General features: G+C 37.5%; 1 protein-coding gene, 2 long non-coding RNA genes and 1 pseudogene across 3 annotated transcripts; 2 read left to right on the top strand and 2 right to left on the bottom strand.

Moving 5' to 3' along the window:
• Positions 1 to 10,786: 10,786 nt before the first annotated feature.
• LOC108991438 lies at positions 10,787 to 12,737 on the bottom strand. The gene is made up of 3 exons (XR_001996144.2): positions 12,564 to 12,737; positions 11,981 to 12,022; positions 10,787 to 10,888 (listed from the first exon to the last, which is right to left on the bottom strand). It is a non-coding gene; the product is annotated as an uncharacterized LOC108991438 (long non-coding RNA).
• A 25,387-nt stretch (positions 12,738 to 38,124) lies between these two features.
• Positions 38,125 to 40,472, top strand: LOC108991430 (annotated as a pseudogene).
• Positions 40,473 to 44,893: 4,421 nt separating this feature from the next.
• Positions 44,894 to 49,180, bottom strand: LOC108991429 (myrcene synthase, chloroplastic-like). Its single transcript, XM_018965671.2, has 5 exons — positions 48,986 to 49,180; positions 47,162 to 47,305; positions 46,786 to 47,056; positions 45,265 to 45,637; positions 44,894 to 45,116 (listed from the first exon to the last, which is right to left on the bottom strand). Exons 1-5 carry the CDS (start codon positions 49,178 to 49,180, stop codon positions 44,894 to 44,896), a joined length of 1,206 nt encoding a protein of 401 aa, XP_018821216.2.
• Positions 49,181 to 61,732: 12,552 nt separating this feature from the next.
• Positions 61,733 to 62,398, top strand: LOC118344285. Its single transcript, XR_004798044.1, has 2 exons — positions 61,733 to 61,860; positions 61,957 to 62,398. It is a non-coding gene; the product is annotated as an uncharacterized LOC118344285 (long non-coding RNA).
• The last annotated feature ends 9,691 nt before the right edge of the window (positions 62,399 to 72,089 follow it).

Genomic DNA, 72,089 nt, shown 5'->3' with positions numbered 1-72,089 from the left:
CCTCTCACGCAGACAAGCACCTTCTCACCACCAGGGAACCTCACGCAGCCCTTTCTCTCCTCCTACAGTAGCTCCACCGAAATCGGTTTTACCCATTTCTCTCCTGTGCGCTGCCGTACGTGGCTACCCAAGCCACCACACCTCCACCACCTCACACCAGCGACCACCTCTCACAAACCCAACCACCACGAACATCCCTCTCCCTCTCTGTCACACACAACCCATAAATGGGTTTCACACGGTTCTACTGCCACCGACCACCCTAGCGCTGCCGTGCGTCAGTCCAAGCCCCACTGAGCACCTCTATAACACCCCGCTTCTTCCTTCTGACGTAAGCAAGTTCCAAGGACGAAAATTATGTAACAGTTTGCCCTTTCTCTCTAGCAACTGTGAGCTTCGTTATGCATGCCAAACCTCGATGGTGTGTTTCCAAATATATTATGTGATTTCTAAAGTACGCCTAGTGTTTTAAATGCATTGAAAATATTTATATGAGGTATTTCCAGTGTTATTGAACTAAACTTGATTTTAAATAAGAAAAGTATAATATTTTTGAAGAGCTTCAAAAATATTATAATTGTTGGAAATCACTTTAATATCATTTTATTAAAATGATTTCAGTTATTTAAAATATTATTGGATTTGAATTATGTTGAAAACTCTAATTAATTAAATAGTTTTATTCTTTTAAAGATATTAAATAAGACTTCATCATTTTATTAATGATGAAGGAATATTATTTTATAAACCTAAATTTTAGTTTAAATAATATTCTAACTTAATTCCTCTCAGTGCTTTTAGTTAAGTTAATGTTTATGCATTTCTAAATTAATATTTAAAACCCACCGTTAGATCGTTTTGAAGATCCCAAGATGAAGGGTCTGGATTAAATACCCAAGCCCCCTCTCTTTCTCCCTCACTTTTTCCTTCCCTCTCTCTCTCCTCCCTCTCCCCCAGTGTACGCCGCACGCCTCTCTCCCTCTCACCCGATTCTCTTCTCCTCCAGCCCAGCGCCGCCGCACACCCGCTTGGCCTCACTACCACCACCACTGGCATCCTCTCACTCCGGCAAGCTCCCACCACCGAACCCAGCCTTCGCCTCGCAGCCACTCTCTCCCACGCACGCCTATAGCTCCTCACGCATGGCTTCACTGTGCACAGCCCCTAGCGCCGCTATACGCGGCTACCCAAGCCACCGCACCTCCACCACCTCACACCGACGACCACCTCTCACAAACCTAGCCACCACGAACCTCCCTCTCCCTCTCTGTCACACACATGCACAACCCATAAATGGGTTTCACACGGGTTTCTCACTTTCCACGGCCGTACGTCGGCACCCACGACGTCTAGTCGCCGTCTCGAGCCCCTCTGGCCACCATCGGCCTACCCCAACCACCCATAGCCTTGATCTACCCCTCACGCACACCCTCTCTCTCATAGACTCTCCCTCCACCTCACGGCTAGATCCGCCGCCTCCAGCCACCGTGGCACCACCCCAACGCCACCACAGCTCCACCAGCAACCCCCCTAAGCCCTTCCAAGGCCAGTCATGACTAGCCAAGCTTTTCCCCCCTTTCCATGCTTTGAGACACAGGGGTTCCTCTTGGATGCCCACGGCTCCGCCGTGCTCTGATGGGCATAGAGCGTGCTGAGTAGTGTCGGGAACTGTGGAATAGTGTCTCGAAATAGCTGTGATGTGGCCAGTAGTCTGAGGTGACAAGTATCACCGTAATTGACTTATGGCTGGAAGTATGTATAAAGTGACAGAACAAGTGTATGATGGGCGTAGAGCGTGGTGAGTAGCGGATTAAGAAAATGTTGGTATCGAAGTATGGCGCTTGTCCCTACGAGTATTTGATCAACGTGCTATATGTTGGTCTTAGGTGATAAATAGGTAAGGTACATCTGTAATCTGGTGAGACACATGTGCCGGATGGATTCACCATATGTAATGGGTAATCTATCCTAAACATGGTTACACGGTGCTTAAGCCTCGGAGTTGGCTTAGAGCCGTGTGGCGTGTATGGATGGGAATAAATATTTGGTATGGACGGGTGTATTGTCTAGGATTGGGATGCGTGACTTCGTAGGTCAAAATCATGCGTCAGAATGTAGTCAATAGGAAGAGTAAGATGAAGGTCTTAGTGTCTTAATCCTAAAGGTGAATCATGGGTTCACTTTAGTGGATAGGCACTCGAGATACGACCTTGAGTTTGGAAGATGTAGTGATCGTAAGTGGATCTCGAAAGTTTTAGCATAGTAAAGGGCACGTAAAAGCAAGGGATAGAAGGAGAGTGTTCCAAGTGAAGTGTAGCTTATGTCTTCTAAGCTTAGTTGCTTATGCATTAGATAGAGAATGACGTTAATGTTATGTGTATGCATGTAGGTTGCCAATTGACACGCACATGAATGGACTGCATGATATGAAAGTAGCATGGAGTCCAAGTAAGTATTATGTTCATACTCTTCTAGAGTTTTCTAAAATATATGAAATGAATATGAAATGCTTTTCCCTTATGACGCCTTACGAAACGACACGAAAGATGTTTTACGAAAGCGTGCTAAGTATAAGTGTTCAAAGGTATACGTATATATGGCCCTTCTTGGCAGCTCGTTTTTACGTACCCAAAGTATTAATTGTATACATGTAAATGGATGACTATATGCAGTATCTATTGTATATATTTTCTAAGAAGAGAGGTTGAGGGTTACATCTCGAGCTTTAACTGATGCTTTAAACGACGCAAAGAAAGCGTTTTAAAAGATCCCTATGAACTGATGTTTTAAGGATGCCATGAACTGATGCTTTAGCTAATGCCATGAAAGATGATGTTTAAGCCCATGCTCTTAAATGACATTTTTCCATGAATGAGCTGAAAAGATAGAATTGAAATGAACTGAAAAGGAAGGACTGAAATGAATGGACTGAATGAAATTAACGTTTAATGCATGAAAATATATAACGGCTATATGAATGAATGAAAAGGGTACTGAATGAATGGACAGATTGCAATGCCGGGTAAATAGTACAGGTAGTGCATACAGTGCTGCCCCCTTACTGAAAATGGATTCCCAACCCGTGGCCACGAGTGGAGTCCAGGTCCAAAGGAAGACCGCTAACCCCAACACACAGGGCGTAACAGTGTGTACCGGCCAATGAAAGTGATAAGAAGGAATGTATAAATGTATGAATGCATCGCATTCTTTAAGAAATGAAGACACTGTCGGGAGAAACATTTTACGAAGAGCAAGTCCATTTTTAAAGAAAAACCTCGTCCAGTGTTATTTTCAAATGAATGCACGCATGCATGTACATATAGTATGTATGGTATGATGAATGCATGAATGAAAACTTATGTTATTATATTTGAACTGTGTGAAGTAATGTTTACGAGTCATCGACTAATTTTAGTTTTTATGTGTGCCCCTGCCCCCACAGGAACTAAATGAGCAGTACGCATCAGGACGGACACGGCCTAAGGGGAAGAGTACATAAGTCTAGGCATGAGAGTTTTAACTGTATGAGAGACATTTTTATCTTAAGATTTATTTTATAACGTAGAGTCTTGCACCCTGGGTATAGAAGCAAAAAGTTTTAAAACAAATAGTAATTCCTGTCGTCCTTTCTAAAATCATTTTATAAAAAGTCCCACCACAAGGACCAACGTTACAATATATATAATATGCATTAGGCAATCCATGCGCCGTTCATAATTTTGATACTGCCCAATGCATGTTGATCTCAAAAGATGTTTAAGTAATCAATGCATCAAATGCAGCAATGCCAATAAAGAAATGTACATTAACATCAAATGCGCCGTTTTATTTCTTTCTAAAATAGTAAAATATAGAGCATTTTTTCGACTTGGATATAGATTATGCAGATTTTTGGGAAATGATTATTATCGGATCTAGGGATATAGGTATAGCAAACTATTCGAAATGATATCTTTATTTGATGGTGTAGAATGTGATCAACTAATTTGAGATCAGTAGGATTGGGAGGACTAGTTTATATCCGAGTCAAAACTTCAGTTGTGATTCCAGTGGGCTGTAGCAGTGACTGATATTGATTTTAGTTGCCGCTATAACAAATGCTTGTCGGGTTGAAAGTTATAGCTGTAATTATTTTTGTTGGAACATCTTGGATTAAGTTTGGAATATGAGGATACCTTCTCCATAAAGCTGAGCATTAATATATATATATATATATATATATGTGTGTGTGTGTGTGTGTGTGTGTGTGTGTGTGTGTGGGCATGTGTAGGAGTTGACAAAACGGTTTGAGCTTTCTTCACCTCCTATGCTTAATTTCTGCTATCCTTGTTATTCACTCAAATTGATGCCGGCTTGAGTTTTCCAACCATTGAGTCCTCCTTACACTCGCACGTCTTACATTTATCGAAAAAGATCATTCCATTAATTTTTTTAAAATGGTCTGTAGACTTCATTTATTTTTAAAAGTCTTTTGGGGAATTTGAGATGAAGGAAAACAATCATTTTTCTTCACTTTTTTAGAGTTGGACTTCGAGGCCAAAAAAAAAAAAAAAATTGTTTTGCCTATATACTTTATTTATTTATTTTTGAGTAAGCCAACCTCTCTGTCCAACTTAATGAAATATTTTTGGCAACTCAATTTGTGTTTTGGCAAGAGTATTTTGTAAACTATTTCTGACTTGGGAGTTTTCAATGGAAGGACCAACCTTACACCAAACTACTTCCTGGCACACATATTTCTGTGGGGAATAAGTTTCTTCCTTAGTCCCCTGGCGGAGCACACCTTGGTGACCAGAGGTATCTTCATTCATTAGATAATTTTTCTCTCCCTCCACGATAGGAAGCATACGAGTTAAGCTTGACTTTCACCACTCCATTTTTGACTTCTGACCTACTCCTTTCTGTATACTCAATCCTACCCCTCTGAATGAGCTTGATTTAGAGTTGGTGTGTGAGTCTTCATATCAGTTCCAAGATAATTGATGGAAAAGATGCTGTGGGTAGACTCTTTTAGATTTCTCATTTTTAGTATCAAATTTTATCCCATTGATACGGTGATATTTGTTTTATGCAAGTTGGTACATCTTGGAGCATGGGTTGTAGTATGTGGTCATCAGTCGTAAATGTGTACTCCAAGGTTACTGATTGCAACTGAGAATGAAAGAGAGAATTTAAAAGTATAAGTGAGTGTCCATAGATTTAGGAGACAAGTAGTCTATTGGTTATTGAAGTATGGGAAGAGTCATCTTGGTAGGTGCTAAAATGGATTAGACTCTGCGTTGATGTATTTATGGATCCTAGTTTTAGAGATTTTGCCAAGTTCACAGAGTGCGCAACGGTGGCGTGGTTTTTGGTAACACAATGGTTTGAGAGTAAAAATAATGATGATTGAGAAATTAGTTGTGACTTGAGATCACTTAAGACTTAAATCTCATGGTTCTACTTTGAGGATTTTAAGAAGTAGAGATTTCTAGGGATCTCGAGGCAAAAAATATTATATAATGGAATTAGAAGGCATGGACAGGCGGCATCAAGAAGTAGCGGTAATATAGGTATGAGATTAAGTTGGATGCACTATAAAGGTGAGTTGGATTGTTATTTTTATATTATTTTATTTTTCATAAATCAAGTGTAAGAAAAAAATTAGGACCCCGAATTTTGGAGGGTTTTTATTTCGCTATTCGTATGAAGTTATAATATTATGTGCAGAGTGCTATTTACTATTTTATACGAGGTTAAACTAATAATTTGGGTGGAATCATTATTAGGCTTTTAATTCCATTATCGAAGTTTATATTTTGGTTCCCTCTCTCTTGCCACTCTTTTTTCAATTTTCACTCTTCATGTTGCGTCATCCGTTACCACCATAGCCTCCATCATCAACCTCTCCCGCAACCCTTTTATCACCTAGGTCTAAGCCACTACACCACCGTGGGATAACCCTACTGCTATACCCCTACCGACGCCATGCCAAGGAGGATTATGGCTTCACACCACAGCAGCTCTAGGTTCTCTCTAGCAAGCATTGGCGTAGCACCGTTGTTGCCTCTTTCTTTAGCCATAAAACCACCGTGGGTTAGCCCCTAGTTTCGAAAACCACATAGCCACAAGCCACAAAGCATGTTCATGCAACTACATCGTACGTCAACCACGCCGATAACCACCCTGCCACTGCCTTGAATCACCATGAAAATAGCCCAGACATGCATAAAGACCTCTATTTCAGGCAAGTCGAAACAGAGCACCCACTGCGCCTTCAAAACACCTTGCAAGACGCTGCCTACCACCAAGCCATACCGTCGGCTTCATTGCACTCACCGTCGTGTCCCAACGTGCCTAGCCACCTTGGTCCGTTCACGATGCCAGTGACCACCACACGGAGCAGTTAGCGTATTCTCGAGACGCTCTCTCTCTCTCTCCCTTTGTCTCTCTCTGATCTCTCTCTTCAGAGTTTCCCCACCACACACGTCGGAAGCGGAGTGTGCCACAATGATTTTTGGCTTGAACCACTCTCCCCAAGCACGACGTCATTCCTCTCTCAGTAACCTCTACTGCAAACACTTTTTCTCCCCTCTCACCTGCGTTGCTCTCAAATAAAAAATGGGCTTTTATATATAGATATATATATTACATTCTGTAAACTTATTTTTACAAAGGGTAAGCTTTGAAGTTTTAATTACCTTGCTCCCCTTAGTGTGTTAGCCGATTTCTTTCACTTTATGGTTTAGTAGTAACTTGGTTAGAATTGGAACTATGAAAATTGTTGTTGTGGAGTCATTTAATTGTGTCTTCTATTTTAGATGTGTCAATTATTTGCATTAATAGTTTGAATTAATTATGTTTAGGTGACGATCAATTTTGCTTGACACTATTGTGAGAATTTTCAAAAAAATTGAAGAGTCAGGTAAGCAGAATTTCTATGCTAGACTTTACGTAAGAAGCAATGAACAAAGGTTGATTTGTGAAAATATGCATGTTTGTTTTGAAAAGAAATGTGGAAACTACCTCAGTTATGTGTTCTACATTACTCATGAAATTTGTATGAAAAAGAAGGGATTTTCTGTCATGGCTAGTGTAGACGTGAGCAAAAGATTTGGCATTCTGTTTCTCAACTATGCAAAAAGAGTGAATGTGAAATCTGAAAAATTGTGCATGTTATGTGAAGATGCTCTGAATATGTTTTGTTTATGTGAAGATGTTCTGAATCAATTTTAATTATGTGAAGATGATATGAATATGTACAGTAATTTGTTTTGACATGATGTGGAATCTAAAAAACTTTTGGCATGATGTTCTACTTCTATTTTGTTCCGTTAGGGCCCCATGGGTAATAGTAGTGGTATACGGCCCTACCATGAGTGATACTAGTGTATACGGTTCTACCACGAGTGATAATAGTGGTATATGGTCCTGTCACTGGTGATAGTAGTAGTCCCTATTAGGGGTGTAACCGGTCCGGTCTGGTTTTGAAAAAAATCTAGGACCGGACAGGTTTGTACCAGTTTTTTATTTTTTAAAATCTATTACGCCCCAGTTACCCTCCTAAACCGGTACATCTGGTTTTACCGGTTTTCAGTCTGGTTCGGTCTGGTTTTTCGATTTTTTTAAAATGTAAAAAATATATATTAAAATGTTACTTCTTATGATAAAATATTATTAATAATTTAATATATATATATATATTATGTTTAAAGCATATGATCAATTAAATTTTCATTTTTAAGATTAGACTTTTATTTTATAAATTATAATGACATTATCTTATATATAATTATGTTAATAACATATGATCAAACAAATTACAAATGTTCCTATTTAAGATTAACATTTTATGTTATAATTTATAAATTATAATATAAAATTATTTCATATATGATATATAATTATATATAATTATATATTATATATAAAACTTATATATATAAATATTTTGTATAATATATAAAATTATTATTTTTATATATATTTTTTCCAACCGGTCCGGTTCTGTTCCAGAAACTACGGAACCGAAACCGGACCGATTCTGACCGGTTTTCATAATATAGGAACCGGTTTTGGACCAGACCGGTTTAAAATCGGACCAACCAGTCCGGTCCGGTTTGGTCCGGTCCAGTTTAAATTTACACCCCTAGTCCCTATTCTAATAAGTTGATGTTTCAGTTATAGTGTGCCGAATGAATTTTGTTCATGAATGATTTTGGAACTGTCAGTTTGATATTTTGATATAATATTTTTAGATCTGCATTCTGAAGTTAAAAATATTTATTTTTGCATTCTAAACTTTATGAAGGCTCATGTCTACATACTAGTATATATTCTCTGCTTATAAAGATGTTGATAATTCACCCCTCATCTCCCTAAAATTGTCAGATGTTTTGGATTTTTCAATTGAGGATAAAAAATAAGAAGCATGCAACGGTAAGACTGTGGGAGCATAGAAAATTAAGTAGAAGGAGGGTACTTTGATTATTGTAGAGCTTTTTCAGTAGTTTGGTTTTGCTCTGTTATCCTGGTTTTGGAAAGTTGACTTGTTTTTTTTTTTTTTTAAGATTTTGTGATATTTCTAGTTAATTATTTTTGTGTAGTTGGTTTAAAACAAGGGGATCTACATGTAATCATGAAATTAGAGTTTATATCTAAACTGTGAGATTTGATTTTAGGTCACAATAACTCTCCTACTCATCAAAGACTGGAGTGTTACATGCTCTGTCCTAACGTGTAGTTATTGTAAATGCCCTTGATTGTAGAATACCACGTGTATATAAGAAAGTCATTGTACATGTAATTGTATGCAAGAAAACAATATAGAATATTTTATACTCTTTTAACATCGTATCCCTCACGCTCACAACAACACACTTGCTTAAACCACCGTGATCCCATCACCACGAACAGTCCAATGCAACCAAAATAGCAATCATTGGGACCCAAGCCACCCCCGCATGTCAAAACAACCCCTGTTTTTATTAGAGCTAGTTAGTTAGTTAATTTTATTTTTCCTGCCTATCATTTCCCCTATATATAAAAGGACAATATGTTCATTTAATACATAACCTAGAGAAATACTTTCCTCATTTGGACTCTTGTCTTAATATGGTATCAATAGTTTTTTCTTCATCTACGCATTAACATGGCTTCTCCTTCATTTGTTTCTTCTTCGCCTCTTCCTGAGGATGCTTCAAACCTTTACTATCTTCATCATGGAGATAGTCTAGGGTCTCTGTTGGTCACTCAAGCTCTTACAGGTGACAACTACCATACATGGCGTAGTTCCATGCTCATGGCTTTGACTACCAAAAATAAGGTTGGCTTCATCGATGGCTCATTCTCTTCACCACTGACCACATCTCCTATGTTTCCTTCCTGGATCGGATGCAATAATATGGTCTTGTCCTGGATCCTCAATTCTTTGTCTAAAGAAATTGCTGCCAGCATGATATACATAGATTTAGCCAAAGAAACGTGGTCCGATCTTAAAGAAAGGTTCTCTCAAGGTAATGGACCAGGAATCTTTCAACTCCAGAAAGCTCTTGCTTCTCTCACATAGGTTGATCTCTTTGTGAGTTGGTATTTCACTCAAATGAAAGGCCTATGAGATGAATTGATGAATTATAGTCCCTTACCTGTTTGTTCATGTGGAGGATTACGTGCCTTGGTAGATTTGCAACAACAAGAGTACATGATGCGTTTCTTGATGGGATTAAATGATTCCTACTCTCACGTTCATGGTCAAATCCTCCTTATTGTGCCGCTACCTCCAATCAACAAGGTTTTCTCTCTTGTTCTTCAAGAGGAACATCAACGTGAAATTGGCTCAGTTTTACTTCCAAACATTCAGTTTGCGGCTCTGTCTTCCTATGTTAAACCTCCTTATGCAAGCAAAACTTCAAGTCGCCATGATAGACCTGTTTGCTCTCCTTGTGCCATTCCAGGACATACTGTGGAAAATGTTTCAAATTGCATGGATATCCTCCTGGATATCAATCCAAAGCTAAATCTTCATCCTCAACTCATCAAGTCACTTCATCTGAACCTAATTGTGCTTTCCCCCTTACACCATACCAATGCCAAAAACTTCTTGCACTTCTCCATTCTGAGTCTCATGCCGCTTCATCACAACCAGCTAATGTAACATCTCATACATCTCTTGATCATCTCTCGGGTAAAATACCTAATTCATCTCCTCAACATTTTGTATTTTCCATTAAGAACATTCATAATTCATCAATTACTTCTGATGATTGGATCATCGACACTGGGGCTACGGATCATATGGTCCATTCATCTCTTCTATTAACATCTTCTCAACCTACTCATAATATGTTTGTCAAAATGCCTAATGGTATTTCTGCCCCAGTCACTCTTGTTGGTTCCATTATTTTGTCACTATTTCTTATCTTACACAACGTACTATGTGTGTCATCCTTTCATTTTAATCTTCTATCTGTCAGTAAACTCACCACTTCTTCTTCTTCTTGTATAATACTTTTGCGTGATGCTTGCCTAATTCAAGACCTCATCCATTGGAGAATGATTGGGAAGGGTAAAGCCAAAGAAGGATTATACTTACTGCAACAACCAGATCCTCCTGTTGAATCACAAGTTGTGTCTTTTGATCCTTCTTCTCTTTCTGTAACACCCTCTTCCCGTAGGCAAGGAGTGTCACATATTTTTCAGAAAAATAAACCAGGCAAGAGATCTCATATTTCAAAAATGAAATTAAAATTTATTTTGTAGAAAAACTTCTAATAAAATATCTTCCAAAAACATTAAATGAATAAACGGAATAAATTCATGTCATAAAAGCAACTTTATTTTAGAAAGTCTGAAACTGAAATTAACTGCTCCTTTTAATCCTGGCTTGCCTGCTTGTATTCATCATCCTCACCTGGGTGGTTAAAAATGTGAAAATAAACTAAAATGAGTTGAAGACTCAGCAAGAAATTCATCACAACGTAAACATAATAAATATAAGGTTTTCATAAAAGTTTTCATGTTGAGGGCTTAAAATTTATGATTGGTCATACTGATGCTTATGCTATGCATGATTGATTTATCTGAATTAACTGACTGATCTGACTTAGCTGACTGGCCAACACACTTAACTTTGTGTGCGAGGTTGTGTACCGGCCCCACGTCCCACTACAGCAAGGGGAGCCGCTATGATAGCAATGTTTTGAATACCGTACCGGACGTCGTACCGATCAAGGCACTTGAACGAAATATTTCGGTACCGGTACCGTTTCGGGATAATCGATATATAAATAAATTATATATATAAATTATATTCTAAAATAATAGTCTATATATAAATAAATTATATATAAATACATATATATAAAAATTATAAATAGTCTAGTCTGAATTAGGGGTTAAAAAAAATAAGTTTGTGTTTTAAAATGAAAAAAAAAAACCTGAAATAAATATCTGTCAGTAACGTCAAATATAGGCTTGCGATAAAATAAATTTAGTTCCGGTATGGCTTCCATCTACCGGTATCGGTGGCTTTAACTCTGCAGACGACATATATAGTACCTGTACCGGCTGGATGGCCGAAACGAAAAATTTCGGCCGTACCGGCCGGTACGGTACGAAATTTATAACACTGGCTGATAGTACTCTGGCATACTATGCTGGATCACGCTTGAGTTCGTGCCTTGCATATCCACCCTGAAACTGAACTGCATTGGTACCATGCATCTGAATGGTCATTTGATTAACTGATCTGATCTTATCTTGCACTTGAACTTAAGATAGCTTGCGTGTCTTATACACATGAGATGCATGACATAATACATACATAATTATAATTTCTGAATTTGAACATGATGCGGAAAGACATGACCGTATGCTATGTTGGATGATATGTTTGCATATGACATGAGTGGTACATAAATAATGGCTGTCAATAAACTGGCTTGAATAATACTTATATATAAGTTGAATTGTGATGATCGTAATTTATGATCATATTACTTACCTCACAACATTATTTCCTGAATCTCACTTTGTAGCTCGTCACCTATACGCAATAATAACTATCACTAAATTTGTCTGGGAATAATCTGTACTAATATCCTACTTAAATTCATAATCTAAAAGATAGTCAAATAAATATTTTGTTTAACACTAAAATCAATAAATATTGATATTTAAATTACTTAAATACTAATGACATATTATAATTTAGTAGAATACTTGAGCTATTTTAAATAAGTCATAAAAACTTCAATTCTTGGAATAGATTTACTTTCTCATAATTAACATAATTATTTAATTTAACAAGAAATCAAATAAATGACAGGAGCTAAAGACTTTTTGAATGTTTTGAAAAAGTAACGATGTGAATACTTTTTGATGGCAGGTTCTATAATTTCAAAACAACCTACCCATGATTATAGGTCATAACTAACGGCCCCTTTTTATTTTACAAAGAAATAGAGGTCTGGATGACGAAGAAACCGCGAAGAAGAGAAAGCTGTGAGAGGAAACTGTGAGAGAGGGAGAGAGAGATCTCATAACTGGTGGGAGGAAAAGAACGGTAGGGAGAAAGAGAACCTTACCGAGAGAGGAGATTGATGATCTCCTGGATCCGATGTTCCCTGTGGCTGACAGTGAGGTGGCTTGATTGAGATTTTTTGAGTATCGATTTGAAGAAGATTGTAGTAAATTTTGCGAGGGAGGAAGGTGAATATATATAGACGGGATTGGGTCTTCGACGTGTTTGTTTCAGAGGGCTTCGTGGGATTCTTATAGATGGTAGGAAGGATATATGGTAGGTTTTCAGATATGAGTTGGTCTTTTATTGTGGTTTGAAATTTACCAAATAGTAGATAAGGATGAGGCTTACGAGATAAGAATAAATAAGATTTTATTTCAAAACAAAACTCTAGTTGTTATTCTAAAAATTGGGGTCATAATAAAAATACAAATACTAAAATGGTAATAATCTTATTAAAATGAATAATGTAAAATTTGATAATAATAATAATAATAATAATAATAATAATAATAGTTATATGAAAAAAAATACAAAAAATTTATTTTATGGCATAAATTTTAGGATCGGTTTGTTACAAACTCCCATCCTTATAAAAATTCCGTCCTCGAAATTTGTTAATGCCTCAAGTAACCTACATACTTGTCCATTGCATTTTTTTCATGTTTCTACTTTAGATTTTCGATTATTTAGTCGAGCCTAACATTTCAAATTTTAAACCTCAATTATTCATTCCTAAATCTCACATATTTTCCTAATCATTTTAACGTGCACTTACTATCAATGATCACACACTACAGAAGTACAATACAAGCCTAAGGTGTATATCTCGACAACAAAATTTATCAAAAACCTATTAATAATATCACTCAAACCATTATCTTTCTCCAAATAATAGTGAGTAACTGTCTCCACATAAAATAATAAATAAACTTTCCACTTAAAATGATAAATCTCCTCATATAACCTCAAATAAGAGCAATTTAAAATTCTCCAAAGTACGAAATCTATAAAATATCTCGATTATAAAATTCTTAAAAATGAAATACCACAATGATCATGTGCCTATGGTTATGGGCCTACATCCTCAATTATAAGCATAGCAACATCAATTAAACTTTCAGATCAAACCTCGACATCTGATGTTATTCTCTAATAATGCCGACCTATCATTAAAACTTTAATGTGCATGTCCAAAGCATAAGTGTACTTAAATAATCTTCTACTCGTAAAACTTAAATTCTTTTACCGGAAAAATATATTGACTTCACAATTTCTTTCAATAGCTCTATTGCTTAAAATTTCCGTGATACGACAATTTCCAAAGATAGTTTGTTCACCATTCATTCTAGGTGAGAGAATTACATTACTTAAAGAACATAATATACTTTCCATCAATAGTCATGAAATACCAATCACCATATGCAAATTTCCGCTGTAACTCCAAAACCTACTAATTACATTCCCTAATTTCCTTATATAGGACTCCAAATATAAGCCATCTTCGTGCATTCTCTTGAGCTAGATACACTATCAATCTTAAAAGTAAAAGTTTTCCAACTTCACATAACCCATAGTACACGTAATATCTATAAAATCCTAAGTATCTTTGCTACAGAAATTTTCTGGTGCTAAGTGTCATATTCAAAGTTAACCCATAACTAGTGTTTTGAAAAATTAAAAACAATAATAATAATAATAACTATGAGAATAGTAACAACATCATATGGTGCTAACTATTGAAAGCTAATAAGCGACTTATCTTTAACTCTCGAGCAGGCCAGGAGCATCCTAGGTGACCTTATTCTAGAATTAATGAAATACTTTTTCCTTTTTCATTCTTTTTTTTTTCCAAAAAAAGTCTATAGAATCTCTTGACTGGCTCTGATACCAAATTGTAACACTCCCTTCCCATAGGTTAGGAGTGTCACGTATTTTTCATAAAAATAAACCCGACAAGAGATCTCATATTTCATAAATGAAATTAGGATTTATTTTGTAGAAAAACTTCTAATAAAATATCTTCCAAAAATATTAAATGAATAAACTGAATAAATTCATGTCATAAAAGCAATTTTATTTTAGAAAGTCTGAAACTAAAATTAACTGCTCCTTCTAATCCTGGCTTGCATGCTCGTATTCATTATCCTCACCTGGGTGGTTAAAAATATGACAACAAACTAGAATGAGTCGAAAACTTAGCAAGAAATCCATCACAACGTAAACATAATAAACATAAGGTTTTCATAAAAGTTTTCATGCTGAGGGCTTAAAATTCATGACTGTTTATATTGATGCTTATGCTATGCATGACTGATTATTCTGAATTAACTGACTGATCTGACTTACCTGACTGGCCAACACACTTAATCCTGTGTGTGAGGTTGTGCACCGAACCCACGTCCCGTTGCAGTAAGGGAAGCCGCTGATAGTATTCTGGCATACTATCGTGGACCACGCCTGAGATCGTGGCTTGCACATCCACCTTGAAACTAAACTGCATTGGTACCATGTATCTGCATGACCATCTAATTAACTGATCTGATCTTATCTTGCACTTGAACTTAAGATAGCTTGCGTGTCTTATACATATGAGATGCATGACATAATACATACATAATTATAATTTCTGAATTTGAACATGATGCGGAATGACATGATCGTATGCTATGTTGGATGACATGTTTGCATATAACATGAGTGGTACATAAATAATGGCTGTCAATAAACTGGCTTGAATAATACTTATATATAAGTTAAACTGTGATGATCCTAATTTATGATCAAATTACTTAACTCGTAGTGCTATTTCCTGAATCTCACTTCGTAGCTCGTCACCTATATGTAATAATAACTATCAGTAAATCTGTCTGGGAATAATATGTACTAATACCCTACTTAATTAAATTCACAATCTAAAAGATAGTCAAATAAATCTTTTGTTTAACACTAAAATCAATAAATCCTAGTATTTAAATTACTTAAATACTAATAACATATTTTAATTTAGTAGAATACTTGGACTATTTTAAATAAGTCATAAAAACTTCAATTCTTGAAATAGATTTACTTTCCCATAATTAACATAATTATTTAATTTAACAAGGAATCAAACAAATGACCGGAGCTAATGACTTTTTGAATGTTTTGAAAAAGTAAAGATGTGAATACTTTTTGATGGCAGGTTCTGTAATTTCAAAACAACCTACTCATGATTATAGGTCATAACTAACGGCCCCTTTTTATTTTACAAAGAAATAGAGGTCTGGACGACGAAGAAATCGAGAAGAAGAGAAAGCTGTGAGAGGAAACTGTAAGAGAGGGAGAGAGAGATCTCATAACTAGCGGGAGGAAAAGAACGGTAGGAAGAAAGAGAGCCTTACCGAGAGAGGAGATTGATCTCCTGGATCCGACGTTCCCTGTGGTCGACAGTGAGGTGGCTTGATTGTGATTTTGTGAGTGTCAATTTGAAGAAGATTGTTGTAAATTTTGCGAGGGAGGAAGGTGAATGTGTGTAGACGGGATTGGGTCTTCGACGTGTTTGTTTCAAAGGGCTTCGTGGGATTCTTATAGATGATAGGAAGGATATATGGTAGGTTTTTAGATATGAGTTGGTCTCATATTAGGGTTTGAAATTTACCAAATAGTAGATAAGGATGAGGCTTACGAGACAAGAAGAAATAAGATTTTATTTCAAAACAAAACTATAGTGGTTATTTTAAAAAATGGGGCCATAATAAAAATTCCAATACTAAAATGATAATAATCTTATTAAAATGAATAATGTAAAATCTGATAATAATAATAATAATAATAATAATAATAATAATAATAATAATAATAATAATAATAATAATAATAATAATAATAATAAATGAATAATGATAATAGTCTCCGTCAAGCACGCAGACACCACTCCAGGCCGCATCACCCTCCTTCTGCTTATTTTAAACCGACGCCGCAGCTACCCCACGTGAAGTTCTAGCAGCCCAGCCCTCCGTCGTCCCTACTGTCTCTACAATAGTGCACCCCCACGTAAACCACTGCCCAGACCACCACCACCGTCGCCCAGCCGTTGAAGGAAACAAACCCACGAAATACTCTGTTTTTGACCCCCAAAACAGAGGAAGTAGTCTTCCCCATCGTGTGCAACCAACCAGCCACTCTACGCCGCCAACCTCCTCCACGACATCGCCACCGCTCAGATTGCATCGCCGGACGCTGCACTCCATCCAAGTCCGTCGCTCTCCTCTTGGTAAGCTACCACTGAACTCACCCACTCTCGTCTCCGTCTCTTTCCATCTCTCTTTTTCTATGTGAGGTTCCTCTCTCTCTCTCTCTCTCACCACTCTCTCTCTTCCAGTGCACCGCCATAGTAACCACCGCTGCCAACTGCACCCAACACCGTCGTAGCTCCACTCTTCACAATGAACCTCTATCGCGTACGTAGCTTCTGTTTTATTCAAAGAATTTGGTTTTACGTAAGTGTATTTGCATGGTTCTAAGCTATATTTTACACCAATATTGTTAATTAATTTATTACCCTTTGAACTACAAGTTATGCTAATGTGTTTTAAAATTTTAATGTGTTAATAAAATCTTATTTAATTATGACTTCAGAAATCATTTAAGTATTTTAACATGTTATTAAGTAAACAATGTTGGTGTAATGTTAATTTTTTTTCACTTTAGATATGATTTAATCTATTAAAAAATAGTTATGGTTTATTTTAACATATTTTGGGATAATTATATTATCTAGTATTAAACTATATAGTTTGTTTTCAATAATAAATAGGTAAGACTTTTAAATTTTTTAGTCAAAGTGATTAAATAGACATTGATGATTTTAGAAAGTGATGATTTATAATTTTAGGTTATGAAATTTTAGGTTTTGAGAAATTAAATAGGTTATTTAAGAAGCTTAGTCTTAAATATCAAAATACGTGACTGATTGGATATTTACGAGAATTAAGTGATTATTTTATAGGTGACGTTTAATTATTGTTCGGCATTTTTTAGGAAATTTCTGAACATGCTAAGAAGTCCAAGTAAACGGGTTTCCTATGCTAGACTTTGCATAAAAATAATATAGGCTGAAGTTGATTGTTTAGAAGTATGCATATTTTGTTATGAAATGAAATTTGAACTACCTCAGTTATTTGTTCTACATTACTCTTGAGATTCGGTTTAAGAATAAAATATTTTTTTTTTCTGGCGTGACTGGTGTAGACATGAGCTTATTTTTGACATTCTGTTTTCTGAACTATGCAAAAGAGAGCAAATATGTAATTTTGTGCATAAATTATGTTTTGTTGATCTGATTTTGTTCTGTTTTGAAGATGTTTTGTACTCTAATATGATATGATGTGATTTCTGAAAACCTCTCGCATAACAGTCTGTTTCTATTTTTGTTCCGTTCTGACCTTACCACGAGTGCAAAATTGTGATATTTGTGCAGGTTGGTATGAACTTTTTTGTTTCAAGTGCACCAACTTTGGAAACAAAATGGTTTTCTGCGTGGTCTTTCCTATGTGCACACTCGAGGGTTCGAGAATGAATAATGAGAAGATTCACATTCTGCTTCTGCTTGTTAGCTACTGGGGTTTGCACAATCCTACCACTGGGGTTAAACATGGTCTCTGTTCTGATATGATAAGATAAGATCAATATGTTGAGTTATGCTTTGCCAAAGGAAATTTTGCGTAAGAATTTTTTCTGAATGTTTCGCTCTTATATTTTTGGTAATATGTTATAATTTTGCATTTTGAAAACAAGTATTCTGATTCTGCATTCTGAAAGAAAATGTTTTGTTTAGCATTCTGAATTTTGATAAATACTCACGTTTACATACTAGTATATGTTCTCTGTTTACTAAGTTGTTGATAACCCACCACTTATCTCTAAATACTTTTTAGATAATTTTGATGGTTCAGCTGAAGAACAAGAGTAGGAAGTTTTAACAAGGTGTGATGATTGTAGTGGAATAAGTGCTTGAGGGTACAAGTGCTTATTTGAGAGTCGTAGTTAGTAAATTGATTTATTTTCAGGTATTTTGATTTGATGAGTTAAGGATATTTTTGAGTTTTTGGAGAGTTTTAATTTATGTTATTGAGAATTTCTTTGTTGTGCCCATGAAGGAACATTGATATTTGGGTTGATTAAATGAATTAACATTTTATGGAGGTTTCTGGATTTTATAGTTGTTTTATTGAAGTTGATACTAAGTATTAAGAGCTAACTCTCCGGACCTTCGGGGTCGTTGTGTTACACTGTTTCTCTACAACACAAAATGTAAATATGAAGTCTTAGTTTTTTATTTCATTTATATGATATTTATTGTCTTTTCAGTATACTGTTATGTTATTGTATTGTATATGAAAACCCTGAGGCATAAGATTTCATTCCACTTTGGTTACAGGCTATAATTGTGTCCTCTAATGTTTGACCAACCTTGTCACGAGTGTAAAATTATGGCCTTTCATTTCTGAGTGCACTCACTTTGATGACATGGTGATTTATGTTCAGCACAATCATTGTTTTGAGCACAATCATTTTGATGAAAAAGTTAATTATGCTCTTCTTGTCAATCTGCAGAATGCCTAACCCGGCCATAGGAATAAACATGCTCTCCGTTTTGAGTGCAATCACTTTGATGACAAGTTTATTTATGTTCTGCTTGATTATCCGCAAAATGTATAACTCTGCACAGGGGTAAACATGGCCCCTGTTTTGAGAGCATCACTTTGGTGACAAATTAGTGATTTATGTTCTGCTTAACTAACTGTAGATATAGACATCCCTGCCACGGGGAAAACTTGGTCTCTATTTCTGTTTTTATTTCTGATGACATTTCAGTTATGCTTGTGCCGTAAGTGTATTGTATATATTATTAATTGTAATTAAATGTTTTTGAAAATACCTCTGCCATATCTTGTTTAGAATTTTCTTTATATGCATTAACTCATGTTTACACAGTAGTATAGGTTCGCTATTTACTGAGTCGGTGGATGTAATACTCGGGTCCTACTAGAAAAAAATTGATGTTATTAATTAATTTAAATTAAATTATTTTCTATGTATTTTAAATATAAGAAGGGTCTTCATTAATATGATTTTAACATATGAATATTTTCTAGGTTTAAATGAGACTTAGGAAAAAAGGAGAGGAATGGTATATTTGTATTTTGGTGTTATTCATCTACCCTTTAGTATTATTATTTTATGTATTAGTAAGTTTAATACATTTTAATCTCATCCATTGATCTGGTGGATAGGGAAATATCTTTCTATTGCACTGCATCTCAGCCATCCATCTCATCTTCACTTAGCCTTCACCGAAAGCCCTTTGCCTTGGACGCAGATCACTTGTTTTCAGTTTCCTATGTGCGTCTCTCCCTTTACCTCCTTTCCAGCTCATCTCTTCACTTCCAAAGGGTGGAACCCTAGCCTAAATCTCCTTAAGGAGAGGGATAAACACAGGTAAGTGTGATGGACCCTTGTTCTGTAATTGATTTCTGTATTAGTGATGACTGCTTCGAGGGAGTCAGGCCTCCAAAAAGATGATCAAGAAGTAGAGAGAGAGTGATTGTAAGAGAGAGAGAGAAGAAGAAGATGAAGATGAAGAGAATTAGCACTTGAATACCAGAGTTGGCCTCCATCCCAACTCATGGCTACCTCTTTATACTGCATCTGTGAGAATACAATGAAGACCCTGGAATGAATATGAAAACGACACCATATACTAACTAACATAACTGCCAATACAAGTAGAAGACGACACCGTATTCAACCAACTCATTAAAAGATATGCAAACTAACATCACTGCCAATACAAGTAGAAGAACGACACTGTATTCAACCAATTCATTAAAGGAAAACGACACCGTATTAACAGCTAACATAACTGTCGATCTTTTTGCACTTCACCTTCAACACATTAGCCTTTCATTGCACTCCATTACTTTTAGGCACATAACATACCCTCCCCCTTTAGCGACTCTTTCCCACAAATTAAGGGAATTTCTCATGCAATTTCCATTAAGCCTCCCATGTAGCTTCCTCAATAGTAGCTCCCTTCTATTGTACAAGAACCTCAACCAATGACTTGTTATTGACTTTCCTAGTTCTCATTTGTAGAATACACTCAGGTTCTGGGGCTAACTCTCCATGAAAATTGATTGGTGGTAATGTGGGCTGAGGGGAAATCAATTGGCCTAACTTTGTTTTTTAAACAAGAGACGTGAAACACTGGATGCAAACTCGAAGTCTGAGGCAAATTCAACTTGTATGTTACCTGCCCAATCCTTTCAAGTATCTCAAATGGTCCATAGTACTTAGGAGATAATTTTAGATTTCTCCTAACCACTAAAGACTGTTGCCTATAGGGCTGTAACCTAAGAAACACCCAATCTCACCTGAATTCTCTTTCAGTTCTTCATTTATCAGCCTCTTACTTCATCCTCTCTTGAGCAACTTGCAAATTCAGGTTTAAAGTAGCCAATAACTCCTCTCTTGTTCTAAGCACCTCCTCCACTGCCTGATTAGCTCATAACCTAAGGATATAAGATTGCAATTTGGTTGGAGTTCTGCCATAAACCACTTCATAAGGGGTTAACTTGGTAGAGGTATGAAACGTGGTGGTATACCACCATTCAGCTAAAGTCAACCAATCAAACCATGATCTGGGCTTGTCAGCTGTAAAGCATCTCAGAAAATGTTCAAGACATTTATTCACTGCCTCAATTTGGCCATCACTTTGAGGGCGATAAGCAGATGAATAGGAAAGGGTGCTCCTTGTAATCTGAACAACTCTTTCTAAAAAGAACTAGTGAAAGTAGCTCCTCTATCTGAAACAATATTCTGAGGCATACCATGTAATTTGAAAACATGGTCAAAAAACAATAAAGCCACTTTCTCTGCTGTAAAAGAGTGTTTAAGGGACATAAAACGGGAGTACTTTGACAACCTATCCACAACAACCATCACCACTGAGTAACCCTTAGAAATTGGTAAGCCTTCCACAAAATCCATTGACAAATCAGTCCAAATATTCGGAGGTACTGACAAGGGCTGTAACAATCCAGCTGGGTGGATGTTTTCTACCTTATTTCTTTGGCAAGTTTCACACTCTCAAATGAAGGTCTTCACATCTTTTCTTAATCCAGGCCAATAAAAATCATACCTTGCCCTTTGTAAGGATTTATGAAATCCTAAATGACCAGCATATGGATTGGAATGAATAAAATGCAGCAACTTCAGTTTTAAATGTTGACAATTAGGCACATAGATCTTGCCTTTTCTGAACAACACTCCATGTTTCACAGTAAAAGAAGTATGTGAAGTAACCCCATTTGTTAACAAGGTCAGCTGTTGTTGAGTTACAGTATCTATGGCAAAAGCTTGTTTAAGTTCTTCCAACCAAACTGGAGTAGGATATGAAATGGCATACACTGCAGCTTCGTCTTCTTGGCAATCTTTTCAAGACAAGGCATCAACCACCTTGTTCTCTATTCCTTTTTTATATTCAATGGAAAACTCATCGCCCAACAGCTTTGAGATCCATTTTTGTTGAGTTGCTGTACCTACATTTTGCTCCAACAAATACTTCAGACTCAAATGATCAGTTCTTATTGTAAAAATTGATCCCAACAAATAAGGTCTCCATTTTTTAATGGCTAAAACCAATGCTAATAGTTCCTTCTCATAGGTAGAGAGTGTTAAATTTTTTCGTTTCAAAGCTTGACTTAAAAAAGGTATGGGTTTCTGATTCTGCATGAGCACAGCACCCACCCCAACTCCACATGCATCACACTCAATGACAAACTTTTGATTGAAATCTGGCAATGCTAACACAGGAGGAGTCACAACAGCTTCCTTTAACTCATTAAAGGCCATAGTAGCTTCCTCATTCCACAAAAAAAGCATCATTTTTCAACAAAGAAGTCAGAGGGCTCACAATCTGACCATAGTGTTTAATAAACTTTATGTAATAACCAGTTAGACCCAAAAAACCCCTCAAAGCTTTAAGAGTTTTTGGAACTGGCCAGTTAACCATTGCCTCCAATTTCCTTGGGTCAGCTCTCACACCCTCCCTGGAAATCAAATGACCCAAGTACTTAATCTCTTGGCATGCAAAATGGCACTTAGACTTTTTAGCATATAACTGATTTTGCTTCAAAACTCCCAAAACAGTAGCTAAATGTGTCAAATGAGATTCTAGGTCCTTGTTGTACACTAGAATATCATCAAAGAACACAATTACAAATTTTCTCAAGAATGGTTTAAAAACACCATTCATGAGAGAGAGCTTGAAAAGTTGATGGAGCATTAGTGAGTCCAAAGGGCATAACAAAGAACTCATAATATCCCTCATGTTCTAAATGCAGTTTTGTGTATGTCTTGAGGCCTCATTCTTATCTTGTGGTAATCATAACTAAGATCAAGCTTTGAAAAATATTTTCGCCAAATAATTCATCCAAGAGTTTATCAACTACTGGAATTGGATACTTATTTTTAATAGTGGCCTCATTAAGCATTCGATAATCCATGCACATCCTCCAAGAACCATCTGCCTTCCTGACCAGTGGTGATGAGAATAGAGATTGGCTTGGTCTAATAACCCCAGTTTTAAGTAATTCAGCTGCTATGTTCTCAATTTCTGCTTTTTGAAAATGTGGGTATCTGTATGGCCTCAAGGACACTGGAATAGATTCATCCTTTAAAATAATTTGATGGTCTTGAGATCTATGGTGGGGAAGGCCCTTAGGCTTCTCAAAAACCCTTTGATATTTCTACAACAACTCATCAATCTTGGGGGGTTATAATAGATTGCTTCTGAACAGGCTCCACATCCATTAACTGGATCCAAAACCCTTTTGATCACACTTTAGAAATAGTAGCTAACTCCTTGTTATCAACCAACTCAGCATTTGTTGATGTTAGCCCCTTAAGAACCATAGTTCTTGTGCCATAAGAAAACTACATTTGCAACTCAGCAAAATTCCAAAGTATGGGACCAAGTGATAGCAGCCATTGCACTCCCATAACCACATCACTACCTCCCAAATTAAGGGTAAAAAAATCAGCAATAAAATTTGTATCTTGCATTTATACTGCTACTGCAGTAGTTCTACCCAAACTTTCAACAACATCTCCATTTGCCACTTGAACCTGAATGGACAGATCTTTATTAACTGCCAAATTACACTTCTTAGCCATTGTTGTATCCACAAAGTTATGGGTACTACTAGTAACTATTAAATCACCACCCTTTTTTTTTATTAATTTTCCTTACAATCCTCATTGTTTTAGGATTTGGAGTTCCTCCAATTGCTAGCAAAGAAATTGAAGCAATATCACCAAGCTGCATTTCTTCTTCAGCAACCTCCACCTTATCTTGATCTTCAACAGTTTCATCATCAAGAATATTCATTCCCTCTAACAAATACATCTTTGGTTTAATGCACTTGTGGCCTTGATGCCACTTTTCTTCACAAAAATATCAAAGACCTTTCTTTCTCCTTTCTTGCATGTGTGCTTTAGAAACTTTCTGATATGGCAGCTTATTATTAGACAACACCTTAGGTGTTCCTAATATTGACCCACCTGCAAAATGCCCACCAAGATCACTACTAGTGGCCCTCCAAGACCTTCTAGTTGCCCACACATAATGTTCTTGTATCTTGGCTAACCCAAATGCATCATTTAAAGTAGTTGGATTAAGCATCCTCACTGGTAGCCTTACTTCATCCTTCAAGCCACTCAAAAAACAACTAAGCTTGTTTTTTTCAGAAACTCCTTTAATTCTATTTGAAAGTATCTCAAACTCTGCCTTGTAAGCAGTAACAAAGTTAACTTGTTTTAAACATGTCAATGCCTCCATTGGATCATCGGAAGCTGATAATCCAAACCTCACTTGAACAGCTTGTTTAAATTCTTCTAAAGAATCAAAAGTGCTAGCTTCACTAGCTTCTTGAAACCAAACAAGGGCTTCTTCATCCATGTGAAATGAAGCCAAACAAACTCTCTGTCCAGGAGGAACTTGATGATACAAGTGTGCACTTCTTCATTATCTTGGAAAGTCAAGCTTAATCCCTTTAGCAAAAGATCTATCACCCATGTCACGAGTGTGCACTTCTTCATTATCACCTTCTTTGCCTCCATGATGACTGTCTTGATTATATTATTCCTTGCATTCTGTCCATTCCCCTCAGAATTGTTGCAAGAAATTCTTGAAATCTGCTGCATAAGATCCGAGAACCTTTTTTCTTGATTTTCCTTTTTAAGTCTTGCTACTTCTTGCTGTTGAAATAAAAAGGAAATCGTATCCTCTAACTGCTTTTGTTGTCTTTCTTGCTGCTCTCTGACTTGATTAACTACATCCACAATCTGTGCATACGATCTTGTACCTTCTACCATTAGTACTGACTGCTGATACCAACTATGATGGACCCTTGTTCTGTAATTGATTTATGTATTAGTGATGACTGCTTCGAGGCAGTCAAGCCTCCAGAAAGATGATCAAGAAGTAGAGAGAGTGAGTGATTATATAAGAGAGAGAGAGAGAGAGAGAGAGAGAAGAAGAAGAAGAAGAAGAGAATTAGCACTTGAATACTAGAGTTGGCCTCAATCCCAACTCTTGGCTACCTTTTTATACTACATTTGTGAGAATACAATGTATCCTGGAATGAATATGACAATGACACCGTATACAAACTAACATAACTGCCAATACAAGCAGCAGACGACACCGTATTCAACCAACTCATTAAAAGAAAATGACACTGTATGCAAACTAACATCATTGCCACTACAAGTAGAAGAACGACATCAACCAATTCATTAAAGGAAAATGACACCGTATTAACAACTAACATAACTGTCGATCTTTCTGCCCTTCACCTTCAACACAGCAGCTTTCATTGCACTCCATTACTTTCAGGCACATAACAGTAAGCAATTGATTTTTGGTTTCCATTCTTGGAAAATCTTGTTCTACATGAAATGGCAACCTAGGGTTGCTCTGAAAAATCTGTTTGTGTTTCCAGTCGAGAGTCCTCCTCCATTCCTTCGGATCACACATTTCCATTTTCTTGTTTTGATGCTTAATTCGCACCTTGGGAAGAAGAAGAACAAGTCAGGTAACACTCCTAGTTCCCAAAATTTCATGAGGTTGGATTGATGCCAAGTAAATCATGGCATGGTAGTTGGTATTCTAAATTTTCTGCTACTGGCCGATTGTGTGCAGTTCTAAATTCAATTTCTCACTTATTTCCTCTAATGCTTGTTTTAGTTGGGCGTGTGACCGAGTAGAGGAAAGGTAGATAGAGTAAAAAATCGTGCAATCATAGCTTGTGGAGGTGAGATGGAATTTTCTACCCTGTTTTCATTTCAGTTATGTGGCTTTGGGAAAAAGTTCTGTTATGACTATTCCTTGCCTTTTCTTGAGTTTAAATCATCTTTTGACTATGTTTAAGTCTATATTTATATTTGTTAAACTAGTGGAGTTGAGGATGTATTTTTTAAACAGCCAAGGATTCTATTCAAACTAGTAGGTTCAATTAGAATTTTCTGAGGTGCCAAGGGCTACGCTTGCTGTTTATGCTATGCTTTCACAAAAACATGATGTTTCTTCTCAATTTTTCTTCGAATCTTGTATTCTTCATTTGTGTAGTTGAGATTGTGGTTAAATGAGGGATGTTTAAGAGCATGAATGTACTAAAGTTGCTAGCTGTCCATGGTAGTGCAGAAAATTCTGCTATGCACTCTTTTGGGGATTAAATCAGTCCATTTCATCCCCTTTGTTCATTTGCATCTTTTGCTCAACCAAAATTATTTGTTTGTATGAGAAACTATTGAAAACAAGGGACAAAACCCAGCCATCTTGTGAGCTTTAGCTCTTCATTTAGTTTGGTTCCAACAAGTTACTAAAAAGCTGTCAAATGCCCTTTTTGGTGAAAATTCCAGATTTTTTATACTTCCTCGTTCCCTTCCATTTCCAAGTAAAGTCCTATCATTTGTACATTCTTAACCCATGATTTTCATCTATCTTTCATGTAGAAAACTCAATGGCCTTTATTGGACATCAAGCATGCTATTAGTCATGTTCATGAATTTCTGTAGAATGCTTGAAATGGGGAGTTTTAATGTTTTGGCTTAGTACGAAGTATGGTAGGAAGTTAAATGAGTTGAGGTTGTGCTTCGTAGTTGATTTTCCCTAAGTGAAGAGGAGTTAAGGAAAGTACTTTATTTCCTTCTTGGAATTACAGTAAACATCTAGTTAAGGGTTTGGTTAGTAAAGCTTAGAGTGAAGTGGATATTGATATGCTCATTCCATTTCATTGAATAGGATTTATTGAAGTGCTAAAGGAACCAAGGGTTGAGCTCGGAGGTCGGAGGTAAGTCGCTATAACCATGCTTCTTACAAAATACTTTATTTTACTAAATGGTATATTTTCTTCAAATGCTTCCTTATGGTGAAAAGGTAAATATATGCAATGTACGAGCCTTTTTGATAGCCCATGGTAAGTATCCTACTAATTATAAATGTGTGTATATGTATGATGTAAAGCACTCACATTCAAGGTTTAAATCATGAGATTTATCATGCACATGTTTTCTTAAGAATTAGTGATTTTCCTTAATATAAAGTATAGCATGAAATGCATTCTTATGAAAGAAAATGCATGCTGCATTGGACTAAGAAAGATGATGAAAATGCTATGAATGGAAAGAAAGAGGAAATGAAGGTTTTATGTATAAAAATATGTAATGGGCAATGATAGAATGATGATGGTACTAATGAAAGGAGCATATTGCAATGCCAGATTGGTTCCATTGGTAGTACACCCAATGACACCATCTTGAATGAGGGATTCCCAACCCGTGGCCAGGGGTGGAATCAGGTCCAGTAGTCTCTAACACACAGGACTTAATAGTGTGTACCAGCCAAAGGAGAGTGAAAATAGACTCTAGATGTTTATTGAAATGTTTTAAACTTGTATGACCTTCAAAAGAAAAGAATAGTTTATGTATGATATTTTAACTGCATGGTGTACCGCTTACTAAGTATGAGACTCACTTTTGTCTTTAATGGTTTAAATGTCCAGGTAATGATGAGGATGAAGCTATGGAGCAAGGCACTACCTGGGAAGGGGAGACAGATGCCTAGTGGCAGCTTGGGGTTGGGACTTTATATGAAGTTGGGTTATTTTGGTTTTTTTGTAAAAATGGTTGGGGCATGTAGTTTGAGATGAAGTATTTTGTAAGCCGAGTAGATGTTTCTACCTGGAAGATGGCTATAGTTTTAACTTGTAATTAATAGGACTGTCTTATGTTTTAACAAACAGGATATTTTGAACTTTGGAGTATGAAAGAAAATGGAAAGGTCACTTCAAAATTTTTACTATGTTATTCAGGTCCCTTTGATAAATTGTTGGTTTATTATTTAAAAAAAAAAAAGAACAAAATAGAGGGCTGGACGAAATGTAGCAGCTCATCCCATTTTAGGGAGGGTTGTTATAGTGGACTCACCCCTTTTGCGTGATAGGGTTATAAGAAAAGTATGAGATAAGTGTCAAGTGGCATAAGTGAATTTGTCATGAGCTAGTTGAGAGAAATTTTGCTAGTGTTTAGTTTATTTTGCTTGGAATAATTTTTTAGACATTTTTATTTTGGAGGAATTTTTGTATTTAAATTCTCGTTAATGGATTTTAGGTTAAAGGGTTCATCCCCGGGTCCTTAGTGTGACATAAATGTTAAAGAAATCATGATTAAGAGGTTTTCGTTTTCAACAATGGTTAGTTTTTGGATGTTACTCAGTTATTATGATAGATGTTAAGGTGTTTTTGTCATTTCGTTAATATTTAAGAGTTAATAATCACTAAATAAGTATTCATGACAAAGAAACTGTAATTATATCATACATATTTAAAAAGAAAACTCCATGAGAATAGTTATATCATACATATTTAAAAAGAAACTGTTTTCTTGTAGTGTAGCCCCCTTTCCCTCTTGTTAAAGCTGAGATGCATTTTTTAGGTGGGCGTAATGTAGAGGGTTTACAATTTCGGATTGAATCAAGAATGCTAAGACACATTGTGTAAGGCATTAGTGAAGTTTTGATTGTTTGATTAAATGGATTGTTGTGGGACATAGGCACAGATTTGGTAACGCAAAAAGGAAACGACGACCCTAGCTTCTATGGGGAAGGAAAATGAAGTGGAGGCCAGAGCAAAAGCTTTGGGGCGTATTCGAAAATGGAGATGAGGTCGTGTGTATGAAGTGGGTGGATTTAATTGCAGGTAGCCGAATTGGGGAAGAACATGGAAGTACTGGGGAAGAATGAAGATGATTTTAGAAATGGGTAAGGCTCGGGAGGGGAGGGAAAGGGGAAAATAAATTAGTTTTGGTGCCCAGACATTTCCCGTCGATTTCATCTCGTTGCAACTTGTGATTTTATATTCCCGTCGATTTTTTTCGCCCCTAAAATCCATTAAATCGCTGCAAATAACTAAGTTGGGACCGCCCTGGTGTTTTTATGAAGATTCAATTTTAAAACGTGCGACGAATTTGAAATCGCTGCAAATAATATCTTATTGTGGTGATTTTTTTTGGAGCATAAATAAAATCGTTGGGAAAGGGCCTATTTCTTGTAGTGTAGCCCCCTTTCCCTCTTGTTAAAGCTAGATGCATTTTTTAGGTGGGTGCAATGTAGAGGGTTTGCAATTTCGGATTGAATCAAAAACGCTAAGACACATTGTGTAAGGCATTAGTGAAGCTTTGCTTTCTGATTAAATGGATTGTTGTGGAACGTACGCTTCAGCCTTCAAGCATATGAGTTTATGACCCTTTTATATCGACACTTGGGGTGGCTACATATCATCTCTTTGTGACATTGTCAAGGGCACACTCATGTACGAATTTCAAAGAATATCGTGGTCAAGCAGTCGAGGGCGGCTAATGAGGGTTGGCATGAGCTGCTGCTATATATTGGTTGTTTATATATAATTAGAAAAAATAAATCTTTTAGAGTATTTATAAGCCCGTTCTCATGTTTATTACAAGACTATTACCAAATAAGATTATATAATTGGAAATGACGTTCTAAATTATAAATGAGGAAGTCAAGCGATCTTCAATAAGCTGGGCCATGCTCGTACCTTCAATTTTTGTTGTTTGCCCTTTTTGGAACAATTGATTTGATCTTTCCGTGATAAGTACTTCCTTGCATATTAAAAACATGCACAAGTATATAATAAGCATATTAAAACATTTAAAATGCCAATTGATCTCAATATTCTTTTAACATGTAAAGGTCATTAATTATAACATTTCTTCTCAATATAGATACATCTAGACTACGAAATAATTTATAAGAAACACTTTATTTATTTTGTATCGAAACCTTGTCCCAACGTTATTAAAAGCTGAAAAAGTTTCTTTAATTTTTTTAATATCAAAACCTAGTCTTAACAGTTTTTATGATTTAAAGTTTTGAACGTGTCCATATTGTTCAACTGAAGTTTTCAAAATAAATGGTAAAGAAAATAACACATGAAAATTCATATTAATTATGATATTCAAAACTAATTTAACCGTATGTAAAACATAATAAATCAAACTAAAAAATTTCGGTTTACATGCTGAATCATTGAACATATATATGATTTATGGAAAATAAAACATGTTTGGCATTGAGTAATGCTATCATGAACCACACTCACATCCTATTTTCATCCCACTATCAGGGTTGCTACCTACCCCGTACGGGGCGAGGGCAGACAGATGGAGGTCCATCCTGGCAAGCAGATGGGGTACCACGCCCCCAACTGGGCCTCCGGCCCAACTCAGTTTTCTGGACCCTGCATGGCCCAGAATCGATTTTGGGCCACTTTGGGCCCATAATCCCTTTTTGAGCCACTCAGGTCTAAAGTTTAACTAAAAAAATAAATATATTTAAAAATTGAAAATATATATATATATATTTATAGAACTATTAACTATATACTAAATTTCAACTATTAACTAATTAAGTAATAATTATTACTAAGGCACTAAGTTATTACAATCTACAATTATACAAATTAAGACTCTAAGAGAACTAATAAACTATTACAATATTACAAATTCCTTTAAAAATATTAAATATTATAAATTGTACTATTAACTATTGTAACAACATTACACTTAATTGTAAATTAACAAAATCATAACATTTTAATTTGATCAATTTGGGGTGACGTTGTGGTGGGGAGTTCACTGAGTGGCGAGTTGTGTCGACTGTTGTGAGACTGAAAATTAAGATCTTAAAAGTTAATAAGTTATAAAACTTAAAATATTAATAAGTTAAAAATAAAACAAATTAGAATTATAAAGTTATAAAATGAAACAAAAATTAAAATACAAAATATTGAAAGTACTAACCAAGATGAGATTGTAACTGGACCATTGGAATTTGAGATGAAGATGAGGCAAATGAGCATAGATTGGTCATTAGGATTCAGCATATGTATATTGAGAATATAAAAGCTAAAAACCATACAAGTAAAATAATTAGATACTAAACTATAATGTAAAATTTTAAATGCTAAAAATAAATAGGGGACAAATTGTGCAAACCAAGGCAATGGTGGGTCTAATACAAAGTTATACTACATCGGAGGTAGCCGTAGATGCCGTCTCATGTATCACTATAACAATTAAATTTGAAATGAAATTAATGAATACTAATTAATTGAAAATAAATAAATTAATTAGAAATTAGAAAAAAAAATTAAAATAAATATCAGATTCAGGCTAATCACTAGCCTCCTGCTCATACTCAAGAACATCCGGAACATGAATTGGAGTTCTAAAATTAAAAACATCAAACATAAAAAAATTAAATACCCAAATTAAAAATATCAAACATGGTAAAAATTTCAGATTTCTTGTTTGGAAATAGAAGGCAAGATAATGCATATTCACTTGCAATCTTGCATCCTGGAACAAACTAATATGTTCAACATAAAAATGTTGGAAATAATAACTTTGAAAACAAACAAACAAAGAAATTAAGAATATGAAAATAATAGCGAAGAGCTAGTTTGATGATGTTAAAAGGGTTTAGATTCCAAACATATAAAATTTAGGGTATTTCGAAACCGTAAATTAATTTTGGGGTGGCAGTCACTTAAATGCCCCCAAGCATAAACACAGTTACACAGTACAAGTCATCCCTTCGTGGGGTTCTCTTGGTTTGGCATTCATTGAAATTATTTCCAAACTCATTCAAAATTATTTCTTGTCCGTTCAACATACATCCTAGAACAGACGCTTAGCATATTTCCAGGGTATATTAAAATTAAGACACACACACACACACACACGTAATTAGAAGACATTTCATAGTTCATACAATTAATTAATTAAATTAAATACCTAAATTATTTCGATTCACCCTAAATTAATTTAAGGGTCTCAATCTTTGAAACCCCTCATTTATTTTAGGGTGAATCGAAACCCTAAATTAATTTAAGGTTTCATATTTGAACCCTAAATACCCCTAAATTATTTTAGGGTATTTCAAAAAAAAATGAAAAAATAAATCACGGATAGATTCACACACGACTACACAATACACATCGTTTATCAGTCTTCAAACCACATGCACAATCAAGTCTTTACAGCACACAATTCACAAAATCCCATCCTCTATCTCCGATTAAACCCCTTCCTTCCTACAATCTCCATTCCGTAAAATATAAATAACAAAAAATTAAAGTATATTTAGGTTTCTTACCTTCGGTGACAGAGATGAAGACGGAGTGACAGAAGGCTATGGTGATAGTGACGGAGATGCAGATTGCAGAAGGTAAGTGACTGAGCGGTGAGAGAGAGAGAGAGAGAGATTCTGGGTAGTGGGTAGGGTAAGTTCGCGGGGGGGGGGGGATCTAAACAAATAACGAAACGAAGCCGTTTTTCCATTGACGAAACAGTGTCATTTCGTTATTTGTAAGTAAAAAAAAAGTAAAAACCCAGGCATGAAACTACGTAGTTTCATGCTTGGGTTATTTTTTTATATGTATATACTTATATATAATTATATATATATATAAACGGGTTGAGGCGGGGGTTACCTTTATCCCACCCCCACCCCTGCCTTGGGGGTTAGATACGGGCAGGCTCATCTCCCCTTGCATCTGATGAACAGGGGACTCCGCCTCGTTAACCGAGGGCATAGCAGAAGTGAGGCGGGGCATAATGAGGTGGCATTGCCCATCAATCTTCATATTTAAAAAAAAAAAAAAAAGAAAAGGATCGTCCAAGGATTATAAAAATGCCACATTTAATAGTTCTATTTTATTACAAAAATCTCTTCATTCATTTTTGATGTGTTAAGAGTCTGCAAAGTCACACGTGCGATCATTACTTGTTGTGTGGCGAAGAGAGCCTGGGTGTGCGTCTGGTCCCGAAGGGAGACCATGGTGTACACTGTAATAAAATGTTTGTGTTTAGGTACCATTTGTTTTTGGCGTAAGTGACTGTAATTAAATGATCTTTGCATGTATAATCTCATTCTTGAATCTCGTGGTTGTTGTTCTGTTTAATTATTTGTTGAGATTGCGAAATCTCATTGTGGTATTCTTACCTACGCTACTGTTTCACGGGATCGTAGACTTTGATGTAGAGGAGGGGCATGAGCTGGAGGGACTAGCCCCACCTGAGGAGTGATGAAGAGCTTTTCACATTGTTTATTGTTGGACCTTTATTTTCCTTTCTATTATTTGTTTTTTTCAGCAAGATGAATGTATTAACCTCTTGGAGGACTTTATTTTGGGTTGTATTGTTGTTTAAAACTTTATGGTACTTAGTTTGACTGTCTTCTATTTTTTGCTGCGATATTTTTATTGTACACATTGTGCATGTTTGCACACACTTGAACGAGGCGATCGAGTGTATGATCCATGTGGTCATCATCCCGATGTCACGACTTCCACCAAATCACACATGGAGGTCGAGGGTGCCACAGAAACTATGTTTCTCTTCATTTTTATTTTTTTAGAAGAGGATAAAATCTCAATTTTATTAATAAACTCTAATTCTTTACCGAGGAATAAATATTAGATTATAAATCTTTGGGGCTAGAAGAAAATATAAAAAGCCATACTTATATAAAACCTATACCAGAACAAAAGACAACGATATAGTGGAATAAAATGCCAACAAGAGATTGGAAGCAGAAAGCAGAGGATACTATGGAAATTAATAGCAATAACATGGCATACTTGCTTTATCAATGGAGGGGATGTCTATAATATGTTTTGGGAGTTGAGAAAAAGTAGTGAAACCCCATGTGTTGCAAGCTGGTTGCCGGCTAAAGCATTTCCATCTCTATAAATATGAGTCAAGCTTAAAGGATCAAAACACTTTTAAAATTTTAAATTATCATCCCATATGTCAAGTTGTTTCCAAGGGTTGAGATTTGTTATTCGGCCAATTCACCACCAAAAGAGAAACATGTTCAATTATGAGATATTCTATACTAAATTGATAACAAATGAGAAACTCTATTTTAATTGCAGAAATCTTTGCAAAACTGTTAGCCCAACACCTAAGTGGTGAGAGAAACCAATAATGAAAGAACTAGTTGGGACCATCTTATGTTTTAACAAACAAGATATCTTGAACTTGGAGTATGAAAGAAAATGAGAAGGTCCCTTTCAAAAATTTTAGTATGTTATTTAGGTCCCTTCGATAAACTGTTGGTTTATTATTTAAAAAAGAAAAGAAAAAAAAGAGGGCAGGACGAAATGTAGAAGCTCATTCCATTTTTGGGAGGGGTTGTTATAGTGGACTCACCCCTTTTGCGTGATAGGGTTATAAGAGAAATATGAGATAAGTGTCAAGTGGCATAAGTGAATTTGTCATGAGCTAGTTGAGATTTGCTAGTGTTTAGTTTATTTTGCTTGGAATAATTATTTAGACATTTTCTTTTCGGAGGACTTTTTGTATTTAAATTTTCGTTAGTGGATTTTAGGTTAAAAGGTTCATCCCCAGGTCCTTAGCGTGACATAAAAGTTTAAAGAAATCACGATTGAAAGGTTTTCATTTTCACCAATGGTTAGTTTTTGGATGTCACTCGGTTATTATGATAGATGCTAAGGTGTTTTTGTCATTTTGTTAATATTTAAGAGTTAAATCCTAGGTTCAAACTCGACATCATTTCAATTGGAAGCCTCCTCCTCCTAGGGTACTTAAGCTCAACACTGATGGAGCTATGTTTTCAGATCTTCATAAGGTAGGGGTAGGTGTTATTCTACAGGACTCAGCTGGGAAATTTGTAATGGCTGCTTCTAAACTTGAATTAGAGGTGGAGGAACCGGAAGCTATTGAGTTACTTGCTATTTTTAGAGGAATGCAATTGTGTTCCACTATGAGAATTTCGCATATTGAGATAGCTAGAGAGTTACTGTTTGCTGTTATTACAATCTTGCAGCAAAATAATATGTTGAATTCCATGCTTGGTAATCTGTTTACTGAAGTGCAGAGGTTGTGCAGTTGCTTCACAAGTTGTTCTTTTACTCATGTGTATAGAGAGGGCAATAGGGCAACCCATCAACTTGCTAGAAATGCTCGGACGAATTTTTCTCTGGGTCGTTGTTGACATCTTAGTTGTCTTTGCGAACTTTCAACGAATTTTCCATCAGACTTTTGAAAATTGCTCATCTAGAATGAATAAGTCGTTGAGATTCTTTCGGTGATAACTTCCTTTGTTCTTTTCTAGCCGCCTTACATATTTTTCTAAAGCTCGGCCATTCTCGGACCAATATTTCTCTGGGCTGTTGACATCATAAAAGGGCTAGCTGTTATCTGCCCTTTTACATCATCAAATGCGTCTCCGGTTGTCTTTGCGAACTTTCAACGAATTTTCCAACAGTCTATGAAAATTGCTCACCCCTCACAAGAACTCTAGCATGAATATAGTCGTAATTGAGATTCTTTCCGTGATAACTTCCGTTTTTTTTTTTCCTAGCCGCCTTACATATTTTTCTCATTTTCTGCATTAGGTTGGAAGATGTTTCCACCAACTCTATCCAGAGGTGATAGAGTTTATGGCTGTCTTACGTGGTCTTCAATTTACTGCACACATGGGTATTACACACATTATAGTCAATTCGTCCTAAAATAATTTTTGGGACGAAAAAAATTCATCCCGAGCTCGTTCTAACAACACTGTCCTAAAAGATATATTGGGATGAAAATCACCATTTCGTCCCAAAAAATATCTTCTCAATATAGATACATCTAGACTACGAAATAATTTATAAGAAAGACTTTATTTATTTTGTATCGAAACCTTGTCCCAACATTGTTAAAAGCTGAAAAAGTTTCTTTAATTTTTTTAATATCAAAACCTAGTCTTAACAGTTTTTATGATTTAAAGTGTTTAACGTATCCATATTGTTCAACTTAAGTTTTCAAAATAAATGGTAAAGAAAATAACACATGAAAACTCATATTAATTATGATATTCAAAACTAATTTAACCGTATGTAAAACAAAATAAATCAAATTAAAAACTTTCAGTTTACATGATGAATCAATGAATATGTATATGATTTATGGAAAATAAAACATGTTTGGGATTGAGTAATGCTTTGAACCACATTCACATCCTATTTTCATCCCACTATAATGAGGTTGGCATTGCCCATCAATCTTCATATTTAAAAAAAAAAGAAATGAAAAGAGGATCAACCAAGGATTATAAAAATGCCACATCTAATGGTTCTCTTTTATTACAAAAATCTCTTCATTCCTTTTTTGATGTGTTAAGAGTCTGCAAATTTATTTGAAGAAAATTTTTTTTAAAATTTTTTATTAAAAAAATCTTGAAATTTTTAAGAATCTAGAAACAATTAGATGAAAGATCAAGCGCATCTTCCGCTACTTCTCTTCAAATCTTCACATAGAGGAAGTACTATTGTAATGGGCAGCCGCTTAGATTTCACGGGATTACTATATTGTTTCTGAAACCTCCATTAGCCGCATATCTCATGATATATTATACTTGAGATATATAATTTTTCGGCGACAATTAATTGCTGGAAAATGCATAATGGAAACAATAATTCAAAGTCACTTGAAAAATATTGAGTCATTTGCGGCGATTTCTTGATCTTTTGCGACGATATATATCGCTGGAATTGACTTTTCTCAACGATTTAATAGTAAACCGAAAAGCCATTTCCATCGATTTTTTATACAGTTGTAGCGGACAAAAATGGCCACTTTGTGAAACATCATTGTTACTTCTCCCTTCAACTTATCAATCTTTCGGGTACGTAAATGCCTCCATCTGTAAATTAAACTAGATTTTGGATAATCTAACTAAAATTATAAAAGCTACTTAGAAAAATAATAAGAAAATAGAAATTGCACACTTTACCATATATTCACTTCTTAATGATTGGATGTAATCAAAATTTCAAATGGCAGTATGGTAATTTTCTGATCTTCGGACAATAGTGGAATCAATAGTACTTGAGTTTTCTTTGGGGGCCATGCTTTGTAAAGGATGGGGTACATAGCCACATTTCCCTCTTGTTAAAGTTGAGATGCGTTTTTGAGGTGGGAGTAGTGTAGAGGGTTTGCAATTTCGGATTGAATAAAAAACATAGAGCATCCTCATTGGATTTGCTAAAAGCTTATTAATCCATTGAGTATATAGCCATTAGATAACCAAAAAGGATAATAATGGATTAACCAAATTTCAAATAATTAGAATTTAACTATAGTTACATTCAAAATATTTTCCAAATTTAAATATTCTTGTACATAGACTAAATTCTTATTTTATGAATTATTTCTCTCTCTAGCAAACCAACACGTCCAGGTTTTAGAAATGTTTGTTGAATGGATACTCTGTCTAAATTTGGTAAAAAAAAATATAGTTGAATGAGAATTATAGAAATTAGTAAAATATGATAAAATAAAATAAATTAATAATTAAAAAAAATTAAATAGTTTTTTAATTATTAATTACTCATTACTATATAATAAATAAATTGATAGTTTAATATGGAGATTTGATGTAAATAGTCAAAATCAAATTCATCTTATATTATTTTATTATTATATAATGAAAAAATAGCTATTCCAACCTGGAGACTTATGTGAATGGAATAGCTAAAAGTTAAATTCATCTTACATTCATCAAAAGTATATTTTAATTTTAGTTGATCTATTGAGAGGGCTCTTGCATTAGTGAAGCTTTGCTTTTCTGATTAAATGGATTGTTGTGGAACGTACGCACGCTTCAGCCTTCAAGCATATGACCCTTTTTATTATATATCGACCCTTGGGCCGGGTGGCTATATACCAAATAAGATTATATATATAATTGGAAATGACGTTCTAAATTATTATAAATGAGGAAGTCATAAGCTGGGCCATGCTCGTATCAATGGATTTGATCTTTCCGTGATAAGTGCTTCCTTGCATATTAAAACATTTAATATGCCAATTGATCTCAATAGAGACGATACCAACCCGAGGACTATATATATGTGTGCGGATATAAGTGAATCATATATATAATGTCCACAGCTTAACCCATTGAATTAATCAAAGTTTCACAAATGGCCTACTCAATGTGTGCAACCATTCTTGATTCAGTCCGAAATTGCAAACCCTCTATACTGCTCCCATCTAAAACACCTGTCTCAGGTATAAGAAAAGAAAACTCAAGTCATGATGTTACGATTGTTCGACGATCAGCAAATTATCATCCTACCATCTGGCATTATGATTACATCCAATCATTAAGAAGTGAATATGTGGTAAATTATGCTAGCTATTTCTGTTTTTCATTGTTTGTTTTAGTTCGTAGTTTTTATAATTTTTGTTGGAATAGTACTAGTGATTCGACTAATGAAAAAATTGCATGGTTTGGCAGGGGGAGACATTCAAAGAAAAAGTTGATAAGTTGAAGGGAGAAGTTACAATGATGTTTCACAAAGTAGTCGTACTGGATCCTTTAGAGCAACTCAAACTGATTGATGTCTTGCAAAGACTTGGAGTATCTTACCACTTTAAGGATGAAATAAGGAGCATATTGGGAAATATATACAATACTCATCATAGTGGTGATCATGTGTGCAAGAAGCAGAGTTTATATGCCACGGCTCTTGAATTTAGACTTCTAAGACAACACGGATATAAAGTACCTCAAGGTAAACAATATACTGCAAATGCTTTGTAAAATATTAATAAATAAATGTCAGATTTGTAACCCCTGATCAGATATATTTAACAATTGGCGATTTCAAAGAATGTCTTTGTAATAATACTGAAGAAGTGTTGGCTTTGTACGAAGCCTCCTTCCTCTCGATAGAAGGTGAAAGCATCTTGGAGGAAGCAAGACATTTTGCAACCAAACATCTCAAAGACTATGTAGAGAAAAGCAAAGATCAAAATCTTCAGGCAATGGTGAACCACGCTTTAGAGCTGCCATTGCATTGGAGAATGATAAGGTTGGAAGCAAGGTGGTTCATTGATGTATATAGTAGTAGAGAAGATTTGAACCCTAGCTTGCTTGAGTTTGCAAGATTGGATTTCAACATGGTACAAGCAGTCCACCAAGAAGATCTAAAAGCAGTATCGAGGTAATTTGGGCAACAAGTACGAGAATAGACACTAGGGCATTTACTTAATATATATATATTATTAGAAAGTTAACAAATTGTGTATCTACAGTTCTGAACTGATATTATTTCATTGGCTCAAACAAAGGTGGTGGGAGAGCACTAGCCTTGGAGAATTGAGCTTTGTGAGGGATAGGGTGGTGGAGAGTTTCTTATGAGCAGTTGGAATATCATTTGAACCTCAATTTGGGTATGAGAGGAGAATGTTAACAAGGCTCGTTGCATTGCTTACATCAATAGATGATGTGTATGATGTATATGGCACTTTGGATGAACTCGAGCTCTTCACAGATGTTGTTGAAAGGTTTGTATTAGTAGCAGTAAGCCTCAAAAGCTTCATCTATGGCTTATCGTTTCTGCAAGTACGTAAGTGTAATCTTTGTGATGTAGATGGGATATCAATGCAATGGAACAGCTTCCTCATTATATGCAGATTTGTTTCCTTACCATCTACAACTCGATTAACGAAATAGCTTTTAACATTCTCAAGGAAAAAGGATTCAACAGTGTTCGATACCTTAAAAGGGAGGTATGGCCATTACTTTTATATGCATCGTTATTTACTCTAATGTTGATTGTGTATAATAACTCTTTTGGTTTGCTGATCCACCGCAAATGGTATAGTGGGCGGATTTATGTCGATCTTATTTGTTGGAGGCGAAGTGGTACTACAAAAGATATACACCAAGCCTTCAAGAATACTTCAGAAATGCATGGATTACAATAACAGGACCAAATATGCTGGTGCATTCTTTTTTTTTTGGGACCAACCCTATAACAAAGGAAGCCTTGGATTTATTGGAGGAGTATCCAGATATAATTCGCTGGATAGCAGTGATTGTGCGACTCGCAGATGATCTCGGAACATCTACGGTTTGCAAACTATTTTTTCCTAATCTTTAATCATGAATTTTTCATGCTACTTTACATTAACATAGGATAACATGTTTCTATATATGTATTTTGAAAATCAGGATGAGATAGAGAGGGGTGATAATCCTAAATCAATACAATGTTACATGAATGATACTGGTGCTAGTGAGAAAGATGCTCGTGAGTTCATAAGATCTTTGATTAGTGCAACATGGAAAAAGGTCAATGAAGAATTAGGTGGTACTGCGAGTTCTTCATTCAGTGAAACTTTTATTGAAATCGGAATGAACTGTGCAAGAATGTCCCAATGCATGTACCAGCACGGAGATGGGCATGGAATTGTAGACCGTGAAACTAAGGACTGTGTTTTAGCATTGCTTATTCATCCCATACCCATACCTGAAGACTAAAGAATGATGGATATATAGGGTTACGTGATTGAAGCTTCAGCTTGATCAAATATATATGTCGTTTGTACTAAATTGCATACAAATATTTCCTTACATTTTCCATTTCTTTTTTATATTTGGAGATCACTCGATTTTCCAAAAGGTAATTTGGCTATATCTCACTAGCAATACCGCTGCTTTCGAAAATAAATGCCGTACAAGCCAAACCAAAATATTCCCTTATTTTGCTTAGAAAGAAAGAAATAATAGTGCTTACAGCCTGCAGAATTTATAACTTGGATTCAATCAAACGTAGGTATTAAAATCTACATAATCAATAACCTCAGGCTTAATCAAAATCACGTAACAAAGTCTCTGGTTTCTATAACCTTTAATCCGATAAACCATAGTCTGCGGAATCTAAATCCACAAATCTTATAAAAATCATTCTCCTAAAGTCTGCAAAATGTATAACGTTAAATATCCAATGAATTATTTCTTAAAATCAACATAATCCAAACCTCAAACCTTATCAAGATCACTTCTTAAAATATGTGGAATATTAAACAATAAATGTCATTTATTAAGGTTTGCAAAGTTTACAATCTCAATCGACCCACTCATATACTAAAGTCTATAAAATCTAATACCTTAAATCTCATCAAAATTAATCGTAAAGTCTGCAGAATCCAAAATCTCAAATTTCCAAAATCTCACTTCATGAAGCCTACGGAATTTGAAACCTTAACTCCCATCAAAACCATTTTTTTTTCGAGTATGCAGAATCTCAAACCTGTCTCTGATACAAACTATAATGCTCCTGTCCCGCATGGGTAGGAGAGTTACTAACTGTCACTAAAACTCATATCTCACAATATAGATATAAACTTAGATTTCTTAATTACAGATAGATCTCCTTGTTTTTATCCAACTACTTCAAAACAATTAACTAGAAACACCCAAAAGTCTCAAAATAAACATCAACCTTCCAAAATATCAAGATAACAAAGCAAACCAAAACTACTGAATAAACTCTCCAATAATAAAAGTATCATCTTTGTACTTAATATGCTATGCTAACACATTCTTACTCATGCTTCCGATTTTTTATCCGAAGCTGAAACATTCAAAACATCTGAAAATATTATAGAGATAAGGGGTGAGTTATCAACAGTTAAGTCAGCAAATAGCATATACTAGTATGTAAACTAGTATTTTAGAATGATGAACAAAACATTTTAGCTTTAGAATGCAGATCTAAAAACATGCTATCAGAATATCAAAGTGACAGTTTCAGAATCATTCGTAAACAAAATTCCTTTGGCATAGCAAAACTGAGACATCATCTAATCATAACAGAGACCACTACTATCATAGGTGGTAGGGTCGTATACCACCATTATCACCCGTGGTGGGGTCGTATACCACTACTATTACCTGTGGTAGGATCGTATACCACTATTATTACCTATGGCATGGCCGTATACCACTATTATCACCCGTAGTGGGGCCATAACGGAATAGAACATAAACAAAACGTCATGTCCAAGGTTTTTCAAATGCCACATCATGTCAAAATAGAGTACTGTACATATTCATATTATCTTCACATAATCAAAACAAATTCAAAGCATCTTCACATAAATAAAACAGATTCAGAGCATCTTCACATAACATATTACTGTACAAATTTCACATTCACTCTTTTTGCACAATTCGGAAACAAAATGCCAAGATTTTTACTAATGTTTACACCAGTCTTGACAGAAAATACTTTCTCTTTTATAAACATTTCATAAGTAATGCAAAACACATAACTGAGATTATTTCCACATTTCTTTTCAAAACAAAATGCATATTTTTGCAAATCAACTTGAGTCCATTTCTTCTTACACAAAGTCTAGCATAGGAATCCTACTTACCTGACTCTTCAATTTTTCTAAAAATCCTCACAACAATGTCAATCAAATTTGATTGTCACCTAAACATAATTAATACGAACTATTAACACAAATAAACTGACACATCTAAAATAAATGACACAATTAAATGACTGCACGACAACAATTTCCATTGTTCCAACTCTTCTAACCTAGTTACTACTAAACCACAACGTTACTTCCCGAACATTGCCTATTTAAGTCATTCACACTTAAATTCTCTTTTGAGCCTAGCCTACTACAAAATATTATAGTGGCGTTCTGCCACAATTAAAATCAATCCAACTTAAAAATCTAGACCATTAAAAAATTGGCCCACTTAAGAGAGATATATATATATATATATATTAAAATAATATAAAACCAAGCCCAACTTAAAATATATGTATAACTTAATAATCTCTTAACATAAAACCCAACTCAAACACAAGTCCAATATATATCTTGCCGAAAACCAAAGGCCCATGTGAATAACCCAGTAAAAGAAATCAGCTATCACACTAAGGTGAGCAAGGGAATTAAAACTTCAAAGCTTACCCTTTGTAAAAATAAGTTTATGGATTATATATATAAGTCCCTTTTTATTTGGGAGCAACACAGACGAGAAGGGAAAAAAAAGTGTTGGCATCAAAGGTTACCGAGAGAGGAATGATGCCATGCGTGGGGATAGTGGCTCGAGCCAAAAATCATGATGGGGCACTCTGCTTCCCTCGTACGTGGTGGAGAAACTTTAGAGATGCTAGGGTGTGAATCCATGATCCTTCTTTTTGGCGTGACCTCGGTAGGGCTATAGCAGTGGGGCTATCCCACGGTGGTACAATGGCTTAGACATAGGTGATAGAAGGGTTTCCGAAGAGAGGTTGATGATGGAGGCTACGGTGGTGACGGATGACACAACATGGAGAGAGAAAATAGAAGAAAGACTGGCGAGAGAGAGGGAACCAAAGAAAATTTGTGGGGGGTTGAGAGAAATTGTGAGACTAAAGAGAGTGGGCAGAGTAAAATTGAGAGAAGCAACGGGGAGGAGAGAAACATGGGAAGGAAAAACAGTCTGGGGAAGAGGGATAGAGAAAAGAGAAGAGAAATTCACTCACCAAAACGAAGCCGTCTTACAAGTGGGTGGGCTTCTCTGCTGGCCTGGGCCATATCTTGGGCCTAGGTGTTACAATGCAGGTTAGACAATATTAATTTGCAGGAGTGGGTTTGATCAAGGATTCTTCGTCATGGGTGCTTGGCTAACGTGATGGTGGTGTTGTGCGGTGCTATAGAGACAAAGTGTGAGATCCCTAGTTTTGTGTTTTTATTTATTTATTTTCTATTAATGGTTGTGTATTTTATTTTTACTTTACTGTATCCTTTTCTTTTATTTTATTTTTGAGTTTGGGCTTTTTGTTTAGTGGTTTTTTGTGGGTGTTTTTTGTTTAGGCCGTGGGTGTGTTTGTGTGAAGGGCCCAGCTCCTATGCCTTAAACGACACCATTTTGGCATTGTTGGAGAGAAACCCTTAGGGTTTCATCCTTTTGTTTGCTGCGCCGCTGCCCCTCTTCTTCTTTCTCATTCCTTTTCTTTTCTTCTTTCTTTTTCTCCCCTTCTCCTTCCTCCTTCGTTGAGGTCGCTACTTGGCACCCACCACAGCCTTTTGCGCCGTGCCATGCATTCCCATCTGCAAAGCCCCTCCACCGTCGCCTGCACCACTGCCCCTCGTCCCTATCCCATGAGCCCTACATCCAGTTTTTCACCCACCCCTCTCTGCAACCCATGGCTTTTTCAGCCATGGAAGTGGCTCACCACCGCTGGTGCCCATTGGTTGCATGCCATGCGTGGGTCTCTCGTAGACCATGCATCGTTCACCACCCCCAATTGCAGTGGTGGCTGTGATTGCCAAGGACCCCCATTCGGGCTTCTCCCTTTCAAAACCATTTCCAAGCTTCCTATCCCTCTCTCAAACTCATCACCACCGTCTTCCTCTTTCTCAAATCCCCATTCCAGAAGCCTTTAAGGCTATTTTTGCCCTAGCGCCACTGTGCTCAACTGCCCCAAGCTGCCTTCTCAAGGCCGCACAACCACCCCTAAGCACCCACCTCTCGTAGTTTTTTGCAATCTCTATCTCACAAATCCACCCAACCTGAGAGCTGTAGCCCATCCCCACCTTTGCCCCGTTGTTACTCTACTACTTTTGGTGCCACCTCACAATGCGCATGCTTGTCCAATCGTGGGACCCATAGATTGACGCATGCTTGATCTTCCAGAATTGCTTGACCGGATTGTAAGTACCTCTCCAACGCAACCCTTGGGATTATGACATCCATTTATCAATAACATTGTTTGCATTCTGGTTGTGTTGAGATGGGCCTTGGGCTCGACAAAGTGTTGGGATTGAAAATCGTAGTAGAGGTTGGAATTAGGCCATGGGCCAGATGGAGGATGGGATTACGCGTGTAGCTTAGTTTGTGAAACTGTGAATATTATGACTATTCTGATGATGTATATTGTCTAATGTGTGTTATGCTATGTCATCCAATATACTGTCTGCATGTATCTGCATATTTACCTTTACATCATACACATCATCTATTGTTGTTATTAGTGCATTGACTTTTGTTAACACTCTCCTATTATATCCAAGCCGAGGTTGAAATGATACTCCCATTCTCCATAGGAAATTCTCCATCAATCTATACCTTGCAAAGCTCAAGTCTCCAAGACCAGTGTGTCTCCACCACGTTTATATGAACCAAAGAAAACCATATCAATTTTAGAACTCAAGCAATGCATTTTACTATTTTTGAATTATATATCAAGTAAACATCTTCATAGTTAATCTTGTTGTGATGCAAATAAAAACAACATAAGGATAATAATGATTATTACTTTGACCCTTCTTTCAGGTCATCTTGATGGACTGTTTGTGCCATGTTGAAATCCAATTTTGCAAGCCCATGCAAGATAGAGTTCGTATCTTCCTTGCTCCTATATGCATCAATGAACCACCTTGCTTCTAACCTTGGCATCCTCCAATGCAATGGAAGCTCCAGGGCATGGTTCACCCTTGCACAAAGATTTTGATCGTTGCTTTGGTTCACGTATTCTTTGAGATGTTTGGTTGCAAAATTTCTTGCTTCCTCCATGATGCTTTCACTTTCTATCAAAAGGAATGAGGCTTCATAGAAAGCCAATATTCCCTCAACATCATCACAAAGACATTCCTTGAAATTTCCCTTTTCATTTTTTAAATCACTAAAAATCTCTACAATCAACAAATCTCACCAGTTGTTGACTTTAAATGATGGGTGACGATTCCATATATATATATATATATTGAAAAAAGAATGAAAATTAAAAGCAATATTATCATCATTGTTCAAGGACAGTGGTGTGTAAGATCTTTCTTATATATATTGAAGAATGTAAATGTAATTTATGTTTGGCTAGGATTATATGAGTTTTTATTTAATTAATTCAAATTATGGATGAATGCAATTTTAAATAAGACTCTAGGATTGCATCCGATAAGGATGGGTATTTGAATAAGAAGTTATCCGATAAGGATAAGTGTTTGAATTGTAACTCTTATAAAATCTTGTTTATAATATAAGATAAGAGTCTACAAGATTCTTATATATTTCATGTCTAAGAGTCAATTGAAGAGATAAAGATGCAAGATTTATTGAAGAAATTGAAGCTGATTCAAACTCGATGCAATCCAGAAGAAGTGATCCAGTTCGAGATGTTCGCAAATAGTTAGCAAAGTATCTTACTGAGATTCTGGATAAACTTGTTAGAAGAGTCATTCTCCAAATCAATCACAACATTGCCTATTTATATAGGAGTCGGCTGAGGGTTTTAGACAACACTTGAATATCACATATTCAAAATTATTAAGAGCTCGAAGATCTGGGTAGAACTTAAAGAAATCGTGCAAGAGAAAATTCTTGATAGAAGGATTTTCCAAAAAAGCTCAGTCTGTAGGATTGAGTGAGAGCATACTCCAAGGGGGAGTTGTCGTGTTTGAGTTCAACCACTAGAGGTTCCAGTAGGAAATACAAAGATTGGAGAGGGTTAGAAGTTCTAACTACTTACTGCGGTAGAAGACAAGCGAATCGCGTGTCTTGGGTAAATGTGTCTAGTTACAAAGGTTTTGTAAACATTTTACTTGTAATATTCTCAATCTATAAAATTGGTTTTCCTGGGTTTGGTTGCCCCATAGGGTTTTACCTTTAATGAGTTCTTCAAAGGATTTCCCTTCATAATCAAATTATTGTGTTAATACTCTTAATATTTTATATTGGTTACTAATCCGAGCTAATAGCTTTTGTTTAGCATTAACGTGCATAATTAGGGGTACTTGGGTAATTTCAAAAAATAAACTCGATCATATGTTGTTTACCACTTTACCTTGAGGAACATTATATCCGTTTTGCCTTAACAGTCTAAATTCAAGAGCTGTGGTATATAAACTCTCATTCTTACACACATCACCATCATGAGTACTAGTATTGCATAATTTCTTCAATATCCTCCTTATGTCATCCTCAAAGTGGTAAGACACTCCAAGTCTTTGCAAGAAATCAACAAGATCAAGTTGCTTTGGATGCTCCAACACTTTATGAAACATCATTGTCACTTCTCCCTTCAACTCAGCAAGTTTTCTGGTGTATGAAACTCCCTGAGTATCCAATTGTCTTATCAGCTTATTATCGATAATCCAAAAATATATATACAATTAATTCTAACACCAGTAGTAATAAACAATATAAATAGCAAAATGTACCACATATTCACTTTTCAGTGATTGGATATAATCATAGTACCAAATGGTAGGTTTGTAATTTGTGGATCTTCGAACAATAGTAGAGTCACTTGAATTTTGATCTCTAGAGGCCACGCTTCGAATTCCCTTTACTGTAGCTATTTTCTTTTGGAATATCGAATGAGTTGCTATGGAACAACCACAAGTCTAGCTATATATAATGTGTGTGTGTGTGTGTGTGTGTGTGTGATCATAAGGTGGCTAACATATATAATTTGATATTGAATAATATGAGCACATAACTACTGGAACTCAAAAGTGGTTGTTAATGCCAATAAACAACTCCAACATCGCAAAACATGCACGTACGTGCAAGCCTTTTTGTTTCTAGCTTTGATTTTGGTTCCGCCAATTAATGTTTCTGTTTCCTTTTCTTTTCTTTTATAAAGTGTAGTTATACATGATTTCTGTTATATATAATATATATCATGGATTTTGTTTTTATAGGAAATAGACATCATTTCATTTCATGAAGGAAGTTACAGTTGTGACTCAAATTACAAGCCAAGCTACACATATGTTGGAAGCTTCCCCGCACATAAATTTCTTTGTGATGGACATTGTGTTAACTTTTAGAAACTCTCTACTGACAAAACTGGTTTGTCTAATAGAAAAATAGACAAATAGAGATAACCATCCCCCACCTCCAAAGGAGGAAAGGGTGTCTAACCCCCATCCTTCGAAGGAGGAGAAGGAACAAACCACCCCTATTCTCGAAAGGAGAAGAAGGAGAAGAAGAAGGAAAACACAAGGAGGGGGATCTCCTATTATGGACAAAGTCCAATAGCATATTTCTTTTATTTTCTAACACAAACAAAAAAATAATTATAGACACTAGAAAACACTACAACAAAAATACAAAAATAATGGGTAAAGAGGCTATAGTGGCGTGGGAATGACACGCACCACTCTAGAAGTATGTTGGTCGGTCGATCAAGAAGGCACTGGAGTTGTTGGTGCTGGAGCCGCCGCGCATGGCATCAAAGGAAGATTTCTCGTTATGGCGCGTGGGCACCATGCACGCTCTTTGACCTGCACATGGGTGTGACATGCCGCTCCTTTTGAAGTCGAATTCGGTTGTCTGGAAGATCGGCAGTTGTGGAATCCCCTAGTGGGGCACATGTATGACTTTGGCCACCGGGAAATTTCAGATTAGCGTATCTCCTTTATTTAGCCTAAAAAACCAAACAAAAACACACAGAAAGGGAGGGGATGTACTGGAAAACTGGACTAGAAGGAGGGAGGGAGGAGGAGCTGAAGCTCCCACCCCCTCTAGCTGGTTTCTGTTTGGGTGGGTGTTTAGAGAGAAGTTGGAGCTTTTCTCTCTAAAATTTGGGGCCCAGTGACTTATTACATCATGGACTTTAAATAATTACTTAAAAAATTAATTATTTCTTAAGTTGGGAGATCGAGCTACTAAAATTAATATACTCACATGAATTCCTTATCTTTTTTCGTTAAATCCCCTGTATACATATTGTGAAGGGACCCCCCGAAGCTTCATCTCGGACAATAGGAGGTAGTTTGATTGTTCTCATTATCGAGAGTGGTGCTTGGAGCTCAGAATCAAGAATAAGTACTCTTCGCCGGGATATCCCCAAGCCAACGGGCAAGTAGAAGTGACCAACAAAATATTACTCAACATTCTGAAGAAGAAGCTGGGAGCATAGAAGGGGGAATGGGCTGAAGAACTTCCAAGCATGTTGTGGGCATACCGAACTTCAGAAAGAACACAAAGAGGGGAAACTCCCTTCTCACTTGTCTATGGAATTGTAGCCATGATACCGGCTGAAGTGGCGGTACCCCCATATCGAGTGCAACATTACGATCCGGATCATAATGACCCGCAATTGCGAGAGAATTTGCATTTCTTGGAAGAAAGAAGGAGGAAGCTGTAAGCCGAGCTGCAGTCAACAAGCAGAGAGTTGAACAGTATTTGAACAAGCGAGTCCGGCCTCGCAATTTCAAAGTGGGGGACATGGTTTTGAAACAAACAAGAGTTACTACTCAGAATCAAGGTAAATTAGGCCCCAAGTGGGAAGGGTCGTATCTGGTAATAGCAACCGGAAGACCTAGTTCCTATCAACTTAAGAATCATGAAGGGCACAAGCTGCACACCCATGAAATGCCGAGCACCTAAGGAAGTACTTTGTAAGAAAAATCCAAGCCAAGATCAGACAATGTAAGATTGTGATTAGTTGAAATTTTATGAACAAATTTCGAATGTTGAGTTATTTTCTCTCCTATAAACAACCTAAATCAGATAAGCCCAGTCTCTGGACCACCACGAACAATAAAGAACAGGGATCAAGCCATGAGCTTTGACCTGCTAACAGCTATTCTCCACCAAGTCTAAATGACTTGCCGAGTTACGTGGATTACAGAATGCCTTGGTGAGGGAGCAGAGTCCTCGGGCTCTGCCAACCTAAAAGTGCCAATCCTCTAAGTATAAAGCACAGGAATCGAGCCATGTGCTCTGACTTGCGAAAAGCTATTCTTAATGCAGTCTAAATGACTTGCCGAGTTTCGGGGAATATTTGAAATGCATTGGTGAGGGAGCAGGGCCCTCAGGATCTGCCAACCTATAAGCGTCAATCCACGAAGTATAAAGCACAAGACCCCAGCCAAAAGCTCTGACATGCAATATGTAAAATGCGTTGGTGGGGGAGCAGGCCACTCGAGCTCTGCCAACCTATAAGTGCCAATCCTAGAAGTATAAAGCACAGGAACCGAGTCATGAGCTCTGACTTGCTAACAACTATTCTCAATACAGTCTAAATGACTTGTCGAGTTTCGTGCTATATGTGAAATGCGTTGGTGAGGGAGCAGGAACCATGGGCTTTGCCAACCTATAAGTGGCAATCCATGACTTATAAAGCACAGGAATTGGGACATGAGCTTTAACCTGCTAACAGGTAATCTCAATGCAATCTAAATGATTTCCTGAGCTTCGTGCTATACGGAATGCGTTGGTGAGGGAGCAGGGCCCTTGGGCTCTGCCAACCTATAAGTGCCAATCCTCGAAGTATAAAGCACAAGAACCGAGCCATGAGCACTGACTTGCTAACAACTATTCTCAATGCAGTCGAAATGACTTGTCGAGCTTTGTGCAATATGTGAAATGCATTGGAGAGCTAGCAGGGCCCTCCAGCTCTGCCAACCTATAAGTGCCAATCCTCGAACTATAAAGCATAGGAACCGAGCCATGAGCTCTGTCTTGCTAACAGCTATTCTCAATGCAGTCTAAATGACTTGTCCAGCTTCGTGCAATATGACAAATGCATTGGAGAGCGAGTAGGGCCCTCCGGCTCTGCCAACCTATAAGGGCCAATCCTCGAAGTATAAAGCACAGGAACTGAGCAATGAGCTCTAACCTGCTAACAACTATTCTCAACGCAGTCTAAATGACTTGCCGACCTTCGTGCAATATGTGAAATGCATTGTTGAGGGAGCAAGGCCTTTGGGCTCTGCCAACCTATAAGTGCCAATCCTCGAAATATAAAGCACAGGAACCAAGCCATGAGCTCTGACTTCCTAACAACTATTCTTAATGCAGTCTAAATGACTTGTCGAGCATCGTGCAATATGTGAAATGCAATGGTGAGCGAGCAAGGCCCTCGGGCTCTGCCAACCTATAAGTGCCAATCCTCGAAGTATAAAGCACAAGAACCGAGCCATGAGCACTGACTTGCTAACAACTATTCTCAATGCAGTCGAAATGACTTGTCGAGCTTTGTGCAATATGTGAAATGCATTGGAGAGCTAGCAGGGCCCTCCAGCTCTGCCAACCTATAAGTGCCAATCCTCGAACTATAAAGCATAGGAACCGAGCCATGAGCTCTGTCTTGCTAACAGCTATTCTCAATGCAGTCTAAATGACTTGTCCAGCTTCGTGCAATATGACAAATGCATTGGAGAGCGAGTAGGGCCCTCCGGCTCTGCCAACCTATAAGGGCCAATCCTCGAAGTATAAAGCACAGGAACTGAGCAATGAGCTCTAACCTGCTAACAACTATTCTCAACGCAGTCTAAATGACTTGCCGACCTTCGTGCAATATGTGAAATGCATTGTTGAGGGAGCAAGGCCTTTGGGCTCTGCCAACCTATAAGTGCCAATCCTCGAAATATAAAGCACAGGAACCAAGCCATGAGCTCTGACTTCCTAACAACTATTCTTAATGCAGTCTAAATGATTTGTCGAGCATCGTGCAATATGTGAAATGCAATGGTGAGCGAGCAGGGCCCTCGGGCTCTGCCAACCTATAAGTGCCAATCCTCGAAGTATAAAGCACAAGAACTGAGCCATGAGCACTGACTTGCTAACAACTATTCTCAATGCAGTCGAAATGACTTGTCGAGCTTTGTGCAATATGTGAAATGCATTGGAGAGCTAGCAGGGCCCTCCAGCTCTGCCAACCTATAAGTGCCAATCCTCGAACTATAAAGCATAGGAACCGAGCCATGAGCTCTGTCTTGCTAACAGCTATTCTCAATGCAGTCTAAATGACTTGTCCAGCTTCGTGCAATATGACAAATGCATTGGAGAGCGAGTAGGGCCCTCCGGCTCTGCCAACCTATAAGGGCCAATCCTCGAAGTATAAAGCACAGGAACTAAGCAATGAGCTCTAACCTGCTAACAACTATTCTCAACGCAGTCTAAATGACTTGCTGACCTTCGTGCAATATGTGAAATGCATTGTTGAGGGAGCAAGGCCTTTGGGCTCTGCCAACCTATAAGTGCCAATCCTCGAAATATAAAGCACAGGAACCAAGCCATGAGCTCTGACTTCCTAACAACTATTCTTAATGCAGTCTAAATGACTTGTCGAGCATCGTGCAATATGTGAAATGCAATGGTGAGCGAGCAAGGCCCTCGGGCTCTGCCAACCTATAAGTGCCAATCCTCGAAGTATAAAGCACAAGAACCGAGCCATGAGCACTGACTTGCTAACAACTATTCTCAATGCAGTCGAAATGACTTGTCGAGCTTTGTGCAATATGTGAAATGCATTGGAGAGCTAGCAGGGCCCTCCGGCTCTGCCAACCTATAAGTGCCAATCCTCGAACTATAAAGCATAGGAACCGAGCCATGAGCTCTGTCTTGCTAACAGCTATTCTCAATGCAGTCTAAATGACTTGTCCAGCTTCGTGCAATATGACAAATGCATTGGAGAGCGAGTAGGGCCCTCCGGCTCTGCCAACCTATAAGGGCCAATCCTCGAAGTATAAAGCACAGGAACTGAGCAATGAGCTCTAACCTGCTAACAACTATTCTCAACGCAGTCTAAATGACTTGCCGACCTTCGTGCAATATGTGAAATGCATTGTTGAGGGAGCAAGGCCTTTGGGCTCTGCCAACCTATAAGTGCCAATCCTCGAAATATAAAGCACAGGAACCAAGCCATGAGCTCTGACTTCCTAACAACTATTCTTAATGCAGTCTAAATGACTTGTCGAGCATCGTGCAATATGTGAAATGCAATGGTGAGCGAGCAAGGCCCTCGGGCTCTGCCAACCTATAAGTGCCAATCCTCGAAGTATAAAGCACAAGAACCGAGCCATGAGCACTGACTTGCTAACAACTATTCTCAATGCAGTCGAAATGACTTGTCGAGCTTTGTGCAATATGTGAAATGCATTGGAGAGCTAGCAGGGCCCTCCAGCTCTGCCAACCTATAAGTGCCAATCCTCGAACTATAAAGCATAGGAACCGAGCCATGAGCTCTGTCTTGCTAACAGCTATTCTCAATGCAGTCTAAATGACTTGTCCAGCTTCGTGCAATATGACAAATGCATTGGAGAGCGAGTAGGGCCCTCCGGCTCTGCCAACCTATAAGGGCCAATCCTCGAAGTATAAAGCACAGGAACTAAGCAATGAGCTCTAACCTGCTAACAACTATTCTCAACGCAGTCTAAATGACTTGCTGACCTTCGTGCAATATGTGAAATGCATTGTTGAGGGAGCAAGGCCTTTGGGCTCTGCCAACCTATAAGTGCCAATCCTCGAAATATAAAGCACAGGAACCAAGCCATGAGCTCTGACTTCCTAACAACTATTCTTAATGCAGTCTAAATGACTTGTCGAGCATCGTGCAATATGTGAAATGCAATGGTGAGCGAGCAGGGCCCTCGGGCTCTGCCAACCTATAAGTGCCAATCCTCGAAGTATAAAGCACAGGAACCGAGCCATGAGCTTTGACTAGCTAAAAGCTATTCTTAACGCTGCCTAAATGACTTGCCGAGCTTCAGGGAATATTTCAAATATGTTGGTGAGAGAGCAGGGCCCTCGGATCTGCCAACCTATAAGTGCCAATCCACGAAGTATAAAGCACAAGACCCGAGCCAAGAGCTCTGACATGCTAACAACTATTCTCAACATATATTAAATGACTTGTCGAGCTTCGTGCAAAATATGAAATGCTTTGGTGAGGGAGCAAGGCCTTTGGGCTCTGCCAACCTATAAGTGTCAATCCTCGAAGTATAAAGCATAGGAACCGAGCCATGAGCTCTGACTTCTTAACAACTATTCTTAATGCAGTCTAAATGACTTGTCGAGCTTCGTGCAATATGTGAAATGCAATGGTGAGCAAGAAGGGCCTTCCGGCTCTGCCAACCTATAGGGGCCAATCCTCGAAGTATAAAGCACAGGAATCGAGCCACGAGCTTTAACCTGCTAACAACTATTCTCAACGGAGTCTAAATGACTTGCCGACCCTCGTGCAACATGTGGAACTTGTTGGTGAGGGAGAACGACCCTCGAGGTCTACCAACCTATAAGTCTCAATCCACGAAGTATAAAGCACAGGAACCGAGCCATGAGCTCTGACTTCCTAACAACTATTCTTAATGCAGTCTAAATGACTTGTCGAGCTTCGTGCAATATGTGAAATGCATTGGCGAGCGAGCAGGGCCCTCCGGCTCTGCCAACCTATAAGTGCCAATCCTCGACGTATAAAGCACAGGAACCGAGCCATGAGCTCTGACTTGCTAACATCTATTCTCAATGCAGTGTAAATGTCGAGCTTCGTGCAATATGAGAAATGCATTGGCAAGCGAGAAGGGCCCTCCGACTCTGCCAACCTATAGGGGCCAATCCTCGAAGTATAAAGCTCAGGAACCGAGCCGTGAGCTCCGACTTGCTAAAAGCTAATCTTAACGCAGTCTAAATGGCTTGCCGAGCTCCATGCGATATGAGAGTTGCATTGGTGAGTGAGAAGGGCCCTCCGGCTCTGCCAACCTATAGGGGCCAATCCTCGAAGTATAAAGCACAGGAATCGAGCCACGAGCTTTAACCTGCTAACAACTATTCTCAACGGAGTCTAAATGACTTGCCGACCCTCGTGCAACATGTGGAACTTGTTGGTGAGGGAGAACGACCCTCGAGGTCTACCAACCTATAAGTCTCAATCCACGAAGTATAAAGCACAGGAACCGAGCCATGAGCTCTGACTTCCTAACAACTATTCTTAATGCAGTCTAAATGACTTGTCGAGCTTCGTGCAATATGTGAAATGCATTGGCGAGCGAGCAGGGCCCTCCGGCTCTGCCAACCTATAAGTGCCAATCCTCGACGTATAAAGCACAGGAACCGAGCCATGAGCTCTGACTTGCTAACATCTATTCTCAATGCAGTGTAAATGTCGAGCTTCGTGCAATATGAGAAATGCATTGGCAAGCGAGAAGGGCCCTCCGACTCTGCCAACCTATAGGGGCCAATCCTCGAAGTATAAAGCTCAGGAACCGAGCCGTGAGCTCCGACTTGCTAAAAGCTAATCTTAACGCAGTCTAAATGGCTTGCCGAGCTCCATGCGATATGAGAGTTGCATTGGTGAGTGAGAAGGGCCCTCCGGCTCTGCCAACCTATAGGGGCCAATCCTCGAAGTATAAAGCACAGGAATCGAGCCACAAGCTTTAACCTGCTATCAACTATTCTCAACGCAGTCTAAATGACTTGCTGACCTTCGTGCAACATGTGGAACGCGTTGGTGAGGTAGAAGGACCCTTGAGCTCTGCCAACCTATAAGTCTCAATCCACGAAGTATAAAACTTAGGAATCGAGCCATGAGCTCGGACCTACTCACAGCTATTCTCAACGCAGTCTAAATGACTTGCCAAGCTTCTACAATATGTGAAATGCATTGGTGAGGGAGTAGGAACCTTGGGATCTGGCAACCTATAAGTGGCAGTCCATGACGTATAAAACACAAGAACCGAGACATGAGCTCTGACCTGCTAACAACTATTCTCAATGCAAACTAATTGAGTTGTCGAGCTTCGTGCAATACGAAATGTGTTTGTGAGGGAGTAGGACTTTTGGGCTCTGCCAACCTATAAGTTCCAATCCTCGAAGTATAAAGCACAGGAACTGAGCCATGAGCTCTGAATTGCTAACAACTATTCTTAATGCAGTCTAAATGACTTAACAAGCTTCGTGCAATATGAGAAATGCGTTGGTGAGCGAGCAGGCCCCTCCAGCTCTGCCAACCTATAAGGGCCAATCCTCGAAATATAAAGCACAGAAACTGAGAGATGACCTCTAACCTGCTAACAGGTATTCTCAACGCAGTCTAAATGACTTGCCGACCTTCGTGCAATATGTGGAACGCGTTGGTGAGGGAGCAGAGCCCGAGGGCTCTGCCAACCTATAAGTGCCAATTCTCTAAGTATAAAGCACAGTAATCGAGCCATGAGCTCCGACTTGCTAAAAGCTATTCTTAACACAGTCTAAATGATTTGCCGAGCTTCGGGGAATATTTGAAATGCGTTGGTGAGAGAGCAGGGCCCTCGGGATCGGCCAACCTAAAAGTGCCAATCCATGAATTATAAAGCACAATACCCGAGCCAAGAGCTCTGACATGCTAACAACTATTCTCAACATAGTCTAAATGACTTGTCGAGCTTCGTGCAATATATGAAATGCCTTGGTGAGGGAGCAAGGCCTTTGGGCTCCGCCAACCTATAAGTATAAAGCACAGAAACTGAGCCATGAGCTCTGACTTCCTAACAACCATTCTTAATGCAGTCTAAATGACTTGTCGAGCTTAGTGCAATACGTGAAATGCATTGGTGAGCGAGCAGGGCCCTCTAGCTCTGCCAACTTATAAGTGCCAATTCTCGAAGTATAAAGCACATGAACTGAGCCATGAGTTTTGACTTGCTAACATCTATTGTCAATGCAGTGTAAATGACTTGTCGAGCTTCGTGCGATATGAGAGATGCATTGGTGAGCGAGAAGGGCCCTCCGGCTTTGCCAACTTATAGGGGACAATCCTCGAAGTAAAAAGCACAGGAATCGAGCCACGAGCTTTAACCTGCTATCAACTATTCTCAACGCAGTCTAAATGACTTGCCGACTTTCGTGCAACATGTGGAATGCGTTGGTGAGGGAGAAGGACCCTCGAGCTTTGCCAACCTATAAGTCCCAATCCACGAAGTATAAAGCATAGGAATCTAGCCATGAGCTTTGACCTACTCACAGCTATTCTCAACGCAGTCTAAATGACTTGCCGAGTTTCGTGCAATATGTGAAATGCATTGATGAGGGAGCAGAAACCTTGGGATCTGCCAACCTATAAGTGGCAGTCCATGACGTATAAAGCACAGGAACCGAGACATGAGCTCTGACCTGCTAACAACTATTCTCAACGCAATCTAATTGACTTGTCGAGCTTCATGCAATATGGAATGCGTTGGTGAGGGAGTAGGACCTTTAGGCTCTGCCAACCTATAAGTGCCAATCCTTGAAGTATAAAGCACAGGAACTGAGCCATGAGCTCTGACTTGCTAACAACTATTCTCAATGTAGTCTAAATGACTTGTTGAGCTTCGTGCAATATGTGAAATGCATTGGAGAGTGAGCAGGTCCCTCCGGCTCTGCCAACCTATAAGTGCTAATCCTCAAAGTATAAAGCACAGGAATCGAGCCATGAGCTTTGACTTGCTAACAACTATTCTTAATGCAGTCTAAATGACTTGTCGAGCTTTGTGCAATATGTGAAATGCATTGGTGAGCGAGCAGGGCCCTCCAGCTCTACCAACCTATAAGTGCCAATCCTCGAAGTATAAAGTACAAGAACCGAGCCATAGCTTTGACTTGCTAATATCTATTCTCAATGTAGGTCAAATGACTTGTCGAGCTTTGTGCAATATGAGAAATGCATTGGTGAGCGAGAAGGGCCCTCTAGCTCTACCAACCTATAGGGGCCAATCCTCGAAGTATAAAGCACAGGAATTGAGCCACGAGCTTTAACCTGCTAACAGCACTACCATGTGGAAGGAACCCTAGGCTAGAGGAAGGAACACACCATGTGCATGGGACACCATGAAAATAGCTCAGGCATGCATAAAGACCTCTATTTCAGGCAAGCCAAAACAAAGCACCCACTGTGCCTTGAAACCACCTTGCAAGACACTGCCTACCACAAGCCATACTGTCGGCTTCATTGCACTCATCGTTGTGTCCCAACATGCCTAGCCACCTTGGTCCGTTCACAACACCACTGGCCGCCACACGAAGCAATCGGCGTCTTATCGAGACGCTCTCTCTCTCTCTCTCTCTCTCTCTCTCTTCAGAGTTTCTCCACCATGCACGTTGGAAGTGGAGTGCGCCACAGTGATTTTTGGCTTGAACCATTGTCCCCAAGCATGCCGTCGTTCCTCTCTCAGTAACCTTTGCTACCAACACTTTTTTCCCCTCTCGCGTGCATTTCTCTCAAACTTATTTTTACAAAGGGTAAGCTTTGAAGTTTTAATTACCTTGCTCACCTTAGTGTGTTAGCCGATTTCTTTTATTGGGTTGTTCACAAGGGCTTTTGGTTTTGGGCTAGATATATATTGAACTTGTGTTTGACTTGGTTTTATGTTAAGATATTATTATGTTAGGCATATATTTTAAATTGGGCTTGGTTTTATATTATTTAAATATATATAAAATTGTTATTATATTTTTTTTTATGGGTTAGATTTTTAAGTTAGATTGATTTTAATTGTGGCAAAACACCACTATAATATTTTGTTGTAGGCTAGGTTCAAAAGAGAATTTAAGTGTGAATCCCTTAAGTAGGCAATGTTCGAGAAGTCACTTTGTGGTTTAGTCGTAACTAGGTTAGAAGAATTAGAACTAAAAAGTTGTTGTCGTGGAGTTGTTTAATTGTGTCATTTATTTAGATGTGTCTGTTTATTTGTTTTAATAGTTTGTATTAATTATGCTTAGGTGACGATCAATCTTGCTTGACACTGTTGTGAGATTTTTCAGAAAAATTGAAGAGCCAAGTCAGCAGGGTTCTTATTCTGGACTTTGCGTAAGAAGCAATGGACAAAGGTTGACTTGTGGAAAATATGGATGTTTGTTTTAAAAAGAAATGTAGAAATAATCTCAGTTATATGTTCTGCATTACTCATGAAATTTTTATAAAAGAGAAAATATTTTTTGTCATGACTGGTGTAGACGTGAGCAAAACTTTTTGGATTCTGTTTCTGAACTATGCAAAAAGTGTGAATGTGAAATCTTAAAATTGTGCATGTTATGTGAAGATGTTTTGAATCTGTTTTGTTTATGTGAAGATGCTTTGAATCTGTTTTGATTATGAGAAGATGATATGAATTTGTACAGTACTCTGTTTTGACATGATGTGACATCCGAAAAACCTTTGGCATGACATTCTATTTCTGTTCTGTTCTATTAAGGCCCCCCACAGGTGATAATAGTGGTATACAGCCCTAGCATGGGTGATACAAGTGGTATACGGCTCTGCCACGAGTGATAATAGTGGTATATGATCCTGCCACAAATGATAGTAGTAGTCTTTATTTTGATAAGTTGTGTTTCAGTTATACTGCACCGAAGGACTTTTGTTCACGAATGATTCTGAAACTGTCGCTCTGATATTCTGATTTGTTTTGGGATTTGCATTCTAAACTCTATGAAAATGTTCATATTTACATACTAGTATGTGTTCTCTACTTACTGAGTTGTTGATAACTCACCCCTTATCTCAACAAAATTGTCAGATGTTTTCAATTTTTTAGTTGAGGATCAAGAATAGGAAGCATGCATGGGTAGACTGTGGAAGCATAGCAGATTAAGTATAAGGAGGGTACCTTGATTCTTGTAGAGTTTATTCAGCAATTTTTTTTCTCTGTTATCATGGTTTTGGAAGGTTGACGTTTATTTTGAGACTTTATGGTGTTCTTAGTTAATTATTTTTGAGTAGTTGGTTTAAAATAAGGAGATCTGTGTAATAAAAAAATTTGAGTTTATATCTATACTGTGAGATATGATTTTAGGTGACAATTAGTAACTTTCCTACTCATTTAGGACCGGGGCGTTACATGCATGCACCAAGCTGTCCTCCTAACGTGTAGTTATTGTAATTGCCCTTGATTGTAGCGTACCACGTGTATATAAGAAATGTACATGTAATTGTATTCGAGAAATCAATATAGAATATTCTATACTCTTTTAACGTCGTATCCCTCATTCTCACAACAACATACTTGCTTAAACCACCGTGAACCCATCACCACGAATAGTCCAATGCAGCCGAAAGAGTAGTCTTTGTCACCCAAGCAGCTGCCGCATGTCAAAATAGCCTGTTTTAGCAACCCAAAAATAGAGCATCCTAAACTATTAAATCCTATGCCAGAACCTCCACCCAGCCACTATCATCCCTCCTCTGAGATGCACTGTGGTTACAACCATTGTCAGAGCCAGCAAGCCTTTACACCATAATGTCGTGTTGCACCACGCGTACAAGCGACGCCACATCTTCCCTGCTGCCGTTGCCACGTACAACCACCAATGTGACCACCACATCCACCTTAGTTCCTCTTTCTCTCTCTCTCTCTCTAACGTAGTTTATGGCTAGTAGGTAATAGGCTAAGCCTGTGATTAATGTGAACAAGCACATGTTACGAGCTTATGTTCGGGAATTTTGATTTGCATCCAGGATTACTATATTTAAGCGTCCCAGGTCACATGAATTCGCACAAATGGTTTAGGGTTGATGATATTTTACATTCAAATCAAAAGAAAATAAATGTCTAGAACTGGAAATATCTTTAGGGTTATGATGATTTTAGGCTTTATGAAATATAGATTATTATAGTATTTGGAGTTTAAATTACAAACTTTGTGAGTAATTAGAGATTTATCATACAATTAGAAATTTAAATAAGTCACCTAATTTATAGGTGACGATTGATATAACTTGGCATTTTGGCAAGAAAATTTAGAGAATGTTAAAAAGTTCAATTAAGCAGTGTACCTATATACATACTAGACTTTGCCAAAAACTTACTAAGATTGATTTTATGAAAATTTGCATATGTTATTATGAAATCAATCTTGGTTATTTTTTTGCAATAATCTCTGTATCTGAACATAAAAATATGACATTTTATCTTAACTAGTGTTGACATAAGCAATGTTTTTACACTATTTCTCTACAGCATAAAATGTAAATATGAAGTCTTCGATTTTTATTTGATTTATATGATATTTATTGTCTTTTCAGTATTCTATTATGTTATTGTATTGTATATGAAAACCTTGAGACATAATATTTCATTCTACTTTGGTTACGGGCCCTGCCACGGGTTATAGTTGTGGCCTATGATGTCTGACCGACCTTGTCACGATTGTAAAATTATGGCCTCTCATTTCTGAGTTCACTCATTTTGGTGACAAGGTGATTTATGTTCAGCGCAAGCACTATTTTGAGCGCAATCACTTTGATGACAAAATTATTTATGCTCTACTTGTCAATTTGCAGAATGCCTAACCCGGCCACAGGGGTAAAGATGCCCACTATTTTGAGTGCAATCACTTTGATGAAAAGTTAGTTTATGTTCTGATTGCCTATTCGCAGAATGTACAACTCTGCACAGAGATAAACATGGCCCCTGTTTTGAGAGCATTACTTTGGTAACAAAATAGTAATTTATGTTTTGCTTGACTAATTGTAGATACGCACAACCCTACCATGGGATAAACATTGACTCTGATTTTGTTTCTATTTCTGATAACATTTTAGTTATGCTTGTGCCGAAAGTCTATTGTATATATTACTAATTGTAATGAAATGCTTTTGAAAATACCTCTGCCCTATTTTGTTTAGAATTGTCTTTATATGCATGAACTCATGTTTACACACTAGTATAGGTTCACTATTTACTGAGTCGGTGGATGTAATACCCGAGTCCTACTTGGAAAAAATTTATGTTATTCATTTATTTAAATTAAATTATTTTCTATGTATTTTAAATATAAGGGTCTTCATTAATCTGATTTTAACATGTATATTTTCTATGTTTAAACGAGACTTGGGAAAAAAAAAAGGAGGAAGGGTATATTTGTACTTTTGGTGTTATTGATCTACCCTTTAGCATTATTATTTTGTGTATTAGTAAATTAATCCATTTTAATCCCATCAATTGATCTGGTAGGTAGGAAATATCTTCCCGTTGCATTGCATCTCAGCCGTCCACCTCATCTTCACTTAGCCTTAACTGAAAGCCCCTTACCTTGGACGCAGATCACTTGTTTTCAGTTTCTACTTTCCTTCGTGCGTCTCTACCTTGGCCTCCTCTCCTGTCCGTCTCTTCACTTTCAAAGGGTGGAACCCTAGCCTAAATCTCCTCAAGGAAAGGGATAAACATAGGTAAGCTTTTGATTTTTGCTTTCCATTCTTGAAAAATTTGGTTCTACACGGAATGGCAACCTACAGTTGCTCTGAAAATTCTGTTTGTGTTTCCAGCCGGGAGTCCTCCTCCATTACTTCGGATCACACACTTCCATTTCTTTGTTTTGATACTTAAATTCGCACCTTGAGAAGAAGAAGAGCAAGTCAGGTGTAAGGTTCAACTTGCTGCACTTCCAGAATATTGAGCAGACCACTCTCACCTCCAGCTCAAAGATGACTCATCCATCAAATTCCATCTCAGCAGCCAAGCTTCCAGAAGGTTCAGGAGTCACGTAGAGTAATAGGTTGGCTGTGTGCTGATTCGGTTATGATGAAAATATTGTGTAGTGCTCTAGCGAGGTGTCTGTTGTAACAAGCTCTGCAATATTCTCTGTACAGCAGCGTGCATACCAGCCGCTTGCTATTTTGCCTACAACGATTCTGTACAGCCGTGTATTTAAACACTACTTGTATTATTTTGAAAATTAATGAGAATCAAATATTCATTTTCTTAAAACTCTATCACGGCAACAGAGCAGAAAAACGACTAACGTCCTCCATGGGTACCTCCGAAAAAAATTCTTCCCCCACCCTCCATCATCCCAGCAATTTCTCTCATCTTGTTTCCGTTGAGTTAAGCTCCGACAATTACCTTATTTGGCGAGCGCCCAAATCATCCCCTATCTCCATGGCCATGAACTCTACCACTTCATTGATGGCTCCTCTCCCCCTCCACCTCTGGTACTTCCAACTTCTTCTCCCTCATCGTCACTCTCTTCCCAACCACAAACAAACCCAGCTTACCTCCAGTGGCGTCGCACAGATCAGATGCTCCTCAATGCCCTACTTTCATCTCTCATCGAACCTGTTCTTCCCAAACCATTGCTTCTCGCACATCCCGTGAACTTTGAATCAATCTTGACACCATGTTCACTTTTCAATCTCAAGCCAAAATTTTTCAAATGCGCCATCAACTAACCAACCTCAAAAAAGGCTCTCTCTCAATTACTGATTACTATCAAAAAGTGCGTCTCCTTTCCGATACCATGACTTCTGCAGGTGAACCACTAAGAGATTCTGAAGTGGTTTCCTACATCCTCAATAGTCTAAAGTCTGAGTTTGAAGCCTTTGTGATTGTTGTTACTACCCGTCCAACCCCTATCACATCTGCTGAGCTCTTCAACCTTCTTCTTATATTTGAAAGTCGAGTTTCCCTCACCTCTATCCAGCATGGTCTTCTTCCTCAGCCCTCTGCAAACATCACCACTATCTCTTCCCCAAGTGGTGGTCGAAGTAACTATCGAGGTAGTTGTCAAGGTCATTGAGGCGGACGAACTCGAGGGGGCCGTTCTTTTAATTCCCTTCAACAATCTCTCCAATCTTCTAACAAACCCACTTGTCAGGTGTGCAACAAAGTTGGGCATGTTAAACCTCCAAAATCTTTCTCTGCCAGCTATACCAGTGCACAATCCTTCCCTGATAGACAATGGTATCATGATTCCGCTGCTACAAATCATCTCACTTCTGACATGCAAAATCTCAACATCTCTACCGAGCCCTACTCAGGTGATGAACACATTAAAATTGGCGATGGCAATGCTCTTTCTGTGACCCAATTTGGTGATTCTCAGTTCTTTACTTCTAACTCCAAATTTCTTCTTCGAAATCTGCTTCATGTCCCTCAAATTACAAAAAATCTTATCTCTGTGAAACAATTTTGCTATGACAACTATGTATTTTTCGAGTTTCAAGACTCTTTTTTCCTTGGGAAGGACAAGCGGACGGGAACTCCTCTACTCAAAGGCCCAACACATAATGGCCTCTAAGTTTTTCCATCTCCAACTCCTCTCAAGTCTGAACTTGTTGCTCTTGTTGGAGAAAGGACTACCTTAGCTCACTGGCATCACCGTCTTGGTCATCTTTCCCTTTGGCTTGTTTCACATATTTTGAAGACCAAGTACTTGCCATTTCTCCCCTCTCAATCCAACTTTTTTTGCACTAGTTGTCCTCTTGCCAAGTGTCGGCAATTATCTTTTAAAACTTCTGTTTATAGGTCTCCAGGACCTTTGCACTTAATTTATGTTAATGTTTGGGGACCATCCCCTTATATATTAAGAGTTGGTTTTCGGTATTACATTTCATGTGTTGATGATTATAGTCATTTTTTTATCCACTTGCTTCTAAAGGTTATGCCACCTCCACTTTCCTTCTTTTTCAAAAATACGTTGAACGTCTTCTAAACACTAAAATCAAAATCTTTCAAAGTGATTGGGGTGGCGAATTTCACCCTCTAACCCGTGCACTCAATTCTCAAGGAATCATGCATCGTCTATCGTGTCCTCATACTCACCAACAAAATGGTGTCGTTGAGTGGAAACATCGTCACATCGTTGAAACTGGTCTTGCACTCTTAGCAACGGCATCCTTACCTTACAAAATTTGGACGGATGCTTTTCAATCCTCTGCCTATTTAATTCATTTTCTTCCCACCTTCAATCTTAAAAATAAATCACCTCATCTCCTTCTTTACAATCATGAACTAGATTATTCTTCCCTCAAAATTTTCGGTTCTGAGTGTTGGCCCAACCTTTGGCCATATAACAATCACAAAATTCATTTTCGATCTACTCAATGTCTTTTCCTCAGCTACAGTCCTATGCACAAAGGATATAAATGCCTAGACCTCTCATCAGATCGCATGTACATCTCCCAGGATGTCATCTTCAACAAAAACTCTTTCCCTCTTTCATCTCAGTCCCCTATGGCCCACACTCACCCCTCACAGAACACCTCACATTCACCCACTTACTTACCATCAATTCTTGGCGCACGACCCTCTCTCTCTCCTCAAAGCCCAACTTCCTCTCAACTAAGTCTAGCCCCTCTACCAAGCCTAACTCCAACACTTTCTTCTTCACCCACCCATTCCTCAGACTTATCTTCCTTAGACCTACCTTCATCGACAAATCATCCTCCCGAAACTTCCTCTACACTTTCTCTTCCCCTACCGAGATCACCCATTATTACCAGATCCAAAACCAACTCTTCCAGACCCAAAAACTTCACAGACGGCCTTATACCTTACCCACCCACTCGTCAATGTCTTAGCACCTCTCTTGAAATTCCAGACGAACCAACATCGTACAATGTTGCTGCTCGTTTTCCAGAATGGCGTAATGCCATGTCCACTGAATTTCAGGCACTTATTCAGAGTCATACTAGGACTCTTGTTCCCCCTCCCCCTTCCTCTAACATCGTTGGTTGCAGGTGGGTATTTCGCACGAAGCGCAGAGTCGACGGCACCATAGAACGACGGAAGGCACGACTCATTGCCAAAGGGTTTCACCAATAGGAAGGCATTGATTATTCTGAAACTTTTAATCCTGTTGTAAAACCCACAACCATTCGGCTTGTGCTGTCCCTAGCTATCTCCCATGGTTGGCCACTCCGTCAATTAGACATTCAAAATGCCTTTCTTCATGGAGACCTCACTGAAATCGTGTATATGGCTCAACCCATAGGTTTCATTCACCCTGACCACCCAGAGTATGTTTGTTGCTTTCGAAAGGCCATCTATAGCCTTAAGCAAGCTCCTAGAGCTTGGTTTGCACAGCTCAGTTCATGTTTATGTCAATATGGTTATAGTCCATCAAAATCAGATCCATCTTTGTTTGTTTATTTCTCTCAGTCCATTACAATTTTTGTTTTAATCTATGTTGATGCCATAATTGTCACCAGCTCTCATCCCTCACAAATTGATCATCTCATTGCTTTCCTTGCTTCAGTTTTTCCCATTAAAGACTTAGGAAAATTGTCTTATTTCCTAGGAATTGAAATCACTTATCTGTCTGATGGGATTCATCCATCACAAAGGAAATATATTCGTGACATCCTATCCAGGACTAACATGCTTACTGCCAACAGGGTGACTTCTCCAATGGCAACTTCAAGTCATCTTTCCCTTTCAGATACACCTTTCTCTGATCCAACACTTTATAGAAGTGTTGTTGGAGGTCTCCAATATCTCTCTTTGACTTGTCCTGATATTGCCTTCTCAGTCAACAAAATTTATCAATTCATGCACAATCTGAAACACTTTCATTGGCAAGCTGTCAAACGACTTCTTTGATATCTGAAGCAAACAATAAATTTCGGACTCCTCATTCACAAATCCTCAACTCTCCAGCTTCAAGCCTTTTCCGACGCAGATTGGGCAGGTTGCTTAGATGATCGTCGCTCTACCAGTGGCTATTGTATTTTTCTTGGTCAAAATATGATTTCTTGGAGCTCTCGCAAGCAACGCATTGTTGCTCGCTCAAGTACTAAGGCTGAATATAAATCTCTTGCAAACACAACAGCCGAACTGATTTGGATTCAATCCCTCCTAAAAAAGCTTCATGTTTTTCTTCCCAAACCCCCATTACTTTGGTGTGATAATCTTGGTGCAACATATCTTTCCGTTGATCCCGTACTTCATTCTCGCACCAAACACATGGAAATAGATTTCCATTTTGTTCGTGATCGTGTAGCTGTAAAAAGCCTCCAGGTTGCATTTCTTCCATCAAAGGAGAAATTAGCTAACATTGTAACACCCCGACCCCGAGGGTCCGGAGAGTTAACTCATAAAACCTGATAATCAACTCTAACAAGGCTAGAGTACTTCCAAATTCAAGAATTTATCCATTTTCCCAAACCTCAAATCGAACGTATATACTTCAATTAAATAAATCAAATAAACTCATCTATCCAATATTCAATCCAACAACCCAAATAAAATCAACTCTTCTTCATGTCTCAAATAACAACTAGAAATAATATAACATTAACATAAGTATCCATAAACCGTCTAAATCCATTGAAGCAAACTTAAGAAAGATAATTAACCTCCAACACCAATACTAATATCATGAGATACCCAACAACAAAACAATGCTAATCTTCTCCATAGACTCTAATACTGATCTTCAGCTGAGCCATCGATGTCATCTGAAATATTATGAAGATTAACGGGGTGAGTTATCAACAACTCAGTAAGCAGAGAGCATATACTAGCATGTAAACATGAGCATTTATAACATTTGATAAGCCGAACAGAACATTTACTTTCAGAATGTAGAAACAAAACTTGTACAAAAACATTAGAGCGAAATTTTCAGAAAAATGAACTTATTCCAAAAAGAACTTCCGTTGGCATTTCCAAACTGAAACATTATAATTAAATCATCTCTTAGCATCACATCGGGACAATACCATGTTTAACCCCCGTGGTAGGGTTATAAACCACCATTATACCCGTGGCTGGGCCATATTCCATGTTTCACCCCCGTGGTAGGGTTATAAACCACCATTATACCCGTGGCTGGGCCATTTTCCATGTTTCACCCCCGTGGTAGGGTTATAAACCACCATTATACCCGTGGCTGGGCCTTAACAGAAACAGAACGGATTTCATCGAAAATCCGGTTACAATCATATACAGAATCAGAACATCATGCCAAGATTCTCAGATGACACATCATATCAAAACAAAACACTGAAAAGTTTCAGATCATTTCACATGTTCGAGATAAACATAAACAAAATATTCTCATTTGTTCATAACAAAACTTCCAGATTTTCATATTCGCTCTTTATATAGTTCAGAAATAAAGTACACAAAACTAACTCATGTCTACACCAATCATGACAGAAAAACACTTTCCTTTGTATAGAATTTATGCATATGCAGAATAAACATTTGAGATTGTTTTCAGATCATCTCTTTCAAAAATTAAATACATTTATTCTCAACGTCAACCTCCTTTCATTTATTTTATGTAAAACTAGTATATAAACCCCGTTTACCTGGACTTCTTAGCTTTTCAGAAATTTCTTCAAAAAATGTTGAGTCGACTAATAATCGTCACCTATAAAAAAATAATCACACAATTTCCGTAAGTTTTCAACTAATTACGGATTTCCATATTTAAGCCTAAGCTTCTAAAATAATCTATCTTAATTTCTCAAAACTTAAAAATCCTCATAATCCCAAAGTATATCATTACTTCATAAAATCACCAATATCCACCACAACCCACGTCATACACAAAACACCAATATTTAAACCCGAACAGCCAACAAATCTCATAGTCTAAACCAATCATACTAACAACTCCATCACCCAACCCAATCAACCCCGTTACTCCTCGGACTCAGTCCGGCAAAACCAACCAGCAATTAAAATACAGTGTAATGTGCTAGTGCAAAAATACATTAAATTCACGAGAATTCTTTGAAAAAAAATACTTACATTGCTATATAATGATTTCCGAAGGATCACGAAACTGAAAAAGGCGACGTCTGAGCAACACCACAGTGTAAAATACACTGTGGCCGTGGGTCACAAATACCCACTTTTCAACGGAGACAAACGAAGACCCCAAAATGATAGGGTAGGGCCTAGAGAGGTCGGTGAAGCCAATGGTGGTGGTGGTTTGCCGTGGATGACGGCGCAAATGGTGGTTTAAGGCCAAAAATGTACAAATCGGAAATGGACTTGGTGGGGCTTCACCGGTGACGGATCGGAGCTGGGGTTGGGTCCAAAGGGTTGCCAAGAGGTCAGGGATGAAGTGGTAGGAAGATGGTGGCCAATGGTGGCGCGACGGCGGCGCGCGAAGGAGGTGAAGGCCGCGGCTTCAAGCCGTGCGTGGAGGCTAACGGTGGCTCGGATGGAAGTGAGGTTGGTAGGGTGAGGTCGCCGGCGGCAGGGGAACCAAATGGAGGGGGCGGTGTCGACCACGGCGGCTCGACGGCGGTGGGCTGGGTGGAGGCCGAAGTCGCACGGGGAGAGAGAGAGGGTCGGGCTCGCGCGGGAGAGAAAGAAACCGAAGGAAAAAAAAAAGAGAAAAGAAAAAAAAAGGAAAAGAAAAGGAGAGGAAAGAAAAAAGAGGGAAAAAGAAATGAGGTCCAATCCTTATAACTTGGGTCACGAAAATGATCCAACGGAAACGATTTTAAAACCATAAGTTAAATAAAATAATTTAAACGTAATGGTAAAGTCAAATTGAAATAATTAAATCACCCAGTGATTAATTTAAATATTAAAAGCAATTTAAATGCATAACAATAAATAAATATCAAGAAAGCACACAATAAAATAATTTTCACCAAATTAACAAATTAAAATCATAGAAATAAACTCACTATAAATCCAACCAATTTTAAAATAAGAGGATAGATTTTTGAATAAATAATAAAAATCCTTCAGTAAAAATTACACTAAAATACGGGGTGTTACATCCTTCCCCCCATAAAAAAAATTTCGTCCTCGAAATTTGTAAGGTCAAACATCACGCTAAAGCAGGATGCCAGATACAACTCAAAACACGCTCGAAAAGACCATACCAACAACAACTCCCAACAAGCATGAGTAATGTTCTCTCAAGTCTATTTTCATAGGCAATTCCATCATACTCGTATTAGTCCCCCAGTGGCACAACACGTCCAGTATTCTTAGGGTGGCAATACTATCCAAAATCTCATCTTTCCACAAGAGCCTTTACACAACATCCAAGGAATCCCAATGATTATTACTATTTTCGTAACACGATCTGCGCTAACCTCAATCGACTCTTATGTTAAAACTCACAAACCTTAGTTGAATTCTACAGGTTGGTAACCTATTAGCCACTTCGAAAGTTAAACATCAATAAACATTTCCATCATCCAGACCTATTATCTCAAAATCAACAAGAATTATATCCTAATTCCGCACCACCAAAAGTTTAATCTCTAATTCCTTAAGATCAGCATAAGGTTTGAATCCTTAAATATAACACAACATAATACCATTGAGTACGAGGTAGCTCAACGCCTACTAACCAAAAAAAAAACTCTCACCACATTTGGTAGAAAAATTCTTTATCTCCAAAACGATGAACTATTACACACTTTCCTCAAACTCACCAAGAATTAATTCCTGGATCTGCACCAACTATTATCCTTAAATCTGCTATGGATCTAATCCCAAAACCTACCACTAAAACCTCGAATTAATAACAATTATTATCCAAACTGGACCAATACCTTCAATCCTCAAAGAAATAATTCCCTTAAAATTTCCTATATTAATAACTCAACTTCGATCAACCCCATTAATGGTCACAGATTAATCAGTCTCCAAAATAAATCAAGCTAACACTCCAAGCTTGCAGAATTAAAAATTTCAATCTCATTATAAATCAGTCCTTCAAATTGCAATTCTAAGATCTTAAATTATATAAGAATCAATTTCTGAAATCTGTAAGATCGATGAACTTATATCCAATAATAAAACAATTGACTCCCAAAGCTTTCAAAATCTAAACATTAAACGATAACAATCATTTCCGAAAATCTGCAAAACCTTAAACTTTTGGTGAAATTTCCGTAAGTCTATCTTTAAAGTTTGTTGAACTTACAATCTTCTATTCTAAAGCCTCGTGTCATACATCCATGAAATCGAAAATCTCAACTATCTTACTCCCCAAATAGATCACCCAGACTATGTCGTTCCTTTCAAACCTTGATATTATAAATGCACACCAAGTTGATAAAAGTTCAAGTTTACTCTGCTAAATATAACAAAAGCGTTCTCAGTCATACCATCATCCTGCCATAACTTAATCCTTAACCTGCTTTTCAGCTTCGAACGAAACGAACAAAACAAAATAAACTTAATAAATATAATAATATAATTTCAATTCAAATAAAATAAAATCAAACAAAACCAAATAAATTCAAGTTAAATAAAAATAATAATTTCCAATTAAACCTTTAAACTTTTATGGTACTGCACACATAGTTTTACCCAAACTTAGTCATATCATTAATCAGCACATATAGTCATTCCTACCATCTAATATTATAAACTCGACATCGCTCTAAACTCTCTTTCGTCTTTAGAAATCTAACCTCAAAAATCTAAACCTTAAATTAATTTTATAAAGATTATCTCCTACAGTCCACCAAGTAAGCTTGTCGGATCTAAAATCCTTAAACCTCAAAATCTCGAAACTCAATCATAGAGTCTGTAAAATCTAAACCTCCAATATCCACATAATCATCTCTTATTCTTTAAAATTCTACACCTCAAATCTGAAGTTTCTTCTTAAACCCACAGATATCTAAACCTCCAAGGTTTATAGTATGCAGAATCTCTAACCTGGCTCTGATACCATCTGTAACACCCCGACCCCGAGGGTCCGGAGAGTTAACTCATAAAACCTGATAATCAACTCTAACAAGGCTAGAGTACTTCCAAATTCAAGAATTTATCCATTTTCCCAAACCTCAAATCGAACGTATATACTTCAATTAAATAAATCAAATAAACTCATCTATCCAATATTCAATCCAACAACCCAAATAAAATCAACTCTTCTTCATGTCTCAAATAACAACTAGAAATAATATAACATTAACATAAGTATCCATAAACCGTCTAAATCCATTGAAGCAAACTTAAGAAAGATAATTAACCTCCAACACCAATACTAATATCATGAGATACCCAACAACAAAACAATGCTAATCTTCTCCATAGACTCTAATACTGATCTTTAGCTGAGCCATCGATGTCATCTGAAATATTATGAAGATTAACGGGGTGAGTTATCAACAACTCAGTAAGCAGAGAGCATATACTAGCATGTAAACATGAGCATTTATAACATTTGATAAGCCGAACAGAACATTTACTTTCAGAATGTAGAAACAAAACTTGTACAAAAACATTAGAGCGAAATTTTCAGAAAAATGAACTTATTCCAAAAAGAACTTCCGTTGGCATTTCCAAACTGAAACATTATAATTAAATCATCTCTTAGCATCACATCGGGACAATACCATGTTTAACCCCCGTGGTAGGGTTATAAACCACCATTATACCCGTGGCTGGGCCATATTCCATGTTTCACCCCCGTGGTAGGGTTATAAACCACCATTATACACGTGGCTGGGCCATTTTCCATGTTTCACCCCCGTAGTAGGGTTATAAACCACCATTATACCCGTGGCTGGGCCTTAACAGAAACAGAACGGATTTCATCGAAAATTCGGTTACAATCATATACAGAATCAGAACATCATGCCAAGATTCTCAGATGACACATCATATCAAAACAAAATACTGAAAAGCTTCAGATCATTTCACATGTTCGAGATAAACATAAACAAAATATTCTCATTTG

This window comes from Juglans regia, chromosome 13, assembly GCF_001411555.2.
Source record: "Juglans regia cultivar Chandler chromosome 13, Walnut 2.0, whole genome shotgun sequence".
Classification (NCBI taxonomy): Eukaryota; Viridiplantae; Streptophyta; class Magnoliopsida; order Fagales; family Juglandaceae; genus Juglans; species Juglans regia.
Note: the sequence above shows the minus strand (reverse complement) of the source record. Positions and strands in the feature narration are given on the sequence as shown.

Coding starts and splice junctions, on each gene's coding strand:
- LOC108991429 (XM_018965671.2), bottom strand. CDS start 49,180: ATGTCCCCCACTTTGAAATTGCGAGGCCGGACTCGCTTGTTCAAATAC. Junction 45,638..46,785: donor CGGATATAATGTTCCTCAAG/GTAAAGTGGTAA, acceptor TGTTGATTGTAG/AGATTTTTAGTGATTTAAAA. Junction 45,117..45,264: donor GATGACCTGAAAGAAGGGTC/AAAGTAATAATC, acceptor TTGGTTCATATA/AACGTGGTGGAGACACACTG.